This window comes from Salvia splendens, chromosome 21 (genome assembly GCF_004379255.2).
Source record: "Salvia splendens isolate huo1 chromosome 21, SspV2, whole genome shotgun sequence".
NCBI lineage: Eukaryota > Viridiplantae > Streptophyta > Magnoliopsida > Lamiales > Lamiaceae > Salvia > Salvia splendens.
Window position 1 is genome coordinate 8002071 of NC_056052.1, and position 70815 is coordinate 8072885.

Below are 70815 nucleotides of genomic sequence, written 5' to 3' on the forward strand. Positions count from 1 at the left end.
TACTCAGACTAGTGCACTGATGGGGATCGTGAGCCGTCCTTTGTGGTCGGCCGGTCCAGTGATCGAGTTTGTGGCCACATTCTCGTTTCACATGATGGTTCAGATATGGTACATGATGGAGGATGACGATGATGTTTGCATGCTCATGCACCTTTTTATGGAAATGATTTTAGTGTTTCTCGGTATTTTTAAAGTAAAACCCGAGTTTCACTCAACGGTGGCTTGACATAACTTTATTGATGAAATGTATTTTGGGCATGAGTTCACTGAGTGCATCAAGTACTCAGCCCCTGCATATGTTTTCCCTATGTGCAGGTTGAGCGTTGACGAGGACGGAGGATGTTGAGCATTTGGACAAAGACAGTATTCAATAACTGTTCCAGTTGCTATTGTGTCTTCATACATAGTAGTAGCTAACTCTCGATTGCTTCCGCTACGTAAAGTTTTAAAACTCTTATGTTTCCTTAATCTGTTGAACTATTTTCATTCAATCTATGTTGCTTCGTGATCTCAGACTACAATTTGATAATAAAGTTTCGTCTTTTGATCTACATGTCGTACCCCTTGATTGGTTCCCCTTTCTTCCCCGCTTCTTAATTCCCCCATTAATCGCAACCCACCGTACTTTCTATCCTTAGGAAGTGCGGTCGTGACATCATTACTCCACACAACCCTAGATCTCCAACCAATTCCCCTTCTTCCTCCATAATCTCCCTCTGAAAACCCTAGATCTACACCATTCCACCACCATTTTCATCCGCCTCCACACAAATTCAAACCCCTTCAGGTCCAAATACTGGACCTACGCCCTCTAAAAACCCTAGATCTACGGCGATGGGTGATTATCATGACTCTCCTCCTGCCAGTTTATCTGCCGATCTGGTCAATGTCGTCGGCCCAGAGACGCCGGAGTATATGTGGGGTTCTGCCTCCGCCTTTGACGACTCTTTCGTCGCCGGAACCCTAGCTGACACTATTGTTCCAGAAACCCAACTGGAATCCTTCATTCCCGTTGATGTTTGGCCTTCACAATCCGCCATCGATTACTTGGACTGTGGTTGCCCCTACTACGGGCCGCCACCAATAGCCCCACTCTACAACCGTGTACCACCACCAGCCACCCCCTCCTATGGTCCACAAGCCTCATCCGCCAATCCAGCTCAAGCCCCTCCCGTCGTGTATTCTGACTTTGAGAGGCAGATGCTTGCCATTTTGTTGCCTGGGTTTTTAGATTTAATCTAAATATGTTGTCCCTCATTGTTGTTGTTTTTCCGATTGGGTAGGAGGTTGGGCTTTGTTGGTTTGGGTTAGAGGCTGTGGTTTTAGTTGGGTTGGAGGCTGTGGTTTGTTGGTATGGGATGGAGTCTGTGGTTTTAGTTGGGTTAGAGGCTGTGGTTGTTTGTGTATGCTGGAGGCTGTGGTGTGATTTTGTGTTGGCTACTATGGTTGTTTGTGTTTGCTGGAGGCTGTGTTTTGATGTTGTGTTGGCTGTTGTGGTTTCATTTGCTGATTGAATGTTGCTGTTAATTGTGTTGATCATACCCCTATGATGATTTGCAGTGTGTTTTTATTACAGATATGTGTTGATTATTATGCCACCCCTTTACATGGTTAGGAGGCTTATTTGTGAGTTGATATAAACAGCAATATCTGAGGCAAATAAAAACCATACACTGACATTACAACAGCCACCCCACCCCTTTACATGGTTAGGAGGTTGTTTTGTTAGTTATGCAGCCTTAGAAGCCACCCCATACACATGTATGGTTTGGAGGTTGCCCTATGATGACAATGTTCTGAGGTATTAGGATTTTAGAAGCCATCCCTACACATGTAGGTTTGGAGGCTTTACAAAAGTGTACAAAAAACAGTTGATAGCATAAGCCACACCTAATCTTGAGGCTTCCACATCCAACTGCCAAAAAATGCTTTCTAACTTAATGATCTTAGAACCCTACATCTCTACTGATACCTGAGATGTCATATGAGGTGATCTCATTATTTTCAGGCTGTTGGAGGTATGCCACTGCATCCTTCACTAAATGTTCTTCAACCTCCAATGTCTTTGGCAGTATCCCCAGCCTTGTCAACCTTTCTTTGTTAATGTGTGGATTTTTGTAGCCATTCCCCATTCCTACTTCAAAATCTCTGTTAAACATCCTTGCAGAGTCAGAAAAACATTGTTCAGTGTTCCTGCACTAAGTTCATCAAAGGCTGCTTGCACATTAGCCACTAACTCATCCACTCGCCTAGCCAATTTGTCATCCTATTTAGACTGGATGGCCCTGAAAAATCCTAAATCCAACACATTACAATCAGGAGAGTTAGCTGGTTGGCAAATTATATGGAATCTGAACCCATCTGTGTTTGCAACTAACTGAAATTCTGCATCATTATGCATGATGTGAGGTCTGGCATTGTCTTGTTGGATGAATATCTCCTTGCTTATGTTATCTGGCCATTTATCCTTGATGGCTGGTATGATCTGCATCATTATCTCAGTGTGTGAGGTCTGGAGTATGATTTGATACAGTTTGGAAAAAAAATTGATGCAAAAACAGTGTACCTTATGAATAAGGCATTCTCTCATTACATCCTTGTTGACTGATTAAATGGGCTTGGTCTCCAAGGTGCCTCTTGGTCTGTTCTTTGATTTTCTCATTGCTGGCTCTTGTCTTGTGAACGGAAAGATGGCTATTTTTCCATCAAATATGACATCTCCACTTTCTCCAAAGTGTGGTCTACACACTGCACACATAAACATAACCTTTGTGATGAACCTCTTTGACTTGCATGACCTATATGGTTCTTCCTCATCTGGTAGCAGGTAGTATCTATCCGTAGTCTTTGTCATGAAAAACCATTTTTCATCTATATGCACTACGTTGTGCATTGTGTGGTATTTGAGCATACCATTGTTAACAACAGGCTGCACATGAGTGAGAGCCCATTTCATTCTTTATACTTTGTTTGCGGCAGTAAGCAACGGCTTAACAACATTTGTGTGTGGCCTCAGAACTCCACATTTCACCATCCGGCCAACTGTGCTCTTACTTAAATCTAGCTTGAAAGTCATCTTGCGGATGGTAGATCTTTCAAGGACCGAAAGAGCTCTTACCCTGTTTTGATCTAGCTTAATTTCATCATTGCGCTTGAAGCCTTTAACACAATCTTTTATGCTCACAGGTTCACCACTTTGGATTTGCTTGCTGGCCTCTGCCCAGATTCGATGGACTGTCTTCCTGCTCACTCCAAAGTCCTTTGCTGTTTTGACAAAACCTCCATATGGTATTTTACCTAAACGGCTCACTTGTAGCATGCTCTGTGCTATCAGATTCTTGGTGTCCACTCCTATGATTCGCTTGCCTTTATCTCCGGCAATGTCTCCGGCCGTGTCTCCGGCAGTTTCTCCAGCAGCAGAATCCATAGCCCTATGATGAAAATTTTCTGAGGGCAATACTTCTAAAATTCTCCTTTAGTTGTGTAGGTAGGACTTTTGTAGGTAGTGGTAGTTGGTATGGGTTGCTACTAAGTTCCCTCCTAAAAATTTGGTTACAGTATTGTGGGTATTGCCATTTCCCTCCCAAAAATCTTTTGTTTGTACTTTGATTAAACTCTCATTGAGATGTTGTATGTTGTGGAGTTGTATGAAAGGAGAAATTGAGCAGCATGTTTAATTTGTTAACTGCACAGGTTGTCCATTTTTTTGAGAGCACCTTGTTTAAGTTTGATAAGCATTTTTCAATTCTGTCATTTAATCCACATTAATTAAAAACTAAACATTGAACCAAACATTATACTTATACTCACATTAAAACTAATTCAAGTTTTACATAAAATTGGCAATGAAAAAGTAACAAGGTGAGCCCCATTTTCACTACCTACCTTCATTTAAATCAAAGTCAAACAAACATTTCTTAAAACCCGTGCCAGGTCAAACTGACCCGAATTATCTGGGACGGAGGGAGTAATTTTTATTTTTTTAGGATTTTAATTATGTCTTTTTATTTTATTTTATTTGTAATTTGTAATATTATTTCAGTTTTTTTAATGAATTTTAATGTTATGGGAATGTTTTTTATTTAAAATGAATTGTGCTTGTCCTTGCGGAAAAGCACAACTGTGGGTGTTGTGCTCTTGCCTAAGAACATGCAGGAATAGTGGCATTGGGCCCACAACCGTGCTCGTTGGTAAGAGCACTGTTGTGGGTGCTCTAAGCTTTTAACTGGTGCAACCGTGCAAGTCACACACCATCAAATAGTAAATTGAGAATAATTTCATATTATTATATTTGAAAACTTGGAAATCTCTTCATTTTAAAGTTTTATAATTAATAAACATGTATCAGTTTTCTTGTTTTCCTAATCAAATAGTAATTTCTTTTTTTTCATTTGTGTCATATCTTTGTTGTGTGCTTCTTCTTACCAACGAAGCTCTAGCCTATTCGAATATAGACAAGGTAAAATAACAGAAATTAAAAGTTTTATTTTATTCCCTAAAAAAGGCTTTATTCACTGAATATAATATTACATGTTTATCAATGAAAAATGTACGGAAGCCTCAAACAAATCTATTGATATTTTATCCTGATATTTTAAAAAATATAAACGAAAATGAGTTTGAAAAAAATAGTACTCCCTCTGTCCCGGCCAAGAAAACACATTTCATGGTCGTCATGTGATTTTAGGAGTTGTTGGTTAATGTGTTTAATTGGTGAGAGAAAATGCAGGTGAAAGCATTAAGTGGAGAGAGATAGATAGTTGAATATTTAATTGAAGAGAGAACAATTGGTTGGATATTAATTTGAGAGAAAAAGTTTCCAAAAATAGATATGTGTCATCTTATTTGAGACAACCTAAAAAGGAAAGTGTGTCATCTTAAGTGGGATAGAGAGAGTATATATGAGTCCTATTTTTATAGTACTCTCTCCGTCTCTGAAAAGTATGAACTATTTCATTATTAGTCCGTCCTTAAAATATGAACTTTCTCATTTGGAATAGTTAAACAGTCATACACATCATTTTTTTTACAACTCATACCATAACACTAGACTACTAATGATGTGGAGCCCACTCTCCACTTGCACTACTTAGTCAGATCGTTAAAATTTGTATAATCCGGCTGCGACTAAAATGCTTCTAACAAAGCCAAGTTTATGCATGCAAGAATCGAACTTATATTTCACGGCCTAGGTGACTATATCATACCATATAAAGCCTTTTACGAAAACACGTATGGTTGGAAATCTTCGGATTCACAAAACCTTCAGATGTCTCATGTAGATAGCGTTATTTAAATCACCCTATAAGAAAACAATTTTGACATTTATTTGCTTGATTTCCTATATAAAGTAAGCATATAAAGCAAGTATAACTCTCACAATAGTAACTTTACAACATGAGCAAATATTTTAGTATAGTCTACGCCTCTTGTGAGTAAATCATTTGGCTTCAATTCTAGCCTTATACCTAAACCCATCAATATCATTTTTCAATTTTATAAAGTCATTTGCAACTGATAATGCTCATTTCATGCATCGGCTATGGGGTTAAATTATGTGAATTCCATGAACTAACATGCGTTTTTAAGATTAGGTGCGTAGAGAATCTGTCAGGCCAAGGAAACAGATGAAAAATCTACCAGGCAGAGGAAATCAAGGGAAATTGAAGTGAAGAATGTCAGTTCGCAACCTGACCGGGGAGATGGAGGAAGCGATGGTAGAAGTAGCAGCGAAGCAAAACGTATTTAAAAGGATTTTCTAGGAGAGGTAAAATTGACAAATCAGCAAAGAAGATACCCTAGAAATCCGAGCCTTTGCTATAAATAAAGACACAACATGAAGAGAGGCATCATTCATCAATCATCTTAGTTTTGCTCTTAGCTCACTTCACACACACATTCTCTCTGCGCACTTAGCATATATGGGTAAATTCTCAGAATTCGGGGTAGTCTAGTTCAGTTCCGTGGTATAACGTCGTTCCTACGAAGGGCGAAGATATAATTGTTTATTTTCTATCGTTTTGAGCCGAGACTTCATCGTTTTTGAAGCTCGGCGTTTAATATTTCTGTGTTGAACCTTAATTTCATGGCTATGGAATGTTTCTGTTTTCTGTTCAGCTGATTCTGATGTTTGATTGTTGGTTTTTATTGTTTTGGATGCTTTTCGCAATTGATGTTTGATTTGGAGTTGAAATCGGGTTGATCGGAGTTGATTTGTTGTTGAATCGGTTGAATCAGAATTGAGGAGTATGGATCTGATGTATCGGAGTTGGTTTTTGTTGATCGGAGTTGAATTGTTGATCGGAGTTGTGGATCTGAGACGTGATATTCTGATTTGCATGGTTATGGATGTTTACTATTGCTTACCTATTTTACTCGGCCTAGTAGTTCAGATCTAGTAGTTTTGTGTTTAATCGTAATGTTTGAAGTCAGATATGAGATTGCTCTGTTTTCGTGTGTTTGATGCTCTGTTTTCGTTTCTGTTTACTTAGCTCGTTGAAGAAGATGAATGTAGAAGTTAGTTAGAAGTTTGTTATGTCATTGGTCGTCGTCTGCTTTTTGTAGCTTTTCTGTCATCATTGCTAAATAGGGAAAATGGTCCCCACTGCATATTTACGTATTGTTTAGCTGTTTTCGGAAATCCGTTTGCTTGACCTAGTAGTTTAGTTATCTCATTCCTTTAGTTAACTTCATTTCCGTCAATCATGCATGCGTACGTACTTTTACCTGTTTCCTAGGTCTATTAGATAGATTAGTCACATTTCAATTCCTCTGAGTCTAGTAGTTAAACAAATCTTTAACCCATGAGTTGCGTGGCAGCAGCCAACCCCTTCCAAATCCTCTGAACACTTGCTAATCCTTTCCATCTCTGTGGGATCGATCCTTACTACCCTATACTAGCCAATAGTAAATGGGTTAAGGTTTTGATAGTGATTGAGAACATCCCAACGACACAGTCAGATAGTTTAGGGATTTCCTAGGACTAGCGGTTGAGTGAATCCTCTGGACCTATTTGATCTGCACCTGCACACACGCAGTACGCGCACACTCAGAGATCCTGTCACTCCAGCAACCAACAACAGAAGCACCAAAATGTAAAGGTTTAAAAAAATGATTTTTGTAAAGAACAAGAGAAAGACATTTCATCCTTCATGGATCTAAGCCCAAAATTCCAGAATTTTGATTTTAAAGCTTGTGGATAAGAGTCATAAGACTGAGGTTCAACTCCATCAGATTCAAACACATTTTGTTCGTGTTATTGTGGATTATAATGTCATATCGAAAATTGTTAGTCAAATCGTTAAAGTTAGTACTCTCTCCGTCCCAAAAGAACATGCACTTTGGATTCGGAACGGGTTTTAATGCAAATTTGGTAAAGTAAGAGAGAGGTAGAGAGGAAAAAAGTAGATAAAGTATTATTAGTGGAGAATGATTCTCACCTCGTTAGAGAAAAAAAAGTTTCCAAATTTAGAAAATGCATATTCTTGTGGGATGGAGGAAGTATTAAACAATATAGCTTGACGCAACACGATAACGATCAAAACGTGATCTTTCATGATTAACATTTGATATTACACAATAAAATATAATATTACACAATTAAAACTTGTTATAACAAGATTAAAATTTAATCATAATTTAAATAAAAATAATATTTTTATTTCTTATCGGATCACCCAAATCTAACCTAACCTGACTTGATCCGAACCCAACCCAATATTATCAGTTTATTATTGAGTCACACAATAAAGTCCCAAATAAGACTACCTAAACACGTTAATTACCATCCTATTATATTTCTTACAAAAACTTTTATTTATTACTATCATTTAAATTATAATAAACTAGAGTTATTGAAATTTAATAGTATTAAGATTTACTTAGAGCTTAATGCTATAATATATTTTTATTTATAATTTACTGAATTTTACTATATATTTAATTTATATAAGTCAATCTGATAACTTCGCCAAGTTATATTTATATTTTTGTAATTAGTAAATCGTCCGTTGCATATTAAATGAACTCCGTGTTACGTGGACGGTCATCGGTAGAACGAAAATTTTCAATTTATAAATAGTGTACGTGTAGGTGGGGTGTGTTATATTACCGACTCACCCTTAAATTGTTAACTACAATTAAATGATAGACGCTAAATCTTCAAATTGAACGCCATGATTATTCAATTTCGACTATCAATACAGTGAACAAAAAATGCCAATTAGGTATTTATGTCAATTAACAACAAATTAATTATAACTAACTTTTTAAAAATATCTCCCAATTTTAAATGCATAACTATCTCAATTTAAATTATTTTTTCACACAACCTATATCAAATTAGAGATAATTTTATAATGATTCTAACGATATCTCACTTGCATATGTTTTGATGTCAAAATTTGAAAAACAATTCTTGATTTTTCGTATTTTTTCATGAAGCAGTTAATGTCAATATGACTATCATAATATGTCAACATAATACATATAAAATGTCAATTCAAAATTGTGTTGACATTTTTAAGGCATCGTATTGATATGTTTAATACTCCCTCTGTCCCACTAAAGATGATCCACTTTCGTTTTTAGTTTGTCCAAACCAAGATGACTCATTACTAAAAAAAGAAACACATTTATCTCTACTTTATTCATTATTTCTTACTTTACTTTCTCCACACAACACACAAAATAAAACTGCATAAATCCTGTGCCGCTCAAGGAAGGGGTCATCTTCCTTGGAACGAATAGAGTACACTAAATTGACATTTTGATCCAAAGTTCTAAATTTGGTAGATATTCTTAACTCTATAACTTTTAATAATAATAAAGCGAATTTACACATATCAAATTATGACTAGATCTTTAATAATCGTATAATCTCTAATTAGTTGCAGTTAACAATTTAGGAATAGTCAGCAATCGATCACATTTCTAAGTCACGTTATGTTTTATTTTATCAATAATTACTAGCACATAACCCAATACCATAAACTAAACACTTCTTCATTACCATGAGAACTACTCCATGTTTTCTCGATTTGATAAACCTTAGATATTTTTAATTCATTTTGATTACTATACTTTTACTTTGCTAGATCACCTAATTCTAATATAAACAATCACTACTATACATCTTACATTTTCATCTCACTTTAAATAACACATTTTATTTTTTAATACCCTACTTAAAATAAAATAATTTCATGAAATAAAAATATTACTTTCTACTTTATTCTTTTTCTTATTTTATTTTTTCTCTGCACTTAACTCATAAAACAAATATTATATAAAATCTTGTACTACCATATAAAAAATATTCCACTTAGAGTGAGATGAAAAGAATACTTTTAATTTTGCAAAAAAAAAGATATTATTAATTTTGGAAAAATAAATTAAGATGCCCTTAGTATTTTCAATGTTTTACACATATGTCATTTATTGAACCATAAATAAGTAGATTTATTAATTTGATTATCAGTAAGATTTTTAAAACATTAGTGATATGTGATAAGAATTGGAGAAGAACCCAAACTTCATTGATAGAGTTTGTTGTGAAACTAAATTTCAGTCATTTGAGTATGTGATTTTTCTTGTAATTATGTTGGGTGAACCACAAATCGCTTATGCTAGTAAAATAATTTCTTAGTCCGCATAATAAAATCTCATTTTTGTTTAACGTGGCACAAAAAAGTCAAGAAATACTAGAAAATTTTAGTAAAATGTGAGTTTCATTTTTGTATAGTACTATTAATTTTTTAATGATATATGAATATAACGAGTTTATAGAATGTGTAATCAATAATACTATATACAAATAAAGAAAGGTATGAAAAATGAGACTAGTTGATAGAGTAGCAAACAAAGTGCAATATTTATATACATTCATAAACGAATTATGTTGTTGAGTGCTCCGGGCACAATTTCAATTGATTAAGAGATTACTTACTTTAATAAAGTTACCTTTTTAAGATTAAATGAAAAGTAATTATTTCCATTTGCAGAATCATCTTTTTCTCACTTGACAAACAACCATTTTCGTGGTTTAGTTGGAAAGATAAGCCCTTTTTTCTTTACTTCTTTAACCTTTCTTTAATTGCCAGAGCTAGAGCTTATTTTTAAAAAGGGGACATGATCCAATTATTTAACCTTTTTGCTAATTGAGTGTTTCTTGAGCATCATGATATGGTAATTACATAATTAACCTCAGTTTAAAGGTTGGTGTTCAGAATTTTCTTACCTTGATTTCTTATTTTTTGTTCTGATTTCCGTTTTTTATTAAGATATCTACGTTAGTTGTTGTCTTAGTTGCTTTATTTCTACTTTCTTGCTCGTCTTTTCGGTTATAAGCCTCGGAAAATGGATGATTAATAATATTGGAGGGGCAATATAGTCTCAACCTTGTAGCGATATGAAAAAGTGGGTCCTTAATAAATCTACCCAAAAATATCTAGTTGCATTATGAGTCTTTACAATTATTATATATTGATAAAAGCAAGCGACCGTGTTAGAAAAATGAGATATTGAGATCTAATATCACGAAACTTTCAAAAAATTGGGTTTTTCCCATTAACTTTAAAATTGACAAATAATATCACGAACCTTATCCCGTATTTGTTTTTTCCCAGGAATGAAAAAATTGCCACAAATAATATTATGATATGGATCTTTTTTCGTAATTTCTCGACAACAATTTTGAAAGCTTCAAGTTTTTCAATCTTTGAAGATAGTTTTTCTTGAAGCACACCCTCCAAAATTGTTCTTCAATCTATTAAAATAACATGAATTTTTCATTCGTGAGAAAAAATAAACCCGGGGTAAAGTTTGTGATATTATTTGCCAATTTTAAAGTTCGTGGGAAAAACCCAACTTTTTGAAAGTTCCGTGATATTAGATGCCAATATCCGTAGAAAAATTGAAATAGCATGTTGCTTGCTTACGTGGCAAATATTAAACTTTGCTTTACTTAAATGAGGAGAATAATAGAACCCACCCCCCACCCCCATCTATTGGTTTATACATTAGGTATTAGTATTTTTTTATTGATTAACAAAAAATTATAATATCTGTGCTTATCACTTTTTCTTTGCCCAAGCTGGACATACTACAATTTCTAGAATCTACTGGGAATTCGACCATTCAAGACTCATCTCACAAAAATTAAGCAAGTATTGTAAATATGTGTAACCAATCTTTAATATTCAAACCCAACGTATAAGAAGTATAAACTGATATAATAAGGTAAAATAAAGACTGGTAAAATATTTATAATTATAAGTAACATATTTTTTTCTGTTTGATAAAATGGAAGAGGGAAATGCAAATAAGGGGCAACTAAATAGTGCGAATATAATAATCATATTGAACATAGGCAAATAAAATACTGATACTATATTATTTAGGGAAAAGAAAAAGAGCAGATTAAAGGTGGAGTGCAGTTAAATATTGAGATGCATGCATCATACTGTGGAATCATTAACCCTTCCCTTTAGCTACTTAAGAGTAATAGATTCCAATAATAATACAAAATCAATTATCATTGAATCATAGATTTTCTCCCAAAAGCATATCATCTTTAATTATCGTTTTCTTTCTTCATCACTATGCTTCTATCTTATTATTTCGATCCAAATCTTGTTGGGGAATAAGATAAAGGGAAAAGGTATTTAGCGTCTCAGTCATGACTATTTTATTTTGCTATCCATTTCATTTTTTTCATCTATCAACAAAGTTAGAAATATTAATCCAGCCACTTTTCATAACAAATTAGTCAGCTTCTGAAAAAAGTGTAGATTTTATAGGTAGTGGCGGGCATAGAATTTTGATCTTGGGATCCAAATAAATAAAATATATTTGAGCTTAATTGAATTCAAACAATTTAATTACAGTTGGGTCTATATGAGTAGTAAACTTTAAAAGATAATGAGCTCGGCTCCCATTTAATTAAATCTTAATCCATATTCTTGAGCCCAATGTAAGATTTAATTCTTGCATAGAACTTCTCACTCACTGAATTAGGGATTTCGAAGAAGAGAAAGAAAAGGGGTCTCTAAATTTAATTACTGACTCTTTTTGGGGAAAAAAATCTTAGAAATTGGGCCAGTTAATAAATTAATTGGGTGGGTTGCCTCCTTTTCAATAGTTGGGCTACAATTAGATTTGGTGGGCCCTATGAAGTTCAAAATGAGAATTGGGCTAACTAATTAATTTTTGGAATTAATTAAGTATTTCCCGAATAAATAATCAAGGTATGGATTATTCTTTTCCCGAAATAATTAAATATAGTATTTATTTGTGAAATTTGATCACACACTTATTTAAATCTTGGGATTTAATTAAATTACGAATCCTTTCAAGAAAATAAATGGGGTCGAAGGCGGAGATTTTGGGGACGCGAGTGTCAGATGGCCTTGAATGGACGCCTCGTGCGGCCTTGAATATTTTACAATTCTTCCTAATTTTCCCTAAGAAAGAATAAGCGATTAAAAAAATTTAATTAGGGTTCATGTATTCTAATTAGATGTTTTCTCGATGTGACAAAATGTGTTATTATTTTTATCTCTAAAGGAGATATCTCCGCGAGACACATAAGTCAAAGTAAGGTACTCCGAGTTAAGGAACTGTTAAGTGATCGAGGTGGACTTTCTTTTAAATAGAGAAATAACTTTCAAATATACTTATTGCTTTGAACATTTTTTTAATGTGAAGTGACACTGACTCATTTATCTATTGGGTTTTACCAATTTACTTAAATCGAATTCAGGTCCCAATAAGGCCGTAAATCTTGCTCGGACTAGTGTACACCTATGGAGGATCGGGCGCTATCTTTCGAGTTGGCCAGTTAAGTGACCGTCGTGAAATGTGGCCACATTTCTGGTTCACTTGGTTCAGATATAGTATTGACAATGGAAAATGGTTGACCAACCGACTTTGATGGAAATGAAATCTGAGTGTATTCGAATCTTTTTAAGATAAAACCCTAAGGTCGCTCAATGGTTGGCTTGCCAAATCTATATTTTTTTTGAAATATTATTTTGGCATGTGTCCAATGAGTATACATAGTACTCAACCTTGCATATGTTTTATAAACGTGCAGGTTAAATAGTGCCTATGAAATTTGCTCTTTATTGATGTACCGAATGTGTCATGTCTTCATACATGACTTTGTTCTTTCTCTTGAACGCTTCCGTTACGTTTTTGTTTGAACTTATGTTTCATTAACTATGGATTACTCGAGTTTCCGTACATTCAAATCATACTCTGATTATAATAAGCCGTTTCCCTTGAGAAATATTATGTTTGTTATTTCTTTGTTTCCCCATTTTTTTTCCGCTTCTTTAATCAATATTATGAGATTAATGGGCCATTGTGTATTTGGGCTTCAGATTTATTCCAGCTGTGATAAAATAATCAGCTGCCCCATATCATTTGTAATGGCCCAATTTGTATTGGCCCGTTACTTACCTGAGGGATCCCCGATGGCTGCCGCGCGGCACTCCACAAGAATCATGATTACTGGCTGTTGGATGTGTGGTTTTGTTGTTTGTTGAGAAAAATGAACCACCTCACACTCTCTATCTCTTATTCTTCACTGTACGCACTCTCTCTCTCTCTTCGGAATTTTCTATGCCTTCTCTTTCTCTCTTCTGAAATACTGCTCCGGTCACTTTCTCTGGTTTTGTGAGTTCTGAGTGAAGATCCTTCAACCTATATGTTGATTGGTTGGTTTTGTTCGAGATCGAACGGTTAAGCTCGATCTGTTCCAGTTGGAGGAAGATATTCGGGCGATTTCTTGTGATCTACGAGATCTGTGACTTCTTGAGGTCCTGGCTGTGTTTGCGAGGTGTTTTGTCGGTTGCGTGTTGAAGTTGTCCAGTGCGACGTAGTAATCGGTGGATCCCCTAGGTTTGGGGTTCGGTTGTCTCACGGTGCTAACCTTGTGAATAGTTGGTGAAGATTGAGGAGGTCCTTGGCCCTGCATGTGCAACTTGAGCCATATCCTAATCTTCTAGTTCCATTTTACTTGTTGTCTCTTGTTTTAGATCCGTCATAATTCATCATAATGCTTATCAATAGCTGTTTCTGGGTCACCTTCATCATCTTTGATAAAACAATTGCTAGACCTCAACCAATCTTCGGCGCATAACAAGGCCTCTACCACCCTTGGGGTCAAAGAGCTTCTAAATGGCGAAAGAACGCAACCTCCCATGCTAAATGCTGCCTCAGAAGCAACGCTAGATATAGGAATAGCTAGGATATCCCTTGCCATCTTCGGCATAATAGGAAAGGCGACTGTGTATTTCTTCCACCACTCAAGGATGTCAAAATCGTCAACTTCATCCTCAGCCATCACGTAAAGACTGTTTGAGAGGTATCGAGTGAGCTTCATCTGGTGTGACATATCTACAACATTGTTGCTAATAACTCTGAGAGAGCATTTTTTTCCTTTGCCAAGAAAGCGCTGATTCGCCGATCTATTTGTTACTGCGGCCTTTTATTTTTTGTTGTTGTGTTTGACCCAATATTGGAGCCATATAAGTCATGGATCTGCTTATTCAACTCCTCCAACAATTCATTTTCCCGTGTGCTACCATACACCAACTTCGAACAATGTTCCACATGTTTTATCTTTTTCATGGGATCTAACATGGCAGCAATGTAAAAGGTTTTGTTTATCTTCGGATTTAGCTCTGATTCCTCTAGCCAATAAGCTTCAATCTCATCCTCATGGCCATGTTCCTAAGACCATCATCGTAATCATCTTCCAAGTCTGTTACGAGACTGATCATGTCACACGGCTCCATGAGAACTTGATGTGATGTGACATAGTGGGTGCCGGAGACGAGACAAGTAAGATTATAGAACTGTTGGAGGAAACCACACATCCTCTTCACTTCAATCCAATCGAGTTCAATAGGAACACCAATTGACATTTTTTTGTGCTTCCTTTCCTTCAAGTCACTAACAAAATCATGATTCACGGTTTGAAACAATCTCATAGCCGGCTCATATGGCAAAGACACCTCAAGCATCAAGTAAGTTGAGTTCCACTTGGTCGGCACATTCCCATGCACAAGAACTTTGAGGTATCAACCTTAGCTGTCTTGGCTATCTCCTTGAAGGAGCGAGATCAACTTGGTAAAGCCTTTATCCAATTCACGGCTTCTCTAACTCGTATCACAGACATGCTTATATCTTCCAATCCTTCGTCAACTACCAAATTGATTATATGGGCAACGCATCACTGATGAAGGTATAGACCATTGGCAGCAAGAATGTTTCTTGCATTGAGCTTGGAGTGCACGTGTTTCATTGCTACATCATTGGCTGCAGCTAGGGATGTCAATGTAACCCGGAACCCGCGGGTCGGCTGAAATAACCCGATAAAAATACAGAGTTAGGGTTGCAATTTCCCAGCCTGAATTTAAAATAGGGTCATTCGGGCTGACCCTGTCGAGTTGTCGTGTTAGGCTGGATGACCCAATCGGGTTACATGTCAGCCTGTCGGGTTGAAGGCTTCTGGACCGCACGCAGTCTTTGAAATGGGCATAACTTTCTCTACAAAGCTCCAATTAAGGAGTTCAAGATACCCTCGTGAAGCTATTTCGAAGGCGAAGAGAATGATATGCATTAGGGGCTTATCAGACTTCAAAATCGTGAGAAACATTGACTCAAAAATGACTGCTGCACATTCACATGTTTTGTGTACATTTTTCTAATCCATTTTCTATCAATTCTCAACAAACATGTAAACATACCAAAATATAGAAATATAATCAAAATCATCCAAGACAACTCTCTAAAACCATGCAAAATTCAAATACATCAACCGAATATATAAGATCACGAAAAAAATCATTATGTGGTTCATGGAGTCTTAAATACTCGTATATAAAAACATTCTTTTAGTATATTGCCAATATAATAGTGCAAAGTGTTTTGACGCCACTTCGTCATTGAATTATGAGTACTTTGATGATTCTTAAAACAAAGATAAATTAGTATTTGGCTTATTTACAGCTGGAATAAATTAAATTTGACCAATCATAATTCAAGAAAACGTTAGAGTTACTCCAATTAGCTAGCATCTTGTTAATTCACTCTTCAACAATTCAAAATATTTTTGTTACATCTACGCTTCACCTCTCACGTTATGAAAAGTTTATTAAATTTTCTAAGAATTGATTTATGTTTGAATTTGAGACACAATGTTGATTTATGTTTTAAATACATAAACATAAACATACTATTGATAGATATTTTTTTAAATAATTACGTAAATATGTAATGAATAAGTTATTTTAATTTGAAAAACTTAATATTTTTTAAAAATATTAAAGAAAATTAAAAATACGTATTATTTTTTCAAAAATATTTAAAATACACATTGGCCCAAATAAACCAATGGGTAAGCCCGAAACCCAAAGGGTTAGGGTTAGGGTTAGGGTTGAACTTTTATAACCAGAAAAAATCATAACTCGAATAGCCTGTTAGAATAGGAAATAATAAATTAAGGATCAATTCCCTACATCAAGGGATTGATCAAATCATGTATAGAAGGGAATTGATTTAGTTACCATATGTGAAATATTGTAATCCAATTTAATGGGAACGATGGTAATGAGAATAATCATCAAGATTTACCCCAAATCCTTTCCTTCATCGTTTGTCATGGCATCAGAGCAGGCGACGATTCTGGGAGCTCATAATCGATATCATTATCGCTCATAATCCTTTCCCAACCCCTTGACTAAGAACCTATGAAAGAGAGAGATGTCAGAAACCGAAAAAGGAACAACCGGCGGCCAGAACACATCCGAAGCGGATGAGTTTGCACGCCTCTTTTCAAATTTTATGCGTAAAAGCCTTATGCATAACCAACCACCAGAAATCCACGAAACCAAACCAGAAAAAACCATATACAAAAGCGATTCTCAGCCCCTGACAGTGGGATTTAAACTCAACGGAGACAATTATCCGGTATGGTCCATCCTGATGCATAACGCAATAAGCGGAAGAGGGATGGTATCTCACATCACTGGAGTCCCATCCCCACCGCCGAGAACAGACCCAACGTTTACACATTAGCAAGAAGCCGACCATTGTGTATTTACGTGGCTTGTTCAAAACATCGAAACCAAGTTGGTCAGCCGAGTTGCTCAACAACTGACGGCAAACACATATGGGACAGCCTGGCTGTAACATACAAGAGTGGGGGAGATTCATTGCAAACATACGATCTCCACCGGAGAGCGAGCAGGTTAAAACAAAGGAACACCACGTTGGAGGAAGTATGGAACGACCTCAACAAGATCTGGACCGCAATTGACCAAAAGCGGCCTAACCGGATGAAATGTTGAGAGGATATCCAAATCTACAATGAAGAGACATAACAAAATTGACTCTATCAATTCCTTACGGCATTGGATGATAAGTATGAGTTAGTAAAGAGAGAAGTGTTAAAGATGGAACCACTCCCCTCAGCCGAACAAGCGTACAACGTAGCGAAGCGGGAGGATATTAGATCGGAGATTCTCCGCCCTGCAGACGGAAAAGCCCCAGGAGACGGGATTGGAGCAGGGTTTTTCACGGCGCGAAGGCCGAATCACTCCAATAACCCACACCGCGGCGGCGATAGCAGGAACGGAAGGTGGAACAACGTCCATCCGATGAACGAAGAACAGATGAAGATAGGTCCAAATTGGTATGCACAAACTGTGGAAAACGGAAGCACACGAAAGAGCAATGCTTCGAATTGGTGGGATATCCGGAATGATGGAAGTCGAAGCACAAACCGGCGGCCGCTCGACCACCATGGAGCAAGGGCCACGCCGCCGCGGCTGTTGGAGCGGATGGAGGAGCAGCAAATCTCGCCACCGCCGAGGGCAACCGTGATGTGGCCGCTCACGCTCGGGGCTACGAGCAGCTGATCGGAGCACCACCGAGGGCAACCGGAATCGCACAGTTCGCCGCTGGACCGATCCGATCAGAGGACGAAATGACTGAGGCGGCGGGAGGTAAACTGGTATTAGGGTTAGGTTTGCAACCTAACCCTCAGTCTTTCTTATATCCTGAAAACTTACCCCATGCCAATCTTTATCTTAATTTCGCCTCAAAAAATTCCCGAAATTCTAAAGTGACCCCCAGTCGTGTTGAAAATTACAAGTCAAACCCAATTAAATGTAAAAATCGTTTTCAATCTATTAGGACGGCAAGTCCTAATAGAAAATTCTATTAGGTGGATTTTTTATTGCGGGGATACTGATACGATGACGTATGATGAGTCAGATATTACTAAACTACATAAACCTCATTTCTCTCATATTCAGACTGCTAGTGGGGAGTTTACGGCTGTAAAGGGGGCAAGGACTGTGAAGATTTCTCCAACTTTAGAACTATCTAATTGTTTGCATGTTCCTTCACTCTCCTGTAAATTATTGTCAATCAGTCATGTGACACGGGAATTAAATTGTACATTGCTGATGCAACTAAACTTCTGTCTATTACAGGATATCAGGACCGAAGAGATTATTGGGCGTGGCACTGAAAGTAATGGGTTGTACTACGTGGATGAGATAGCCCAAAAAGGGGCTGCCATGCTAACTCACGGGACTGCTGATAGGGAAGCTTGGCTTTGGCAACGACGCTTAGGACATCCTTCTCCGGGTTATTTAAAAATGTTATTTCCTAATATGATTCCAAAATCGAGCATGTACTGTGAGACTTGTAATTGGCTAAAAGCCATAGAAACTCCTATTCTTTGAGTAATTCTCGTACTGAAACCTTTTTTGATTTAATACATTCTGATGTATGGGGACCCGCACCAGTAGTTCGGGGACAAGGCTTTAGATACTTTCTTATCTTTGTTGATGATTGCACCCATATGACTTGGGTATATTTTATGAAGCATAAGTCTGAAGTTTTTGAACACTTTGTCCACTTCTATAACCTTGTTCAAACACAATACCAAAAACCCATAAAAACTCTTCGATCTGATAATGGAGGAGAGTTTGTCAACTCCAAAATGAAACAGTTCAACCTAGAAAAAGGACTGATATACCAAACCACCTGTGCCCACACTCCAGAACAAAATGGGGTAGCTGAGAGAAAAAATAGAATCCTACTAGAAATGACCCGAGCCAAGCTCATAGAATCACAAGTTCCAAAGACCTTCTGGCCTAAAGCCCTTGCCACTTCCGCTTACCTTCTAAATCGGCTACCTACCTACATACTAAAATTCCAAACACCAATCGATACCCTAGCCCTGCAAACAACTATTCCCCAACATCTTTCTCTCAAACCCCGTGTCTTTGGATGCTCAGTCTTTGTCCATATACCAAAACATGAACGAACAAAGTTATCCCCTTGTGCCATTAAGTGTGTATTTGTGGGCTACGGGGTAAATCAAAAGGGCTAAAGATGCTTTGACCCTAAGTCTAATCGTATGTACACGACCATGAATTGTGATTTTCTTGAAACTGAGTACTTCTATACCCATCTTAGCGGTCAGGGGGAGAGTGACACTAGGGAAAACGTTAGTGACCCACTAAGCTGGGTGTCAATGCCAAGTGCACCATCGGCGAACCTACCAGAGGAAGCAGTACGCAACTCCGCTGGGCAAGTCTCTGACGTTGTACAAACTGAAGCTGCAGGTGACACAAGTCCTAGTAACGACTCTCCGCTTCTGATATCGGATGTAAGTACTCTTGCTCCTGTCAATGAGGTTATGGAATCTAATGTTGTGGATGAGACTCAGGGGGGAGGATGACGTTTTCCCTGAAGAAGGTGAGACAGAGGACATTGAGGGAATCGATCCTGACGCTGGGAGATATATCCTACCTCCAAGGGCAAACAGGGGAGTACCACCGAAGAGGTACAGTCCAGAGAGAATCAACAGAAATGCAACATATTCTATGGAAAATCTCACCAAAAGTGACCTAACCGAGATGGCTCAGGCGTTTGAGGAAGCCCTCTACGATGAGGAAGAGATCCCACAGTCGACGGACGAGGCGATGAGGAACAAACATTGGAGAGAAGCCATGAAGAAGGAGATAGACGCTTTAATGCGCAACCACACTTGGGACAAGTGTATACTGCCCAAAGGAAAGAAGCCAGTTGGGTGTAGATGGGTATTCACCATTAAGCGGAGACCGGATGGGAGCATCGAGCGGTATAAAGCTCGACTGGTGGCTAAAGGGTATACTCAGACTTATGGAATAGACTACTCAGAAACCTTTTCTCCAGTAGCCAAGATGGATACGGTCCAGGTACTACTTTCCATTGCCGCCAATCGAGATTGGCCACTATACCTGTTCGACGTCACAAACGCCTTCCTTCACGGCGAGTTAAAGAAAGAAATTTACATGGAAGCACCACCAGGCTTCTCTGACGAGTTCAAGGCAGGTGAATGATGCAGATTGAGGAAAACCCTATATGGACTGAAGCAGTCACCGAGAGTCTGGTTTGATAGATTCGCTGAGGCAATGAAGAGCTATGGATATAGACAGAGCAATTCAGATCATACACTATTCCTGAAACGGCACGAAGGAAAGACTGCCTATTTAATTGTGTATGTTGATGACATGATTATTACAGGTGATGATGCAGAGGAAATTAAGAGTTTGAGGAAGAAGCTTTTCAACGAATTTGAGATGAAAGGATTTAGGTGACCTTAAGTACTTTTTGGGGATTGAAGTCCTTCGCTCACCGCGAGGGATATTTTTGAGGCAGAAGAAATACATCTTGGACATCCTAGCAGAGACATGCCTGCCGAGACCCCGATTGTGCAAAATCATGGCTTGAAGATACAAGATAGAGCTGAGGCAGCAGATCGAGGACGTTATCAGCGTTTAGTTGGGAGACTCATCTATTTATCTCACACTAGACCTGATATTGCTTATGCGGTAGGAGTTGTAAGTCAATTTATGCACCAACCCTAGGTTGAACATTTAGAGGCTGCACTGAGGATAGTTCGATATTTGAAGGGAACTGTTGGACATGGAATAGTGTTCAGGAAAAATGGAAGCTTAGAAATCCATGGGTATACTGATGCAGATTGGGCAGGTAATCCAGTAGATAGAAGATCGACCTTAGGCTACTTTACATTCGTTGGAGGTAACTTGGTAACATGGAAAAGCAAGAAGCAGAAGGTGGTAGCCCTGTCTAGTTAATTTGAGGAATTAAGAGTGGTCTGACTGAGTTCATGTGGCTAAGAAAATTGATGACAGAGATTGATTCTATTCCAGGTAAGAGTCAATTATACTGCGATAACAAAGCCGCGATAAGCATTTCAGAGAATCCCGTACAACATGACCGGACAAAGCACGTTGAGGTGTATAGACACTTCACCAAGGAAAAGATTGAAGAGGGAGTGGTCGAATTCCCATTTGTGCGTTTGGAAGACCAGTTGGCGGATATATTGACCAAGGCAGTTAGCTCAAGGAGCCTTGAAGATGTTCTTGTCAAATTGAGTATCGGGGATCCCACTACTCAAATTGAGGGGGAGTGTTAAAATAGGAAAGAATAAATTAAGGATCAATTCCCTACATCAAGGGATTGATCAAATCATGTATAGAAGCGAATTGATTTAGTTACCATATGTGAAATATTGTAATCCTATTTAATGGGAACGATGGTAATGAGAATAATCATAAAGATTTACCCCAAATCCTTTTCTTCATCGTTTGTTAGCCCGTACCTGAATGGCCCGACAACCCGAACGGGTTGGCCCGAACCCGAATATGTTGGCGCTCTTGACATCCCTAGCTGCAACGTTGTCCAGGGTACAAGAAAACAATCTTGGTAAACGCCACTGTGTTACAACATCTACCAGTAGCTCACCAATACTCTTCCCACTATGACTGTCAATCTCGGTGAAGTTGATAATTCTCTTTTGCAACCTCCACTCCTTGTCAATGAAATGTGCTGTAACACACATGTAGTTTTTGATACTCTTCCCATGCCTGCTTTACTGAAAAACACTTTCATTTGTTCCTTCTGCTGCAAAAACATCTTCACGCAATCAGCTCGTACTGTATATCTGCTCGGGATTTAGAACATAGGGCATATTTCTGCCACGAAAATCTTGAATCCTTCTTTCTCCACGGCTCTGAAGGGAAGGTCATCAAGGATAATATACTTGCAAAAAGCTATCCTAGCCTCAGTTTGATTGAATCTCCAACTAATAAGGGACCCCGATCCTTCTTGGCTGAGCTTCATTTGAGTCTTTCCCGCTTGTTGTTTCTTCAAACACGGAGCATGATGTTTCCACATTGCAGAGGTGCCATTCAACTTCAAATCAGCGGCGATCAACTTGCCACACATCTTACATTTCGGGATGATCTCCTACATCAACAAAAGTTTTCTCAAATTCATCCCACACATTAGACCTCTCTGTCGTTGCTCCTGTCTTACTTTTTTTTGACTTCCCATTCTCCTTTTCTCTCGTAGTTGCATTGTCTTTCCCTAGCTCTTCTATTTCAATATCTTCTAACGTCTCAACATTGAGCTCTGACTGGTTGTTAGCTATTGCTTGAGTGATAGATTCAAAACGTTCCATCTTCAAAATTCACGACTTCAAATTTCAAATTGATAAACATTAAAATGTTAAATACAAAAATCATAATCAATATGAATTACTGGTAGAGCTACGGATAATTTTAGTAATAGTTAATTTAAACCATAATTGATTAATTTCCATCCCAATTAACGAACACACTAAGAGTGGCAGATGACTACGAAATCAGATTGGTAGTCTATATTAATGATTCTAAACATACACTACAAAATTTATATTACACAGATAAAAAATTACAAAACCTAATTTAATCTTCTAATCTTGAACAACAAACATATTAATCTATCACACTAATTACCTCCTTCACTAATCTATCTCACCAACAATAATTTAATATAACATATATATTACATAATTCCTAATCTTCTAATTGCCTAATCTGCTAAATTGTTGTTGTGATTGCGAGCTAATGGCGAAAGCTATCAAACTTGGATCAAACACGAACAGAAGTAAAGCACATCGGAAGTTACGTGGTTCAGCCGTAAAGGCTTACATCCACGGAGCAGACGATCTACTTTATTCACTCAAACACCAAGATCAAAGATACAAGAGATTATACAATCACTGATCACACTCAAATCATGAACTCTATAGAGAAAACCCTAACTCTCAGATAGCTCTAAAGAAGAAGATGATCTCACAAAGAAAGTGTGTTGTAACTTGCTAACTAACTATGATATGCTAAGAAGTAGAATATATACTCTCAGCTCCACGGTTAAAAATGACTCAGCTCGTGCATGAGCTTTCACACTTCATTCCAACCACTTTAACCACCTATCTATAGTTATTTGCATCCGGGTCCCCGAGCTTGCAATCTTGTTCAGTAGCTCCCACCATACCTCAACAAATCTCCACCTTGGGAATAGTGAACAAGTCTCAGACCATCTTCTCTCCTTCTCACTCTTCTAGTTCTGTTCCAAACCAATCAGCCCCAAGCAATATCTCAACTTGGTGCTGGGAATAACCTTCATTAGCATGTCTGAAGCATTGTCATCCGTTAACACTTTTGTCACCCTTACTACTCCTTTGTTCACCTCATCCCTAATAAAATAAAGTCTCACATCTACATGTTTGATCCTTTCATGGAAAGTTTGGTGCTTAGTCAAGCAAATTGCACTTGCACTATCATAGTTAATCACCATTGATTCTTGATTGATTCCAAAGTCTCCCAGAATTCCCTTCAGCCAAAACGAATCCTTCACAGCCTCTGCAAGAGCTATATGCTCCGCTTCCGTAGTAGGGAGATCAACCACAGATTGCAAACATGACTTCCAGCTCATAGCAGCCCCATTCAAAGTGAAAACATACCCTGAGTATGACTTTCTAGTATCATAGCTCACTGCGTAGTCTGAATCGGAAAATCCTACTAACTGATCTCCACCTTCATTCTGACTTCTTTTGAACACTATTGCATAGCCTGCAATCCCCTTCAAGTATCTCCGGATCCATTTAAGAGCATGCCAGTGTTCAATGCCCGGATCAGCCATGAATCTACTCACCACACTCATAGCATGGCTCAGATCAGGTCTTGTGCAGACCATCGTGTACATCACACTCCCTATGATGCTTGCATAAGGGATCTTGCTCATTTCCCTCCTTTGATCTTCAGTGGCAGGGCACTGATCCTTACTGAGCTTAAACTGTTGTGCGAATGGGAGTGTTACTGGCTTTGAGTCATGCATCTGGAATCTCTTGAGCACCTTATTCAAATAATCCATTTGAGTCAGTCTCAGTTCCCCCTTGCTTCTCTCTCTGATGATGTCCATATCTAGTATCTTCTTGGCATTTGGAGCTGCCACAAGCATGTCGTCGACATAGAGCAACAAGTATGTTGAAACCTTTCCATCAACTCTTCTGATATAAACACAATCATCATATCAGGATTTCTCAAAACTGATTTTCTGCATATATTCATCAAACTTGAGGTACCATTGTCTGGAGCCTTGCATAAGGCCATATAAACTCTTCTTAAGCAGGCACACCTTCCCTTCATCTCCCTTCTTGACAAAGCCTTCGGGATGCTCCATATATATAGTCTCAACAAGATCACCATGTAGAAAAGCTGTCTTGACATCCAGTTGATGTAATTATCAATCTCTTTGTACAACAATGGCTAGTAGAATTCCAATGGAGCTGTGCTTGACAACCGGGGAAAAATCTCATTATAGTCGATCCCCTACTTCTGTGTATACCCCTTGTCCACTAAACGAGCTTTATACCTCACATTTTCATTCTAAAAAACATCTATTTTCTTCTTGAAAACCCACTTCGATCCAACATTCTTCTGACTTTTTGGCATGAGGACTAGAACACAAGTCCTATTTTTGTACAAAGAATCGATTTCCTCTTGCATTGCTCTCAGCCATTTATCCTTTTCTGGAGTTCTCACTACCTCTTTGTAGCTAGATGGCTCATGATAATCAATACTCTCTGCCACAATGACTGCATAATACATCATACCATTATCAGCAAACTTGGCTGGGAGCTTAATCTACCTCCCATATTTTCTTGGTGGTGGAGTTGGATCTCATACTAGTTGTTGCTGGACTTCTTCAACCTCTTGTCGTGCCTGACTTTGTTCATCAGCAGATTCAAATTCACCTGCTCCAAAATCAAATAGCTCCATGTTAAGGGTGCACTCCCTTAACAAGATTCTGGTGACGACGAGCGATCGACGACGGAAGGATAAAGGTGGACGCCACGGGCTTTCCCCGGGATCAGCTCCAAGAACAATACGGAATTGAAATAAAAGCGTGAAAATAAAATAGAATGATAATTGATATTTCTTGATTGAATGGGAAGAATACAATGCCTCCTATTTATAAGACTACCCTGACTTAGAGAACAAGAAAAAAAGATCCTAATAATATATGAGAAATATATGCTAAATCAATACTAAACTAAATAAGAGAGATTTGAGGATATTCGTAGAGATATTCTCGTATCAACTCCCCCTCGGTTAAAATCCACCTTGTCCTCAAGGTGGGAACCACGACACAACGAAGAGCGACGCAAACAGAAGTTTTGGTGAGCTTTCCCCTGACACAACGAAGAGCGACGCGAACAGAAGTTTTGGCGAGCTCTCCCCTCCTGGATCAAACGCACACTGAATGGTTAAGCGTCTCCATGCACCAATTCCTCGGCGACCAGCTTGGCCGCTTGATTGTATATCTTCTCCATAGATAATTATCTTTAAACCGGTATAAGCACCTCGTCTCTTGTTCCAACAAATCTCAACATCTTGAGATGACACATGAGCAACATGAATTGATGTGATGATCTCCTTCACTTCACCAATAGAATCCTCCTTCAACGCCTCTTCTTCCTCACTAACATCGAGGATGTACAACTGCAAAATTGGGGACGGTTGGGGCGGTTCATCGTCGAACAATTTCCCCTCCTCCCCACTGATATTGCTAGTCACGACAATGGCTTGGTTCGACACGTTTCCGGTATGAGAATAAGCAACCTCACGATCTATGAATTTTGTCACTTCTGTTGATAATATAGAGTCCGTGGACACCAACCCCCTCTCTGGAATATCACAATGCTCCCCTTCCACCATACCACGATTAGAAACGCAGTCGAAATCTTTGGGATCATCACATAAATATTCAACCTGAGCATCTAAAATCAAAGAATCTGACATTGCACCCTCTTGTTCCCTCATTCGGTGCTTACTTTCATACACATAACTATAAATCCCTTCTTCGCTTACAAATTTAGTAGCTGCCACAGACTGCATAGGAGCTACATTGAATGAAGTAGATTTGGGTCTCCATGAAAGGGTTTAAGCTGCAGGTATCTCTATTTGAGTTTGATTGTAATAATCAAGCCATCGTTTATAGCGTTGCTGTTCATATCCGTGGTATTCTTGCCGCACGTGATAGTCCCAAGTAGAGGGTCCGAAACTCGGTGCCCCGTAGGCTAGGGTTGGGTCCAGCTGCGGCTGCGGAGCGTGGTAGGATTGATTGTGGGGCAGGAAGCCGTGGAGGGCTCGTTGCGAAGGTGGATCCCAACAGCAAGGCGGGCTCGGCAGCGGCTGATTTTTCTCCTGGTGGTGGTATGGCAGCGGATATTGGTCATATGGTATCAACCCCGATTGTTGGCGGTAGTCGGGAGGCTCCCAGCTCGTTGGACATCGCGTTTGGACCGGCCGCGTGTGTGGCTGATGCTGTTGCCACAACGAATCCTGCATCTTCGGTTGTTGCGGTTTTAGATAGTGTTGGGGCAGTTGTGCAACGGTGTCCAGCATGGCCGTGTCGGGTGGATCTGGCTCCGGCCGATGTGGATGCCGCGGTGAAGAAGGACAATGATCATACTCGTCCATCCTCGCCTCCACCCTAGCCATGCGGGCTACTAGATGCTCCAACATGGTACGAATTGGATCCAAGGGTGGTGAATCCGCCGCCGGCGAAAGCACTGGGTTTGAAATCGTGGGTAGGGAACACATGGGTTCCGTACACCCGCTTGTTGCCTGAAAGTCTGACATAAGTTCAATGAAAGCACCAACTCCCTTAACAATATTCTGGCGACAACGAGCGGTCGACGACGTAAGGATAAAGGTGGACGTCACGGGCTTTCCCCGGGATCAGCTCCAAGAACAATACGGAATTGAAATAAAAGCGTGAAAATAAAATAGAAGGATAATTGATATTTCTTGATTCAATGGGAAGAATACAATGCCTCCTATTTATAAGACTACCCTGACTTAGAGAACAAGAAAATAAAGATCCTAATAATATATGGGAAATATATGCTAAATCAATACTAAACTAAATAAGAGAGATTTGGGGATATTCGTAGAGATATTCTCGTATCACTCCACCTCAACTTGAACATTATCTAACTTTTTCTCAAGAAAAGACATTTCATCTTCCTTGAAAACAACATCTCTGTTGATGACAACCTTTCCATTACCCGGCTCAGTGCACCATAATCTATACCCCTTTACACCTTTCTAATACCAAAGCATAACACATCTGATTGCTCTAGCCTCTAACTTTCCTTTCTTCAAGTGTGCATAAGCTCTTGAGCCAAAAATTCTGAGCTTACTGTAATCTCCAGATGAGCCATACCACTTACTATCTGGTGTACTGAAATCAATAGATGTTGATGGACACTTATTTATCAACATAGCAGCAATAGCTGTTGCCTCTCCCCAGAAATTCTTGGGCATCTCAGAATCAGGAAGCATACATCTCACCCTCTCAAGCTTAACTCTCTCTGCCTTACCATTTTGTTGGGGATTGTTAGGCACGGTTCTGTGTCTTTTGATCCCTTTTAGCTTACAATACTGATCAAACTGAGAGGACATAAACTCAAGCCCGTTGTCAGTTCTTAGGCACTTGAGTGAGCTGCCCTTCTTAGTCTCTACTTCCTGGCACTACTCTTTGAATTTCATGAAAGCATCTGATTTTTCTCTCATCACATATAGCCATAATTTTCTTGAGAAAAATCATCTACTATGGTGATAAAATACCTGCCTCCACCTATGCTCTGAGTCTATGCAGGCCCCCAAATGTCACTATGTGCATAATCTAAGGGAGCTTCTGATGTATGCCTTGCTTTCAGGTAGCTGAGCTTTTTGCTTTTTCCCAAGATACATTGCTCACATTTTGAAATATCCTCCAATTCTATCCCTGAGCCTGCTGATATAATTCCAGCTTTGACAAGTTCTTTCATCCCAGAGACCCCCACATGGCCCAGCCTCTTATGCCACACTGTGAGATCAAAACTTTCTGGAAAATTCACTTCAATACAGACTGCCTAGGCCTGCAGATAATAGAGATTATTACATCTCTGGCCTTCGTAAAGATCTTTCCATCCTTAGCTACCTTCATGATACACTCCCTTGAGGAAAACTCAAAACCTTTTTCTCTCCAAAAGTCCAAGAGAGATCAAATTCCTCTTAATCTTTGGTATATATCTCACCTCAGTGAGGATTATGAAAAAGCCATCCTCCATAATGAACTTCACCTTGCCCTTTGCTCTCACTTGGCAAACATGATCATTTCCTAGAAACACTAAACCCTCAGAATCTTCAGCATCCATGATCCAGTCTTTGTGTGAAGTCATGTGGAAACTACACCCAGAATCCATTACCCAAGAATTTATCTACTTCTATGTGACTTTCATTACTTGAGCAACCTCAATGTGCTCTGTATGATCAGCTGTATCCTGAACCTTTTGCTCCTCAGCCAGCTTTCTTTTGAGCGCATAACAATCTTTCTTGAGATGCTCGGGCTTCTTGCAATGATGGCATGATCTAGTCTCCTTTCCTTCCCCAGATTATTCCTTCCAAGACTTCTTCTGTGACTTTTTCTTCGAAGACTTCTTGGTATCATTCTTCACATTGAGAACTTCAGCTGATGTATCAACTGATTTGGAGTTGGATCTTTGGATCTTTTTGAGCTTCAAAGCAGAATACACCTCTTCATACGTTATCTTTGAATCCCTCCCCAAAAGAATGGCATCTTTAAATTGCTCATAACAAACAAGAAGCGAATTCAACAACATTAAGGCCTTGTCTTCGTCCTTGATTTTCTCATCAATCATCTCTAGATCATCCACACACTTCCCAAACTTCTCCAACTGCTCAAGAATACTCTAGCCCTCGGAGATTTTGAAAGTAAAAAGTTTCTGCTTCAAATGGAGGCGATTTGCCAGTGACTTGGTCATGTACAATGACTCAAGTTTTGCCCAGATCTCTACTGCCGTCTCCTCCTTTGAGACTTCCCGCAATACCCTATCGCTTAAACTGAGGATTAGAGTGTTGTAGGCCCGATCTTGGAGTTCTTGATTCTTCACGACGGCCTTCTCATCCGCAGCCTCTGCCTTAGCATCGTCGGCGCCCTTCAAGATCTTCCATAGCCCGTGATGCATCATCACGGCCTTCATATTGAGCTTCCAAAGTTCAAAATCATTTTTCCCTGTGAATTTCTCCATATCGAACTTCGCTGTCGACATCGCAACCCCGTTCCCACAGACGGCGCCAATTTGTGATTGCGAGCTAATGGCGAAAGATATCAAACTTGGATCAAACACGAACAGAAGTAAAGCACACCGAAAGTTACGTGGTTCAGCCATAAAGGCTTACATCCACGGAGAAGACGATCTACTTTATTCACTCAAACACCAAGATCAAAGATACAATAGATTATACAATCACCGATCACACTCAAATCATGAACTCTATAGGGAAAACCCTAACTCTCGGATTTCTCTAAAGAAGAAGATGATCTCACAAAGAAAGTGTGTTGTTGTAACTTGCTAACTAACTATGAAATGCTAAGAAGTAGAATATATACTCTCAGCTCCACAGTAAAAAATGACTCAGCTCGTGCATGAGCTTTTCACACTTCATTCCAACTGCTTTAACCACCTATCTATAGTTATTTGCATCCGGGTCCCCGAGCTACCAATCTTTTTAAGTAGCTCCCACCATACCTCAACAGTTGCATGCCTGCATATTGCGTAGTATTATAGGCATGTAGTAAATTTCAAACATCAGCATGCATGAAGGGAAAAGAAGTGCATACCTTCTATTCGAGCAACAACGAGGAGAGGAGAGAAGAGCAGCAGCGGCTGGTCTTGGAGGAGTTGGAGAGAAAGTTTGAAAGGAGCAGCAGCGGCGTGGTTAATTAGGTTTTTAACTTTTCATAATTTTAATTTTTACTTTTCTAAAGCCAAAATAATAAAATTAAACTAAATATATAAAAATTAAATATTAGAAAATAACGGTTATTCCGTTCTAACCTTTCGGTTCTCGGTTAGAACTGAGAACCGAGATTAGCTTAAACTTAATAACCGGCACCGAACCTTAAAAAAGACAAAAACGCGTTGCATCGTCCGCGTCGCCCACAGTGGGCGAACGATGGCGCGGACTGTTAGTAAAGGAAAGATTGCAATTAGAATCAATTACTCCAATTAGATGATTGACAGAATATTGTAATTAAGGACCTTACCATGTATAATGTCTCCAACACCCTATTTAAAGGGTCTCCTATACAATGGAATAATCATCTGATTCTAAACAACTATTCTCAACTATGTTTTCTACTACGTTTAACATGGTACCAGAGCAGGACTCAGAAAAATTTCATCATTGTCCCTAAACCTTTCCCGGCCCTTTAGCCAAAATCTGCAGAAAACATCCCAAACATGTCAGAAAACGACGAAAAAACAGGTTCATCCCAGTCGGATGAGATTGCTCGGCAAATTGCCGAGATCATGAGCCGAAGCCTCGCCATGATAACATCCAAACCAAAAACCACAGAAAACCCACCAGAAAAACCAGTTGTGTACAAAATTATACACAACCTCTCCAAGTCGGAGGTAATAAGCAAACGAAGACAACTACTCCGAATGGGCGGTACTAATGAAGATGGCCATAACCGGCAGGGGAATGGTATCTCACGTAACCAGAGTGTCGCCTCCCCTGCCACGAACAGACCCAGCCTTCCCGCAATGGCAACAAGCCGATCATTGCGTGTTCACGTGGCTTACACAACATATCGAACCACGGGTGAGCCGTGTGTTGAAGTAACCAACGGCTAAGCACATATGGGATGCATTGGCGGTCACTTACGGGAGCGGAGGAGACAAACTCTAGATTTACGACCTGCACATCGAAGCTAGTATGGTGAAACAAGGAAGTCAATCACTCGAAGAAGTATGGAGTACCCTCCAAGATCTATGGATCTCGATAGATAAAAAATGAACGAACCCTATGAAGTACCCTGAAGACATGGAAATACACGACAATTGGATTCAAGAGCAGAGATTGTACACTTTCCTAACTGCCATTGACGGAAAATACGAATCAACAAAGAGGGAGATAGTCAAGAATGAACCACTTCCCTCGGTCGATCTTGCGTATAACCTGATCAAGCAAGAAAAAACACGATCCCAAGTATTGCAGTCAGGGACTGAGACCACGATGGATGGCATCGGGGCTAGACTCATCGTCCGAGGAGGGGCAAACCAGTCCAGCGGCGGCTCGAGGGGCGGCGGCAATCGAGGTGGAGGCAGCTGGAACCGACGAAGTAACGATGAGGACAAATCGAAGCTGGTTTGTTCCTATTGCAAAAAGAAGAAACACACAAAGGATTCGTGCTTCGAATTGATCGGATTTCCCGATTGGTGGAAGGAGAAACACGGCAAGAACCCAAGCGCACCAACGTCTGCCCGCACACCCTGGAACCGCGGTGGTTACACGGCTGCAGCCGTCGGAGGAGATGGAGGAGGCTTCCCTCACGCCACCACCGAGGGCAGCAGAGAAGTCACTCAAACTCAGGGCGGCGGTAGGGGAACCACTACAATCGGGGCTGCACAACCATGGACTCGCACCGGTACCGCCAATTTCGCCAGAGGGACAGAGATAACAGACTAGAGTGAGACGGAATTTGGAGGAGGGTCGACGGCGGGTGAAGGTAAGTTAGGGTTTGAGGGTTCTTTTATTAAAAAACCCCAAACCCTCCGAAAATCATATTTTTTACCCCATGTCTCTGATAAATTACATTATATACCCCTCTTATTGCCCAAAGAACTCCGAATTCTTATTTCTTCCAAATCTGATCCCAAATTATGTAATATCCCTGAAAGTGCCCAAATTGTGTGTAAAAATGGATTTCAACCCCTAGAAAACTTTGGAATTGCGTGTAAAGTGTCTAGTGAACAAGAGAAAATGATAGGTGGATATTTGATTGTGGGGCAACAGATACCATAACTTATGATGCTTCAGATCTTAAAGGGATTCATAAGCCTCATAAATCTCATATTCAGACAGCTAGTGGGGAGTTTACAAAAGTGGAAGGTGCAGGAACTGTGAAAATATCACCTAATCTTCAATTATCTAACTGCTTCTACATTCCTTCGATGTCTCACAAATTGTTGTCTATTAGTCATGTCACAAAGGAATTAAACTGCACCTTACTGATGCAACCACACTTTTGTCTACTGCAGGATATCCGAACCGGGGAAATAATTGGACGTGGCACTGAACGTGATGGATTGTACTATGTAGATGAGATAGCTCAAAATGGGCCGACATGCTAACTCACGGGTCCGCCGATAGGAAAGCTTGGCTTTGGCATCGGCGCTTGGGACATCCGTCTACCGGTTACTTAAAACTATTATTTCCAGATTTCGTTTCTAAACATGATGCGTATTGTGAAACCTGATTTTTGGCCATAAGCCACCAAACCTCTTATCCTTTAAATAATAATCGTGTTGATTTTCTGTTTTCCTTAATTCACTCTGATGTTTGGGGGCCCGCACCTTTTACTGGGGGACAGGGTCTTAGATACTACTTAGTTTTTGTAGATGATTGCACCCGCATGACTTGGGTATACTTTATGAAGCAAAAATCTGAAGTTTATACACATTTTTCACATTTTTTTAACCTTATCAAAACCCAATACCAGCACTCTATAAAAATCCTGAGATCAGATAATGGGAGGGAATTCGTTAATTTGCCATGAAACAGTTTTTTCAAGAAAATGACCTAATTCATCAAACTAGTTGTGCCTATACACCCGAACAAAATGGTGTAGCCGAAAGAAAAAACCGTTCCCTCCTTGTAATGACCCGCTCTATGCTCATTGAATCAAAAGCTCCAAACCACTTCTGGCCCGAAGCTATTGCTACATCAGCCTATCTTCTCAACAGGTTACCCACAAGTATCCTCAAACATCAAACACCGCTCCAAGCCCTATCCTCCTTCACTAAAATTCCACCACCTTTAACTCTTGAACCGCGAGTTTTTGGGTGCTCTGTTTTTGTTCATACCCCAAAACATGAACGGACCAAACTCTCTCCTTGTGCAATTAAGTGTGTCTTCGTGGGATATGGGGTAAACCAAAAAGGGTATAGGTGCCTTGATCCTAAAACCAATCGGATGTTTGTCACAATGAATTGCAATTTCCTGGAAACCGAATACTTCTATACCCACCTTAGCAGTCAGGGGGAGAATAATAGTAGTTAGGACCCGCTAAGCTGGATATCAGCGCCAATGCCAACGCCAAGTCTTCCTGAAGTGGGCCTAACAGAGGCGGCAGTAAACGACCCCGCCGAGCAAGTCTCTGAAGTAAGACAGTCCGTTACTGAAGGTGACGCTCAGCCAACTACTTCCCTGTTGAGGTTATCCAATGTAAGTATCGATAACTCTGCTCCTCGAGATTCCTTTACTACTGTTGATGTAAGTGTAGAGAAAGAAGCAGCAGGCCCTGATATGGAAAACCCTGTTGAAGAAATTATTGAGGAAGAAGGAGTCAAAGGTATTGACCCCGACACGGGGGGGTACATTCTTCCACACAGGGCGAACAGGGGAGTCCTTCCAAAAAGATATACACCTGAGAGGACCAACAGGAAAGCTCGCTACTCCATTGCTTGCTTAGTTACGAGTCATCTGTCAGAAATGGCTCAAGCATTTGAGAAGGCACTATATGAAGAGGAAGAGGTCCCACTGTCATGGGAAGAGGCTATGCAGTATAAGCACTGGAGTGAGGCAATGCAAAAAGAAATTGATGCACTGATCTGAAATAACACTTGGGAAACGCGTATCATACCTAAAGAGAAGCGGCCTGTAGGGTGTCGATGGGTCTTCACTATCAAGAGGAGATCAGATGGTTCAATTGAGAGATACAAGGCACGACTAGTCGCGAAGGGCTATACTCAGACATATGGGGTAGATTATTCTGAAACTTTCTTCCCAGTAGCCAAGATTAACACAATTCGAGTCTTATTGTCGGTAGCGGCAAATAAAGATTGGCCACTGCACCAATTCGATGTGACGAATGCCTTTCTTCATGGTGAACTGAAGAAGAAAGAAGAGGTGTACATGGAGCCTCCACCAGGATTTGTAGTAGACTTCAAGGTAGGAGAAGGATGTAGGCTAAGGAAGACTCTATATGGTTTGAAACAATCTCCAGGAGTGTGGTTTGGGAAGTTCGCCGGGGCGATGATTAGTTATGGATATAAACAGAGCAACTCTGATCATACTCTCTTTCTGAAAAGGAGAGGAGACAAAATTACTTGCTTAATCATATACGTCGACGACATGATTATCACAGGTGACGACTTGGAAGAGATTGAACACTTGAAGAGGAATTTGTTTCAGGAGTTTGAAATGAAGGACTTAGGGGATCTCAAGTTTTTTCTTGGGATCGAAGTGTTAAGATCACCTGAAGGAATCTTTTTGAGACAAAGGAAATACATTCTGGACATCCTTGCAGAAACGGGTCTCCTAGAGTGTAAACCGGCAAATACGCATATAGTAGTTAATCATGGATTGCAGATTAATGAAAAGCCGAGCTAACCGATCGAAGTCGATATCAGCGACTAGTTGTAAAGCTCATCTACCTATCGCACACAAGGCCAGACATTGCCTACGCAGTAGGGGTCGTGAGTCAGTTCATGCATAAACCACAGACAGATCATATGGAGGCAGCGCTTAGAATTTGTCAATATCTGAAGGGAACAACAGGACATGGAGTGTTGTTATATAAAAGTGGGAATCTTGAGATTCATGGATACACGGATGCTAATTGGGCTAGAAATCCAAATGATAGAAGGTCCACCGCGGGGTATTTTACCTTTGTTGGAGGTAACTTGGTAACTTGGAGAAGCAAGAAATAGAAAGTGGTGTCACTATCTAGTGCTGAAGCAGAGTTTCGGGGTATCAAAAGTGGACTAACTGAGATAATGTGGTTAAGAAGATTGATGAAGGAACTTGGTCTCTCCCCAAGTAAGAAGTGCCGACTATACTGTGATAACAAGGCTGCCATAAGTATTTCGGAAAATCCGGTTCAACACGATCAAACCAAACATGTTGAGGTGGATAGACACTTTATCAAGGAAAACATTGAGAGGGGAATTGTTGAGTTACCATTTGTTCGCTCAGAAGATCAGCTTGCCGACATATTGACAAAGGCAGTCAGTGCAAGGGTCTTTGAAGATGCCCTTTGCAAATTGAGTATTGCAGACCCCACCACTCAACTTGAGGGGGAGTGTTAGAAAAGGAAAGATTGCAATTAGAATCAATTACTCCAATTAGGTGATTGACAGAATATTGTAATTAAGGACCTTACCATGTATAATGTCTCCTACACCCTATTTAAAGGGTCTCCTATACAATGGAATAATCATCTGATTCTAAACAACTATTCTCAACTATGTTTTCTACTATGTTTAACATGGACGATGTCCTATCGTCCGCGCTTCCTCCGCGGACTATCTGTCGGGCGAGGACGACGCATCGTCCATCGTCCGCGCACCCACAGTGGCGGACGATGGCGCGCCCAAGGCATCGGGCGGCCTATCGTCCGCCCCACTGTGGGTGCCCTAAGTAAAGGAAGAATAAAGTAGGAAATAAAAAAGGTAGAGGGATGAAGAGAGAATAAAAGAAGAGAAAGTAAAATAAGTGAGAAGAAATGTTTCGACTAAGAGAAAGTAAAGTAAGTGAGAAGAAATGTTTTGACTTATACTAAAAAGGGAAATGACTTCACTACTATGTAACGTACCAAAATACTCCCTCCGTTCGCCATCAAATGTCCCATTTTTCCTTTTTCGGCCGTCCGCCAATAAATATCTCTTTTCACTTTTACCATATTTGGTAAGTGGACCATACATTCCACTAACTCATTCCACTCATATTTTATTATACAACCAATATATAAATGTAGGCCCACATTTCATCAACTTTTCTACCCACTTTACTTCATAAGTCAAACAATTTCTTAAAACTTGTGCCGGTCAAATATGCGATATTTAATGGCGGACGGTGGAAGTAACAAAATGACTCTACTACTATGAAACATAGGGAGTAAATGTTTTGGCGTGGGGAGGGGCCTGGGAAGAGAGCGTACATTGTAGGAGTTGTGGTTTGGGACGTAAATAGGGGGAATGATGACGTGGTGGAATTCATGGCCTGGGAAGAGGGCGTACGTTGCAAATGCTCTTATTGGCGTTATGTAACTGTTGCGTGTGTTATTTAACGACTTTAGGGCCGACTAAGATCCTCCATTGGGCTCAGCTCATGGTGCACGCACTCATGGTTACATCAATAGTAGTATTAGACAATTAATTGTAAGCACTTAAGTTATGCATATAAATATTTATCATTCCTCTAATATATACAATATGAATAGGTTAAAATACAAACACTCCATGTCTTATTGAGCGAACATGAAAGCATTGCACGTAATATAATAGTCACATTCTCAAAATAAGATGAATTCTCATTTGAATCGGCTTTTCTTTAATAGAATCAACAATATGTTTCTACTACTACCTCATTTGAACCCTATATGCGAGTATTTTTTCTAAACAATCAAAGAAATAAAATGATCTAAAGAGAGGAAGAGAGAGAGATTTTTCCACTTCCCTTCCCTTCTCTTTCAGAGAAACGATGGTCAAAGAGAGTTTCAACCTCTGCGATCATCCTGAATAGGGTAGTCAAGAAAATCGCCCTCTTTTCCAATCAGACTAAGTAATTCCTTTTATTTCAGTTTCTGTAATTCATTTTCTACGCCTAATCATTTCCAGGACCGATTTTTTTTTTCATGGCCATAATATTATGCAACATATCCCATTTAAATTATCTAGCAAAGGTTTTTGTTTCCAAGTTAAGAATTTGTTGCGCCAAGTTTTGCTCTGCATGCCTTTTTTGCTTTTTCATGGATTGCTTGTGGCAAAGATTATTCTTTTACAACACATTTTGCCTCTAGTCAATATGATTGTAAAAGGGTTTGCAGAATTCAAGAAATCAATACAATTGAGTATGCTGCATTTTAATTTTTCCAGCCGAAGCTGGCATCTCGGAGACAATTTAGCCAGGTTATGCCGTTGTTCGTGAAACGGGGGTACTTAGTCAAAAGGGGCTAAAATAAAGGGTTTAAATTGTTGCTTTAGATTGTTTTTATGAGCTAGTAGGGAGATTGCATAGTTGTATTGATTCTTGATTTGAAGAGCTGAACAAATTTTCCATTCTTGATTTAAATAAATGAGATTTTGAACTAGTTCCAAGCTTGCATAGTTGTAGTGATTCTTGATTTGAAGAGCTGAACAAATTTGCCATCATTGTTTTGAGATTGTGTCATTCTGTATTGCTCGGGGGTGACTTATGCACTAAAAGAGCTTGCGATTTTGTGTATTTGTCTTATCATAGAGTCCTGGCTGTTGGCTGAGGAAACTGCCTTGACCACCATTGCGGATGGTTCAGAAAGCAATGAGCGGTAGACGGACTGCTTGTGGAGCTCAGTTGCTTTGTTTCACATTTTTAGTCTTTGTATTGAGAATCCAGGGTTGCCCTTCCCTTAATCCGGAAGGTATGGGGTGGTTTCTCAGTGCTAATGTTGCTTTAAAACCCCGGCATTGGTGATTAGTTGTGATTCGATGATTTGTGGAGTTGACTTGATGAACCGAAGTTCAGGATATGCATTGCTTGCAAATCTCTCGCATTTAAGAGTTCTGTGAGTTTCAACTTAGTTTATACGGGTATACCATTAGAAGGTGAACGATAATTGTTGCAGTTTCTCACATTGGTTGAGTACTGATAACTGATTTCAAGAAATTAAAGATATGCCATCTCGTTGATTCTAGAAAATCTATTCATTCGAGTTCATATTTGCGTAGGAATTAGAGAGTTTCTTTAAATACGTAATTTTAGAATTTCTGCCTCTCTGGTATGGTCTTGAGGATTGCTTTATCAGATCGATGCTCATTTAAACTTTTTGTTGCTATCATTAGTAATCTGTCGAAGAACCATCTCTCTGGTACCATTCCACGCGAGTTTGGACAGCTCACGACATTGGACTTGAGAAACAACAAGTTTAGTGGAACAGTTCCCCGTGAATTAGGACAGTTGCATTCCCTAAAACATTTGTATGTATATGCTTCAAACTCTAACGAGTTTCAGGTCGCTCCAACGACTATTTATCACCTAGACTGTATGTGTCTATTGTGCAGGCTTCTATGTAACAAAGGCTTTAAACGTCGTTAACTTTTTACTTATGCGAAGCACAAACTATAATACAATGATGAAAATTTTTGTATCAATATGAAACACTGATAAAAAAAATTTTATCAACATGAAAAAATTATGAAACGTTTTGTACTTCACATAAGTGAAAAGGTAATGCCTTTTAAACAAAAATAACGGAATGTACTAGACTGAAATACGAATGGAACTTTTTGTAATCCCTCCGTCTCAAGTTACTTGAGTCATTTCTCTTTTTGGCTAAAAACAAAACATCTACTCCCACCTACTTTATTCTTTCGTTACTTTACTCTTTCTTTTTTCCAATGTTTTAAAAACCGGATCGGCAAGCGAACCGGCGACGTTACTGGTTCACGGTTCAACCGGTCCAACCGGTCGAACCACCGGTCTAACCGTTTTACTGTTGCAAATATATATAAAAATTTATTAAATTTATTAAATGATTTACAATTAATAATATATCACAAAACATTAAACCTTATAGATAATTAGTGATGTATAAATATAAATAATATTAAATTTTAGTAAATATATTCTGATATATATATTTAATATTAGTTAGTCTAGATAAAAAATTTAATATTTCATGTATTAAAATAGATAATGTTTATATTAATTTAAAAAATTTATTTCGTAAAATAATATATAATTAAATACTAATTAAGTACTTATTAATTAGTTTAGATAAAATTATTCATTAAAGTCAATAGCTAGGGTATATAAATTAAGTATGTAATATAAAAAATTTATTTATAGTAAATAATGAATCTTATATGGTACTAATAATAATATAGGTGGTAAGTAGAGCATCATTAAAATATAAAGGATGATAATTATATATATTATAATTAACAATTATATTAAAGAATAATAAAATTAAAATGAATTATTAGTTTTTTGTAGATAAAATTAATGGTTAATGTATAAAAATATTTAATGTTCAAATTGTTCAATAAGCTCATGTGGTGGAGTGGTAGAGGCCTTCTTAACTAGAAGAGAGGTCATGAGTTCAACCTCTACCAACAACAAATTTAAAAAAATTTTGAAAAAAAAAATAGAAAATCGGTTTCCGGTTCACGGTCCAATCGGTCCGACCGGCCGGTTCCACCGGTTCACGGCGGTTCAATGCAGTGGTGGTTTAAAGGGGTGAACCGGACCGGACTACCTACCGGTTCAAGGTCCGACCGGTCGAACCGGCTGGTCCGGCCCGGTTTTTAAAACATTGCTTTTTTCTCTTACTTAATTCTCTCTTCTACTTTACTCCCATGCCGAAAAGAAACGCCTCAAGTAACGTGGGACAGAGGGAGTATGATAAAATGTAAACTTCAAACTTTTTGTACTAATATGAAAAAATGATAAAATATTTTGTACGAGTTATATATTTACCCCGATAGAGGTAGTGAAATATACCAAGAAATATGAATTCCTTTGTCTGCACAATGCCTCTCTTAATTACCATCTTCTAGTTTAGGACAACCTGAAAATGAATACGACTCAACTACCTTAGGATGAAAGGAGTATTAAACAACATTTTGGTATTTAATATCAAAATATAGAAAACTTTTATTATAAATAGAGGGACTATATTTTTTATAAATTTTATAAAAAAAGTATGAAATTAAATTGAACTTCTATGTAGAAAGAGGTGTAGGTTGTGAGAGCGAGAAAAGACGGAGGTGTGTCTTTGCAGATTAAGGCATGGAAGTACTACGTCTGTCTCTCGTAAATAGAAACTATTTCTATATTGGTTGTCCCTTAAAAATATGAAAATTTTAAATATTCTATTTTAGGATGTGGACCCCACAATTTGCTAACACTATTTTCATTATTGTCTTCCTCTCTCTTACTTTATTCATTTTTTTCGTCTCTATTATTTTACCAATTGTGCATTAAATTCGTGTCATTTCAAAGTTTCTATTTTTAAATACAAAGTTGGTATAAGTTTGAAATATAAAAAAATTACTACAACTTTATTCAACTTTTTTTGGGCTCGAACTATTACAACATGGGCCGAAATAGTGAAATAATGACCCCAAATCTTCATTTGATTATTTCGGGCCAAGATTTTACTAAAGCCATTTTTAATTTAATTATTTGTGGACTCTTTCTATTATTTCTTGAACTTCATTTAATTAATCTTTAGATTAAGATTAATTATATAAATTAAATTAATTGTTTTTTTTAAATTTCCTTGAATTAATTTAAGAAAGTAAGCTTGCATATTTTTTATTCAAATAAATTCTCGGATTTATTTAGTCAATTAAAATTTTGGATAATTAATTTCCATGAATTAAATTCTGATTTAATTAAAGCGAAAGGATTCACACTTAGAAAGAATGAAAGGATATGATGCATATCATAGATGCATGCTATCCACTTTTATTATTTTTTGAAATCAAATAGATTATTATCTTTTGTTGGAGAATGTCTATTGCAGGAATTTAACTCCAAGAAGGTTAATATAATTTTACGGAGTTTGGAAGCAGATGAGGTGAACTTTTCTATTCTACATACAAATGTGGATAGAATATGAAGTATTTTCGAGAAGATATTTATCCATGTAATAATGTTGTCTTGCCAAAAATTATTTATTTTATGTATGATGCATATTTGTTTTGTAATATCGAATGTGCTATGAACGTTATTAATCGAATCTGGGTACTAGCATGCAAGGGGAGAGTCCCTACTCGAACTTGTTTACACGTGGACTATGTGTCATCGAAAGGATTGGCCGGTCCAGTGACCGTGGAAAGTGATCACTTTCCCTATACAAAATGTTCGGATAAGGCAAATTACAGAATGAACTTAGTCTGATCAGACAAACATTTATGTAAGAGAATTTAGTAAGCTCGAACATTTAAGAAAAACCCCTGAGTATTACTGTGACGATGGCTTGATAATATATTCAAATGTATAATTGTATCTTTTCACAATGTGTACATTGAGTACCTTTGTATTCAGCTCTTCATGTATTTCTAAATATGCAGGAGGAGCTGTGATGTGTGGAGGGTGTTGTTCTTAATGGGCTTACACTTGTGTTTATGAAGTACTCTCGGAGGTTCATATCTTCATACATGGAACTACATTCAGTTGTTTCCGTTGTGCTTTGAGCAAGTTAATTCATTATTTCTTGAAGGCTCTGATGCTTGACAAGTTGATTTGTATTAACTCGTATCTTGAGTCTTTATGATCGAGCTATTCTATTCAAGTATCTCTTTTTGGACACGAGATTTAAGAAATTGATGTGTTAAAGTTTGAAGTGGAGAGAGTAAAGTAAGAGAGATAGGAAGAGAGAGTAAAGTATGACAGAAGATAAAGTTTTTGTCAAAAAAGTAAATGACTCAACTATCTTGAGAAAATTCAAAAAAAATACAACTCAACTACCTAAGGACGAAGGGAGCAAGATTGATCCATGTATCACTCCCCATTTTTATCCCTTTCATTCATTTCCATCCAATGGCGGATCCAAGAATTAAAAATGGTGGGGTCGGACGAGAAAATTAATATAAGGAGTAATATTTATATATATAAAATAGTAATAAAAATACATTGCAAACGAAATATCTCTATTTTATATTAAACGCGATAATTGACTTCTACGAGTATTCATGTTTTGAAGCTAACTTAAAGTTATTTCATTGGAAATAGCTATGAATATATCTTTTAGTCGTTGTTCGTGTTCAACATTAGTACTAGAAGAACAGATGAAAGCGCCAAATCTTTATAAAAGAAATGTATCCATTAATCTAAATGAAAAGTAATTAAAATCAATGATCAAAAGTAATTATTATATTTATTAAAACTAGATAAAAATTTTATTAGTTACTACTCCTACTAGTTTAAAATAAAAGTAAAATATAATAAAACAAGATTAGAAGATAATCAATAAACTACTAAAAAATAAAACTAAAAAGTAATAAACCATGATTAAAAGATGATCAATAAACTAGTAACCGAGAATTCTTATTTATAAATAAAGTTTAAACACTTATATAAAGATAAAATTGTTAAAAAGAAAAGTATTGATTGTATTTTTTTAATTAATAAAAAGCCCAAACCTAAGCCAAATACATAAAAAGAAGGGAAAAGCTGCGCTGCTTGAGGTCATCGGAAAAGCTGCGCTGCTTGAGGTCTGAGGATGAATCGTGGGGCGGAGTTCCGGATGCCGTGGGGTCGGGGGCTGTTGGGAGGAGTCTTTAGGCTATTCTCCGGGGATGGCGGTGGGGTCGGCCGACCCCGCGCGACCCCACCTGCATCCGCCGCTGTTTCCATCCTTAATTATGGTTTATCGGGCTTTGCTATCATTAGCAGAGTGCGATCGTGATAGGTTGTTTAACATCATTCATAAAATAACTTTAACTATAATGTCACGAGTATATAAATGGGCACAAACCATCAAGGAAGCACTAGCCTAGGAAATAACAGAGTGATATAATTATATACGCAGAGAACATCGTAAGATCGTTTAAAATTTATGCAAATTGTTGGTAAGATACATTGAACTTGTAGAATCTGACATCACTGCTGCTTCATATGCAAACAAATCGATACCAGTTTCACACACTTTAATGATTCCCACCTCTTGCCCACAGAATAACTTTTTTGTTAATATTATTATATTATACGTATAACTTATATTTATCACGTGTATAAATTGGAATATAATTTAAAATATGATGAGGATTGAGGAAATGTACATATTGCATGTTGCGAATGCGAGGAAGGAATAGAGTAGACGCAACATTGACATATACTATTACTAGTATATAATTATATATCTTTCGGACAAATTCGACTATCCATTTTAATCTTTAAAATTAAAACGAATATCAATAGAATGTTCATTGAAATTTAGACTATAATCATATCAGTTCAATATTTGCATTGTATATCATCCATTATATTTTTGAAATTCTAAATAAATAGCAACATAATGATAAATATGTTAACATATGAGCTTGAAAATATCATTATATCACCCAAAATTATCATTATAGAAAGCGAAACGATAATCTTTAATTCAATATTCTATATAATAAAAATATATTGAATGAGAGATGATACATGTGTATATGAGATAATGTGGGTGATTTACTTCCTTAGTTATAGCACTTAAACTAAAATTAATGCATTTAACTTTTTAAAACATGACAATAATACCTTTATGATGACAGTATAATGGTTGTGACGATATTAATAGCCAAATTAAGAGCATCCACAACCGTGCTCTTGCCAACGGCACGGTTGTGGGTCTGGCCCCACTTTTTCTGCCTGCTCTCTGGTAAGAGCACAACACCCACAGCTGTGCTCTTCCGCAAGGACGAGCACAATTAATTTAAAATTCAATTAAACAAAAACATTTCCATAATACTAAAATTCATATGCTTCGTAAGCGGCACGATGTTGTTCGTAGTATTCTTGTTCTTCGACCTCCGCTTCCGCCATGAGATGGGTGAAATCCATTTGAGGTTTTGAGTGAGGGATGAATGTGTTGATAGTTTGTATGAGAATTATGAATGAGAGATGAATGAGAGATGATTTGATGTGATAAATGGATGACGAATGTGTGTATTTATAGATGATTTTGGAGGAAAAAATAAAAAAAAGAAATCCAAAAAATTCTAAAAAACGGGCAAAAAAACGGCAATATTTTTGGGATTTGGAAAATAATTTTTTTATTTTTTATCATTATTTATAATTAAATAACGAATTTTAAATAAAAAAAATTCAAAGGCAACGGCTATGCCGTTGCCAAATTGCATGCCGCCACGTCACCTGCTCGCTGGCACGGCGCCGAGCGCAGCGGCGGCGAGACACGTCCGTGCCAGCGGTGCGGACGGACGCGGGTTACAACGCCACCGTTGCGAATGCTCTAAGGGCCTTTTTATCTTCCCACACAAAATAGCTTATATTTGACTAGAATGAAGTTAACAGCTAATTAAATTTTATTTTTTACTATCTATTTCGTCCAATTTACTACTCCCCTTGTCCCTTAAAAATTGGCACCATTTGACCTCGCACGAGTTTTAAGAAATGTAATAGAAAGTGAGTTGAAAAAGTTAGTGGCATGTGAGTCCTACTTTTATAGTATTAATTTTAAAATAAAATGTGAATGAGAATGAGTTAGTGGAATGTGGAGTCTACTACCAAAAATGGTAAAAATAAAATGTGACAAATTTTTAGGGACAGACGAAAAAGGAAATAAGTGACAAATTTTCAGGGACGGAGAGAGTATATCACAATATATAAAAGTATCACACAACATAGTCGTCTTTTCCAATTTTATTGACAAATGAATAAAAAAAATTATACGTTAAACTCGAATTCGAGATATTTAAACTATTTTTTAAGATAATAAAATTTATAAATCATATATATGATGTTTGATTTTCCAAATATAGTACTATATATATTGTAGAGGGGTGTGGTTCGGTTCTAACTTTTCTAAAGTTACTAACTTGATAACTCATCAATGCAATGTATTAAAAATGTCAACACGACCATATTGATGACTTAGCAAGTTAACAATTTAAGAAATGTTAGCATTTTAACATACCCGTATGGTTGATATACAAACTAGAAGATTAATCCAAATAAGCACTATTATCCAATAGCTAGCAGTTACGAGTTTCTCAGTCTCAACAACAAAATTTATTATATGAAAACAAAACTATAGGATAGTGTGCGCAAAAATATCATGCATGGATGAGAACAAGGCAAGAAAAATATCCCTCTCTGCAAAAGTAATTTGAGTGAAAACTTTGTCTTCTTCCGCAGTTAAATTCACACCACCAAATATACATTAACGAACTCACATAAACCATCAAAACGCCCTCCCTTTTACCCCCACACACATATTCTACTCCCTCCTCTCTCATTACATACCCAATTATTTATTTTCAGATCTTCCTTATTAATTGTCTTAAGTACTTTTTTTTAAGGAGTATTATTTTTACTTTCACATTTTCTAGTTTCTAAAACCCGTATTAAATTAAAGTAAGACACATAATAAGCAATAAAAGAGTGCAAATTCTACTTTCTTTGTCCCATAAAATTTGTCATTCTTTTTATTTTTGTCGATCTCATAAAATTTATTTCATGTCACTTTTTACCATTTTTGATAGTGAACCGCACATTCTACTAATTCATTCTCACTAACTTTTATCATAAATTAATATATAAAAATAGGAATCAAATTTCATTATTTTTTTCAACAAACTTCTCATTACATTTATTAAAATCTATGTCCAATCAAAGTGTGACAAAAATTATGAGACGGATGGAATATTTATATGTAGTCAAAATAGGACACGTAGTGAGTGCAAATTCATCCCACCTCAAAGAATAAAGGAAAGTTAAAACCAATATATGGGGTAAGTAGTTTGAGGCATTTTTGAAGTGAATACAAAACTAAAGCTGCGTGGGATTGACCTAGAATCAAATTAATATGACGATCCTAATAAGTTGTATCAAAACCCAAAAATAGCCCGAGTTATAGCTCTATATATATTCAGTCCAACTATACATCAATATTATCCGGAGAGAGAGAGAGAAAAAAAATGGCTGCAGCAAGGGACCAAAGCAACGAGAGGTGCCACTACCAAGAGTGGATGCACCTCCAAGAGGAGGAGCTATCCGAGCTCACCCAAGCAGCAGCAGCAGCAGCGTGCGCCGCCAACGACGCCGAGCTGAGCCGCCTCGTAGACAAAGTAATCCGCCACTTCGAGGAGTACACGCGTCAGCGCCACGTCATGGCCATGGCCGACGTGTCGCCCTACTACGCCCCTACGTGGTGCACCTCCTTAGAGCGGTCCGTCCTCTGGATCGGCGGCTGCCGCCCCTCCTCCTACATCCGCCTCATCTACGCCCTCTGCGGCCTCGACCTCGACCTCGAGTCCCACCTCTCCGACTTCCTCACCGGCGAGAGCAGCTTGGGGCAGCTCTCGCCGCGCCAGCTAGTCTCTGTCGACGGGCTCCACCAGCGGACCATCCGCGAGGAGAGGGCCCTGTCGACGAAGCTGGCGACGCTGCAGGAGGATCTGTTGGACAATCCGATTGCGGCGATGGTTGTGGCGGGGGAGGAAGGGGATGTGGAGGGGGCGCTGGATAAGCACGGGAGGGAGATGGCGGGGGTTATGGGGGAGCGGATGGCTGAGGGTGGGGACGTGTGAAGGAGATAGTGAGGATCCTGACGCCGAGGCAGGCGGTGGAATTTCTGGCGGCGGGGAAGAAGCTGCGCCTCTGCATGAGGGAATGGGGGAAGAGAGAGACCTTGATCATGGTAGACTAATTAATTAATTTTCACATTCTAATTTTCCGCCTCTATTATTATGTTATGTATATTTCGTCTACTTCTTCTACTGCATATTAATATTGCTCATCTTCTTCTTTTTAATTGCAGTACTTCAAATTAAAACTCAAAAAGAATTTAATCCAAAGAAATCAAGCCGAATGAATGTATTATCCGATAATGTAATACTCGTAATTTGTGCTTTTATCTGAAATGTGGTTAAATTCAGATAAATCTCTGAAGTTTTGTAAATAACTGTATCCTAATATAGTCAACCTCGCAAGTTCTGCAAATCACCAACTGTATCATAAGTACGACGATTTTTTAAAATGTCTCAGACGGCGAAATACTTCAATAAAGATCGGTTGCCTACGTGTCATTAATTATTCATATGCCACACTAAATGATGTTGGGTTATTTGATAAAATTAAAAAAATACGTCTTCCCTCCCCATTTTCCTTTTTAGTCCATGCTTGAAAAGTATGAAATTTCTAACTTTGGAAATTCATTTTTTTAATAGGGTGAGATTCATTCTCTACTAACAATACTTTAAAATCTTTTCTTTCTATCTTTCTCTTATTGTTTCAATTATTTATTAAAATCCGTACCAAACCAAACGTTCATAGTCTTAATCTAAAATATGTGATGGGGACGAAGGGAGTAATATACTCCACAAATTAAACTCTTAATCTTGAAAATACTGAATATAAAATGTGTATAATTATTGTTCATCATCTTCCTCTTCTTTTGCAAAGACGACAATAATGGTGGAGGGCGGCCGACAATCCACTGCAAAAAAAATACTTATCTTTTAATGATGTAAAAATTGAGATACCATTACTAATATTTAAAAGTTTTTAAAAATAATTATAATTTCAAAAGGAAAAAGTGTTCCTAACTTGAGGGCAAATTATTTTCATTTTTCATTTTTCTTGGTTGCTTCTATTTATGTCTTTTAATTTTAGTTGGAAGACCAACAATAAGAACACTTTATGAAGTATGGGTAGTATAATTAAATATATATATATATAGATATATATATAGTATCGTATTTTATAGCATTAAAAAGTGTTTTTAATACAATATTTTTTGTTGCAGTGATCGAAATTGTAAACTGAAAGAAACGATGGGCACAACTAGGTTTGATTATTATTTTCTCTCATGTTTATGTGCTGAAAGGAGCACAATTATATACAACTCAATGATATTGTCAAATCCTTCATAAACAACACAAATAAAATTCATATTCTTAAAAAACGTTTTGCAAATACAAAACAATATTGTTTAAGTACTATTTTTCAACTGTCATATCACATTTTCCCAAAATTCGAGTTCATAGAATAGTTCTAAAAAATATCAGTATATTATAAACAAATATTTTACATCCTTCGTGTTTTTTTAGCAATTTAATTACAACCTTAAATATTATAAGCCGTGTTATGTTATACTCCATCCATCACAAGAATATGCAATCTTTTTATTTAATTTATCCTATAAGAATATGTAATTTTTAGTTTTGGAAATTTTTTTTCTCTTAATATGGTGTGACTCATTCTTCACTTTAATTATTTTTTTATTTCTTTTATTTTATTAAATTTTATTAAAATTTATGCTAAATTCAAATTGTATATTCTTTTAGAACAAAGGAAGGAATAACCGCACTGATAACATGTCTGCTGACTTGCTGGCTAAGCTTAGTGGCCTGTTAGTAGCTATTTTGCCCTTTTCGAAAATTAAAGTAACAGATCAGCTCTTATGTTTGGTCCAATGTGAATTAAAGATTCAGGAATATATTTTTTATTTGTGCTGGTAACAATACAAAACTGCAAATGTCATCACTTTTAACAATATGTCAACTTAAACATAAGTAGTCCAAACCAAAATAAAAAAATTAATTCTCGCTCTACATTTAGTATCGGAAAAAGTACACTTGAACTGTTTAAAAACATTATTATTTTTATTTTGTATTCTCCTAATAGTCAGAGTGAGATCGTGCGTATTTGTATCTTTTATACAGTATATATTATATGGCACGAGTAAAAACAGAGGTATGATAATTTTCCGAAAATACGCCGTCACAAAACTTAATCGATAAGAAATGAATCTAATTTCAAAATAACTTAATCGATAAGAAATGAATCTAATTTTAAAATCATTTTTTGTTTGTTATCATAAATCTCGCCATTTAGTTCACCTATATGTCCTCCAATAAAATTCTAATGTCATCCAATGTTATGATGGTATTGATATATATATGTTGTTGGCTAATAACAATATAATAAATGCTTTCATAAACTATATACGTGAGATTAGTGAAACGCAATAAATTGTAGGAATAATAAGAATTGAAAATACACAAGATAAGTATCAGAATTCCCGTGGCACAACTTCTTATCAAATCTTCGGTTATTAAATAAAATAACCATATTAAATGAAACATCAGTACTATAATAAAATGTTAAATAACCATATTAAATGAGATAGCATTACTCTAAGGGTGGCCACAATGGTGGTCTTCAAAGGCCACCATTTGTGGCCCGGCCACCAATTGTGGCTCCCATGTGGCCTTTGTAATGGCAAATGTAAAAAAGTCAATGCAAATTCAAAGGGCCACCAAATGTGGCCCTCTTAAAATGTTAATTTTTTTTTTTTGCTTTTTTTAATGTTATTTTTTAATTTAATTTAATGTTATTAAATTTTAGTAGATTAATAATTTGGATAATAAAAACAATTTATAAAGAGAGAAGTAGAGACAAATTTTCGTCGTACTATTAATATGGGAAATTCTACAACGAAAATATTTTAAAACATAACATAATAATAAAGAAAAAAACGCCACCGCTTCCTACTCGGTGGCGTCATCGGAATCCGGCACATCATCTTCACCTCCTCCACCGTCGCCGACACCGGCCCCACTGCCGCTTGCTTCGCCCGTCGCCGACCCATCGGAGAAGCCCAACTTCGACCTCAACCTAAGAATGAGGTCGTAGTGCATCATCTTGGTGATAGGGTCCGTCGACTTCTCGTACAAGGACAAGTTATCCTGGAGTTGCTTCATCATCTGCACCTCCAGTGTTTGAGTCAACGCCGCGGTCGGTGTTGAAGGGTGCGGTGTCGCCGCGCTCGCCCGAGAGACTTGGGAAGCGGATCTAGCTTCCCGGATGGCGGATTGTTGGCCCTGCGGGCGCTGGCGCCTCGACATTGTCGAGGGGGGCTCATCCCTCAAATCGTCATTCAGGTCGAATGCACGTGAGTCGGTACCACTGCTGTACGTGCCGTCGGACCCGATTTTTGTCCGCTTCCCAGTAGGACCGGTCTCATCGTCGCAGATCGCCTTGAATTGAGGGGAGTCTCGGAGAAGCATGTATTCATTCCAGTAGGTGAACTTGGGCCAGTTTTCAGTATTAAACAACTGATACGATAACGCCCGTACGTCGCCTTCGCTGCGGCCGCTTTCGGCATTCTGGAGCTGTCTCTCGTAAATGTTCCTGAACCTCTTCACAGCGCTACTGATCCGGCCGAACTTCTTCCGGATCTGGCCTTCATCACGTCCGGCACTGCCTTCTGGTTTGAAGTCGTTGTACACCGTCAGGACGCGCCTCCAGAAGCAAATGTCGGTCTGATCCGTGCCGATGACCGGATTCGTCGTGACCGCCTCCCAAGCCCGCGCAACAGCGAGGGATTCGTCGTCGTTGTACTTCTCGCCACGCCGATCACCACCGCCTCGGCCACCGCCGGTGGCCGGCTCTCTGTCTCCACCTCGCCCGCCGCCGGTGGGCCCATGCTCTCTGCCGCCTCGCCCCGCACCGCCTCGCCTTCCACCGCCGCTGCCGCCTCGCCTCCCACTCCCACCGCCGCCACCTCGCCCCCCACCACCGCCGGTTCGGCGACCCCTGGTGGGGGCCTCCATCTCCACACTACCGGATGTCGGGGTCGCCGGTGTACCCATCAACTGTTCCCATGTGAATCTATCAGATTCAGACAGAGGAGACGGGGAGTATTGGAATTGGGAGGATTGGAATTGGGAGGATTGGAATTGCTGGGATGGGTTGTTGATCGCGTCCATATTCGGTCGGTAGTCCCCGAACCCCGATGGTTGGCGAACCAAGTTCCTCTGCTGGGATGGCTGGACCCGGAATTGGGCGAGTGCGGACTCCACGTCTGATTGGGGAAGTTGTCGTATCCCGAGTCTCCATACCCCGGGGAATTACCATCTCCACCTTGCATTTTTTGTAGTGTTTGAGTGTGTAAAATGAAGGGATTTGAAGTGTAGAATGAAGTGAAAAAATGGAAGTGAGAGTGTATATTTATAACAAAATTTCGAAAAAAAAAAAAACTAATTTCCGCCGCCCAGCCGCGATTCGCGCCGCTTGCAATGGGATGGCCGCGGCTCACACGGCTCAGCCGCGTGAAGGCCGCGGCCGTGGCTCAGCCACGCTACTCGCCTCACCGCCCCAGCTCTCGGCCTTTGCAATGGGGGGCCGCGGGCCGCGGCTCCCCCATTGTGGACACTCTAATAAAATGTTAGAATTAAATTAATGATTCACGTAACTTATACGTCTAGAATACTATTGGTAAACTTAAAGCAGAAGCGTACTTAGATTTAGATTTAGATTTAGATTTAGATTCATGATGTTTATTGTTCTTGATCAATTCTGAAATATGAAATTACCTTTCATGTGATAACAATTTCACAGAGGATTTTTATATTTGTAATCTATGTTTGGTCAACATGAATGGAATTAATGTTACCTATTTGGATCATAATCCCGTGTTCACAGAACGAGTCCTCAACCTTTTTATAACTGTAGTTTCATCCATAACAAAATTAAAATTGTCAAAATACTATACACAATAGTCCTCACATTTTTATAGATGATCGTTTGATCTGGTAAGTTATACATAATTTAGTCAATCACATAATCAGGTTATTTTGTACATATTTATAACTATCTACCATTTTTATAGACTGTTTCAAATTTGGAAGTTTGTACTAACATATCACCAATAATAATAACACATGTAAAATGTGACTGAAAAGTCTCAAACTAACTCTGAAATAATTTGAATCTCGCCCTTTTATTAGAAATATATGACAAGATTAATGACAACAAATGTAACCAACACCACATCCACGTATATATGCATATAACTAGCAACATTCTTTGTTAGGCCCTTCCTAAGTAAGCTCATCCACATATATATGCATATAACTAGCAACATTCTTTGTTAGGCCCTTCCTAAGTAAGCTCATCCACAACAACATTAAATCAAATCTCATTCATTCATTCTACATCACTTACACCAACTCCAATCTAACAATACACAAACATTCGTTGCATAAAATTGATATTCTTACTATAATTACTCAACCCTATTCTCGGATTTTCCTTTCATAATAACCCATAAACAAACCTACCAATTCCCATTTTTATCCCATTTCATTCATTTTTCTTGCCAAGACAAAATCCCTCCAACCTTGCTTGCCTTTCACCCAATTAATTTTTCCATTTTCTTCTTGTTAATGGGATGATAAAATACCTAAAAGAGCTCAAGAAATGGAGAAGAAAGGCAACATTGTAATGTGCAAGTACGAGATGGGAAAGGTTATAGGGCAAGGAACCTTCGCGAAGGTCCACCACGCTTGATCCCTGAAGACAGGCTTGAGCGTGGCAATCAAGATCTTCGACAAGGAAAAAATCATGAAGGTCGGCCTCATCGACCAGATCATGCGCGAGATATCCGTGATGCGACTCGTGAAGCATCCGAACGCCGTCCACCTCTACGAGGTCCTAGTGATCTACTTTGTCATGGAGTACGTAACAAGGAGGACGCTGGCCGCTGCTACTTCCAGCAGCTTGTCGCGGCCGTGGACTTCTGCCACAGCCGCGGCGTCTACCACCGCGACCTGAAGCCCGAGAATCTCCTGCTCGACGAGTAGGGGAGCCTCAAGGTGACCGACTTCGGTCTCTCTGCCCTCATCGACTCCAAGCGCCACGACGGCCTCCTCCACACCACGTGTGGGACCCCGGCCTACGTGGCGCCAGAGGTGATCAACAAGCGCGGATACGACGGCGTAAAAGTCGACATCTGGTCTTGTGGGGCAGGCCCGTCCCTTGGCCCGTGCGGCCTGTGCGACCGCACAGGGCCCCCAATTTTCAGGGGCCTCTGAAATATTTCAGCCCATATACGTGTATTCCTATTTTTTCAGCTCAACAAAGCTATTTCTCTTGTATAGCAACGCCCATGCCTTTTTCTAGCACCGTGACTCCAATTCTGATCGGTTTCTTTTCCCGATCGTAGACCTGGGAGCCGCCTGTTCGTGTTCGGTGTTCCTCATCGACAAACGCCGCAACAGGGACCAGCTCACCAGAGCCATCATTGATCGCTTCTGCAGCGCCTGCCATCGTCGGCCATTGCGATTGGGAGCAACGCAAACGCATCAATTTGTCTTTTTTTCTATAGTATATTTCTTTAAAATGCATTGTCTTTTTTTCTTTAATTATCATATAGCTTTAAAATGCATTGTCTTTTTTTCTATAGTGGTAGGTCTCATTTTAGATTTTTGCACAGGGCCTCTGATTTTGTCGGGACAGCCCTGTTGTGGGGTAATCCCTTTTGTCCTCTTAGCCGGATATCTTCCCTTCCATGACTCCAATTTTATGGAGTTGTACATAAAGATAAGCCGGCGGGATTTCGGGTGCCCGCACTGGTTCCCCCGGAGGTGAGGAAGCTCCTCACCAGGACCCTCGACCCTAACCGAGGATCACTATTACCAAAATCATGGAAAATTCTTGGTTCATGAAAGGGTTCAAGCATGTCGAATCGCTGATCATCGTTGATGTTTCCGATTCAAGAAGGTGTGGATTCGGATTCGGAATCATACGAAACAGGGATGGGACAGGGGTGCATAACATGAACGCGTTCGACTTGATATCGATGACACCGGGGTTCGATCTCTCGGGATTGTTTGAGGGGAGGGAGCCAGGGGAGGGACCACGAGTGGTTCACGACGAGGGAGCCGCCGGAGACGGTGGTGTCGAGGCTGGAGGAGCTGGCGACGACGGAGAGCTTCAGGATTAGGAAGAAGGATGGGGTGGTGAAGATGCAGGGGGGGAGGAAGGGGCAGCTGGGGATAGACGCGGAGATTTACGAGGTGGCGCCGTCGTTCCATATGGTGGAGGTGAAGAAGTCCTCCGGCGACAGCTTGAGTATGTGAAGTTTTGTGATCAAGAATCGAAGCCTTCGTTTAAGGATATAGTGTGGAGTTGGGAGGGGAACAACCCTTCTTAGTGAATGTATTTAGTTTGTACATAATTGATTGATTGAATCTTCATTACTTTTACTTTCTTGGAAGAGTATGAACTAGCAACTTTATCTTATTAGATGCTAGAGTTTATGTATAATCAATCCAGACAAAATGCCTTCCTAGAATAACCATCTCTTCTCTATGGAAGAGAACTAATGCAGTGTAAAAAAATGAAGCAATTTAGCGCATTCTAGCATTCTTTATTTAAGTACTACTCGTATTTACTATCCATTAAAAATTAAATTTTTTTCTTTTCGAATGTCCCATTTAAAATGAAACGTTTCCTAAAAAGAAACAACATCATCTCTATTTTTTTTCCTACTTTACTCTCTTTTGTTTAACTCCTAAAAAACAACTCTGCATAAAATCTCGTGCCGAAATTCAAATGTTTCATATTCCTTCCGTTCCATAGTAGTGGAGGCGTTTCTTTTCGGCACGTGATTTAAGAATAATTGTGTTAAGTGAGTTAAGTAAATGAAGAATAAAGTAGGAAATGAAAATGGTAGAGAGATGAAGAGAGAATAAAGTAAGAAATAGTAAAATAAGTGAGAAGTAATGTGCATACTTTTACTAAAAAGAGAAATGAGTCTATTACTATAGAATGTACCAAAATGATAAAATAACTCTACTATTATGGAACGGAGGCAGTATTAATTAGGAGGAAGGGAGTATATTTCTGCAATTCAAGTTTGTTTATTGTTATTGGGCTTAAAAGGGAGAGAAATGAAGTGAAACGCACTCTTTTGAATTCATGTTATGGGCTGTAAATGGCCCATAATATATTTGATTTGGGTGTGAACTAAATTCAGCCTACAAGAATCATGAATTGGGTTTCATTCTTGAGAATCATAAATTCAGCCTCTTTGAATTGAGTTAAAATCATCTGATTTAGCTTCTCGACGTGAGTCAAAACTGTTTGAATTAGCTACTCGACACCAGTTAAAAATGTCTGACTCAACTCTTCGATATGAGTAAAAACTGTTTAATTAAGCTCTTTGAAACAAGCCTAAACTTTCAATGAAGAACCGAAAAACTCCTTAATACGAGCCTAAACTATATTGACCTGTTTTGCAAGCACTGTGCATTTCGAGTCATTCTATCACAGTTCACGTTTTCGAAGTCAATTGATGTAACTGTATCAATTCAAATTAAGAAAATGAAATGATTAGAAATTGGAATTTTACTTTAAATCTAAATATTTTTGTTACGTAAAAATTTTGAAATTGAAGAACAAATAGAAATCCCTAATTTTAGGTTATCTAACTCACCTTTATTAGAAAAACATCGTGACAACTGACAACACACGAAGATAAAGGCCTATAAAAACATTCTAGTCTGAATCTTGGCATATGGCTGTCAGTGGAATTAATCCTTTAATCCTCTTTATGTTTTAATGCACATTCATAATATTTAAAACATAATCATAAATCATTTGTAAAGCCAATGTTGTCTTTGTTATTCTTTGGCTGCTTTCTTTTTCTTGTCCACTTTTTTCACTTTAAAAGTGCCACATGCATAAAAAGCTTACTTTACAGTATTAATCATTGAATAAGTTTAAAAAGATGAACAAAAATTAATGTCAAACTACATCTTTTTGACTGGCTTTAAGCAGTTTAGGTAATGATGTGCTGCAGAAATGAACAGCATCATCAAGATTTGGGAATGAACTTAAAAACAACTCAAAATCATCACATCTATAGGCCTGCACATTTGGGATTTGCCAACTAATTAACTTCTTACACTTTTTTTACTCCCTCCGTCCCAAAATAAGTGAGTTACATTTCTTTTTAGGATATCCCACTATAAGTGAGTCATTTCCCTTTTTAGTAAAAAAACATTTTTCTTTATTTCTCTACTTTTTCTCAATCTCATACTTTACTCTCTTTAATTTAACTCTTTAAATATCAATTCTTTAAATTCCGTGACCAAAAGAAGTGTTTCGCTTATCTTGGGACGGAAGAGTCCATAAATGATAAGATAAAAAAAAATAAGAAAAAGTTGCCATAAATGGATATTGACTATTTGTATGGGACGGACGAAAAAAGAAATTCAGTCTATTTCTATGGGAAATAGGGTTTTTACTCCAAAACCAAAAATGAGATTGGTTTTAGAGTACCATTGAAGGTAATTATCTTTCCTATTTTAGGTTTTAATGTACCATTAGAGATGATCTTAAAAGGCGTACCAAAAAATGTGAGCAATTTTACTTTTTCTAACCATTTGCACTAAGTTTAAATCTATTTTAGTATGAATGTTACATTTAATAGTGATTTCTCTCCAATTCTCTTTTCCCGCGGCTTGACCCAATTTCATTCCTCCTGGGAGCTACGCGGGGTAGTGGAACAAACGTAAGGGACCAAAGCACTTTCACGTAGTACATTACAGACTAGTAACCAATTCACCTATACCTGATTCAAAATGCAGAAAGTTGAACTGGGAAGGATTCGATTTTGGGTCTCCAGCTTGTAGCACCATGTCATAAATCGTTATGCCACTCTATGCTTTAACATATTTATTTATTATTATTCGATCCGCGACTTTCAGGTTGGATTGCGCTACTCATATAATTATCATATGATGTTGTATAAGTAGTATTGTAATTACCAGTATTACTCGTTTGGAATCCATCTCCATTATAAGCATACTTGCTAGCCCAACTAATTAGGGTTGGAACGGTACGGTATACCGCGCCGAAATGGCCATATCGCATACCGTACCGTACCGTGCGGTATGATCAAAAACAATACCTTTACCGCCGTACTGCTTTTGTCGGTACATTGCGGTATACCGAAAAGCCGGTATACCAAAATTTAGATATTGTTACCGTACCGCTTTTGTCGGTATACTGTACCGTGATTTTCGATATACCACAATATGGTATACCGCGGTATACCGATTTTCGGTATATACCGTATTTGCGGTATACCGTGTTATTTGCGATATATACCGTAAATTTGCGGTATGATGCGGTATAACGCGGTATACCGCGGTATATACAAAATGGATACCTTTACCGTACCTAAAACTGTCGGTACGGTATACCCTACCGAAAAGTACGGTATACCGAAAATTCAGTATTTTCGGTATTTTTTCGGTACGGTAAGTGCGGTATTTCGGTATATTTTCCCAGCACTACAACTAATAACCCTTTTTAAAAGTAATTGTCATGTTGCACTTAAGATCTTTGGGATAGTGGATAAAAATGGATTCAGGTTAAACGAATAACTGAAATCCTGTAGCTGGAAATGCACTTTGCAACATGAAAAATCTTTTTGTAAAGTAAAGAATCTTTTTGATAAAATTAGTAATAATATCTCATTGTTAAATATACCCGCCTTCTATTTTTATTCATTATCTTCTAACCGAATGGAAAATAGTTACATACATATATATTTGAAATGGACGCGACTACCAATAATTTGAGACGTGTTTTTATAAAAGTTATGAATTTATTTATATGATCAGTGTAAAAAAAATCTTACTTAATTATTTTTATAATAGTTAATATAGATATGATGAGCTATGTTTATTTTTTTTCATAAATAGATGTACCAAATGAAGATAAAATATGAAGAAATTGTGTCTAGAAAAGGAAAGTAAAAAAATGCACTATTTTTCGGAATATAATGTCTACAAAAATCGCAATGGTGGCTGACAGATAATGTTTAAAGTAATTTCAGATTATAATGTCTAAAAAAAGCACTATTTTTAGGTTGCAATATTGGTTTAAAAGGTAGTAAATGCAACACTTAATTAATCAAATTGTGGCCCTAATTTTGAATTAGGATAAACATCAAATTGTTTTTAGCAACTAGCCCTATAATCGATGACTAGATCGCAACTTTGATGCGGCAAAAACAGAAAGAAACAACAACATATCTCGGCACGCAAAGGGAGTGCGATCTCACAAAGCAATCCCATTTGTAACACTCAGACAAAACAACTCTTGGATTTTCTCAATACTTCACAAAAATTAAATGCATGCTTTTGTCCATCATGATCAATATTTTAATTTACAAAATCCAATTTTTTTGTTATATAATGACCCCGAGCTCTCCTTACATTTCACAACACAGTCGAAAATTCTCACAAACAAAATGGCAGCTCCAAAAATATCCATGTTTTTATTAGTGCTACTAATGTCTTCAAATGCTTGCATTATTGAAGGGCGAAGCTTAGGAATGGAATAACAGCATGAAAAATAATGCGTGAATTGTTGGTGGGATATCCTAAGAATAAGATAGAGGCAAATGGTAAGAAGGTTATAACTAGAGAGGCGCCGGAGGGGCCGACCCTCAACATCACTAGTGGTCTTGACTCGGTTATAACTAGAGAGGTGTTGGAGGGGCCGGAGGCTCGACATTACTAGGTCTACACTCCAATGGCAAATAATCGGACGAGATCCTTGTTTGATTATAGAATTGTTGTCACTTGTATTTTGGATGTTCTTAATTCTTGGGACATTTTATTGAAGTACACTTGCTGACCTTTAGTGCCTAATTTCTCTGCTTTATTAAATTTTGTCAATGGTGAATGTTCATGTTATTTGTGAAAGAAAGGTGCGAAAGCTATTGACACACCAAACTAGAGATATATTTGGAGAGAGAACGCTGAAATTGGCATTTTTCATTACTTCAATGTAACCAGATGCAATAGATATATACTACATTCCAATGACCTAAACATTGTACTAATCTACTTTAACAAACTCTGCAAGACATGTTTCCTCTTTAAACTGCGCAACACCACGTCGAGCCAAGTACAACATGTGGTCCTCCATCTTAGCTGGCTTTTCGGCGGTTTCAACACGTGTGAGGTTGATCATTGGCTCCTTTTGTGCCGCACACTCTTTCCTCTTCTTTGTCTCATTCTCAAGCTTCAGCTCTCGTGAAGTTCATGGTTGTTCTGGTTTGCGCACAACGTACTGCAGCTTGATCAGCTTGACAGTCCAGTCACTTGAGATCACGGATCGCGGCTTGTTGATCAACTCGGCAGGTGGCGGCTTGATCAACTCGGTTAGTAGCGTCTTGATCAACTTTGTTATCTCTTTCAACTTGATCAACTTGGCATGCAGCGGCTTGACCAATAACTTGATCAACTTGGCATGCAGCTGCTTGACCAACTTTGTTATCTCTTCCAACACGCCCCCTCAATCCGAGTGAGGCTAGAGATATTATTCCCAATCTTTCTCTCAGCTTCACGAAGGGTTGTCGACTCAGGGTTTAGTGAATATATCTGCTATTTGATCCCCCCGTTGGAACATGCCTTAGCTCAATCTCCCTGCTCAGAACCTTATCTTGAACAAAATGGATATCTGTCTCAATGTGCTTAGTTCTTGCATGTAAGACAGGATTAGACACCAATGCAATCGCACTCAAGTTGTCTACCTAAATCACTGGACTCCCTTTCTTCTTAATCTTCAATTCACTAAGCATAGAAGACAACCAACTCACTTCAGCAGCTGCTTGAGCTAGGCTCCTATACTCAGCTTCTGTGCTGGATCTAGCAACCACAGTTGGCTTTTTAACACACCATGAGCCAAGGTTCCTTCCATGATAGGCACACACTCATGTGGGTGGATCTCCTGTCGTCTAGGTCTGCTGCCCAATCTGAGTCAGAGAACGCACAAACCTCACCAGTAGACTTTCTAATTTGAATTCCATATTCTAAAGTCCATGAAAGATATCTTAAGATCCTCTTCACAACCCTCCAATGTGTGTCTAATGGTTCAACCATGTAACTGACTCAACTTGTTCACAGCAAAATTGATGTCTGGTCTGGTAATAAAAGCATATTACAGAGCTCCTACAATGCTTCTGTAGAGTTTTGCATCGGAAACTGGTTCTCCAGAGTTTTTGCTCAATTCCGAGTACGAGATCATTGGAGTTGGACAGCCCTTAGCTCCTGTCATGTTAGCTTTCTTTAAAAGATCTTTGATATAGTTGTATTGGCAAAGATGTAGACCTCTATCAGTAGTCTTAACAACTTCAACTCCCAAGAACAGAGTCATCTCCCCAAGATCTTTTAATGAAAAGCATGAGTTAAGCTGAGATATCACTCTCTGAATGGAGTCTTGAGAAGTCCCTGTGATGAGCATATCATCTACATACATAAGCAAGTAGATAACCTCCCCACATCTCTGTCTGATGAACATGGAAGCATCAGATTTGCTCTGGGAGAACCCAAGCTTGATCAAAACAGAATGACAGTGAAGAACCATGTTCTAGAAGCTTGTTTTAGTCCATAGATTGCTTTGTTGAGTTTGCATACCAAGTGAGGACCCCCCTTGTTCAAAACCAATTGGTTGTTTCATGTAGATGTCCTCCTTAAGCTCACCATTAAGGAAGGCATTATTTACATCAAGGTGAGTCACTGTCCATCCGAGAGACACAACAAGACTAAGGATAATTCTGATTGTAGTAGGCTTCACCACAAGGCTGAAAGTCTCATTAAAATCGAAACCAGACTGTTGAGAGAAGCCTTGAGCCACTAATCTTGCTTTGTATCTAGCAATAACACCAGACAAGTGAAGCTTAATCTTGAAAACCCAAGTGCAGCCTATAAGATTCTTGCCTGGAGGAAGTGTTGTTAATATCCAAGTTTTATTGTTAAGAAGTGCATTAAATTCACTCAACATAGCAGATTTTCCAGCAGGGAATAAGTAAGGCTTCTAGAGCTGATTTAGGAAGACGAGATGACACAGAAAGAGTGAAGACTCTGGGCTTAAAGATTCCAGATTTTGATCCGGTTGTCATTGAATGAGTTGCCTGAGTGACTGCTGGAATGATTGGAGGGACATCATGAGGTGAGGAATCAGGCGACTGGACATCAGGTGATAACAGTGGTGAGGACTGCAGACAGAATCTGTACCAGATGAGTGATCTGGTGCAATATTTTCTCTATGAGGAGAAACAATAGGTGCAAGGATTGAAGGCAAGGAAGAATGATCACATGATGATGGTGGTGGAGCAACAGTGGCACTAGGAGATGGAGAATTTTGAAATGGAAAAACAGTTTCATCAAAGATGACATCTCTAGTCACCATGACTTTCCCTTCAGGCAGAAGAACTTTGTATCCTTTGTGAGAGGAGCTATAACCTAGGAAAATCCCTTTAACAGACCTTAATTGAAGTTTGTGGTTTTTATAGGGTCTAGTATAAGGAAAACATAAACAACCAAAATTTTAAGTGCTGAGTAGTCAGGTTTGGAGTGAAAAAGAGCCTCAAATGGGGAAATGTTATTGATGATTTTGGATGGCATAAGATTAATGAGATAAACAGCTGTGACAAATGAATCATCCCAGAATCTCTGTGGAAGATAAGACTGATGTGTTTTCTCTCAGCCAAACCATTTTGATTTGGTGTGTATGGACAGGATACTCTATGAACTACCCCACTCTCTTTCAGAAAAGGAACTAATCCCTGATACTCACCTCCCCAGTCTGATTGAAGTATCTTAATTTAAATGCATGGACCTATATTTTAATATATATGTATCTTTTAATATTAGGTTTAACTTTGAGAAAATGCTTATTTGGAAACTAGGTTTGTAGTTTAAACTTTAAAGGATGATGCCTAGATTATCCTTTTCTACAGTAATAAATTACTGAATATTACAATAAGTATGTAAGTTGTCTGAAGAAATAACGTGTAACGCCCCACTTTTCGAACCCTAAAATTTTGCATTTAATGTTTTAATGCCGTGAAGTATGTGGATTTATTTGACGAGTGAATTAATTACTTGATTTCTATGCGACCTAATTTTGTTTTGGAGTTGAGAGGTGGAATAGTCAATCTTGTCGAATTGATGACGTGGCCTTAATTAATCGATGCGGAATGAAATATAGCCGCAAATTATATTTTTATTTTGGGGAGTGAGATTTTAATAGGATCATCAATAATTGCCTTACCCATTTTATTGGAATTTTCGACCAATATGAATTTATGGAGAGGAATTATTTTCTTAGATTTAATTATTTGCTTGGGATAATTACCCAATTAAATCCAAAGCCTAATTATCCTATTTCTTGATGAAAGAATCGGCCCCTATTATTCCTAAGGGAGATTTCGAAATCTCCTAGCTTGTGGGAGAAGAAATTATTCATTATTTATTTTGATCCCTTAATTATTTCTTTCCATGTTTTAATTGGAATATACTAGCAAATCTTGCCTTATCTTATTTTATTCAAGTTTTGGAAATTTATTCCTTGTGGAGGGAGCATAAAAATCGCCTACTCCTTATTTTAATAGGGGGATTTTATTATTTTATTCTGCTCCGTATTATTCTATTCTACTCCGTAAAAAAATGCCAAATTAAATCATGGGCTAATTAAATAAGCCAAGATTGGAAATATTCATCCCCAAATTCACGTTAATTCCCTCCCCCAAATCTCCCCTAATCTCTTTCAAATATTCATGCAATTAAATCTCCAAATCTTCCTAATTAATTGGGAGCCTATTCTAATCCTATAAATAAGAGGGGAAAAGAACCCTAGCCCCCAAAACTCAAGTCCCTCTCTCCCTCCACACGCCCCCTCCCCTCTCCAACCCTTTCCACTTGTTCTTCTATTCCATCCTTTCATTTGGCCAAGAGTTGTTGAAGAATCAAGAATTATATTCGTTTCTACCGATTGTTTCGTTCAAGAAAGGTACAATAAAACCTCTATTCTTCATTCCTCTCCATCTAAACATTCTTTTGACTCCCTCATGCATCTAGTGAGTATAGGGATTTCAAATCTAAGGATTTAATCGGTGGGAATTTGTGTTTGTATGTGTGTATGCGTTTTGAATTAATTGTATGGAGATTTAATGAATCATTGGTGAATGATGTATGATTATATGAAAACATGAGTGTGAGGACTCTTTTAAGCATGTTTGTGTGTTCATAGCATGAAAAGGTTGTGTTTGAATGAATGGGGATAAAACCCTTATTCGAAATTTTTAAAGGCATGATAAGCTGTAAGTTCGGACAGTATGTTCCGACATGTATTTGACCGACCAAATGAACTCCGATTTGATCGATTCTTTTTCCTGAGTAAACGTCATGATGTCTTCTGTATTTTGTGCGAATTTCAACTCATTTGGACGAAAGATGAATTTATGGTGAATTTTTAAAGTTGACTGCGCATTTCTGGCAGTGAGTTACGTTTTCTATTTGACTGACCTAACAACATTATTTTAACATGATTTTTAAACGGGAAGTTATTTGATGAGTCTACTGCGTGGTGGTAAAAATTTAGCCCTAATGGAAGTCGGGTGAATTTTTAATAATTTTTATAAAATGGTTGCGCAGTGCTGCCAGATTTCTACCTTTACAAAAACACTATGTTGTTATAAGTGATATACATGATTGATATATGTGATGACATGATGTGTTGTTCAAAGATGGAAAAAGGGAAAACGATAGGGACATGCATAATATTAAGTTATATACATTATCTAAAGGTGATAACTCGTGCGCGAAGCGTGATAACAAAGGAAAGGCAGTAGTTGGTATCTAAACGGTCGAGGTGGGCTTCTTTTCTACCCTACACTATGTGTGGGCTTTCTTTTACTAAACTCTTTTACGTATGATTGTGGAGCTATAAGGGTGGTTTAAAGTATTTATCATGCCATGATTTGTTTTAACGTGCCTATCTGATGTGGCTGTTGCCACTGTTATATAAATCGAATTCGGGTCCTCGTAGGGCCGCAAACCCTACCTGGATTAGTGTACACCTATGGTAGATCGTGTGCTAGCGTACGGGCTGGCCGGTCTAGTGACCTGGTTTGCGGCCGCATTCCTTGTCATGTATTGGCAGATATGGCTATTGTCTATGGGAAAATGACTGATCAGTCGAATTTTACAATGGGAAATGATTTGAGTGCCTCGGGCCTTTCTAAAGCTAAACCCCGATGGTTACTTACGTATGGCATGATAAACTATTTCTTTATTAAAAATATTTTCGGCATAAGTCCACTGAGTATTTTATAAGTACTCAGCCCTGCATATGTTTTCCTTATGTGCAGGTTGAGCGGCGACGAGCGGTTGGCGGTGTTGAGCAAATTAAACGAAATGATAATATTGTCTTGAAACTCCGAGTGTCGTCGTGTCTTCACACATGACTTCACTCTTTCTCTTGGTCGTTTTCCGCTGCGATATTTCTTTTACTTATTAGCAATTGGGCTTGAACTTGAATTTGTTCCGTTATTGGATATTTTAAAGTCTTGATGGATAATGTCAAACTCTTAATCTTTTCCATTAATATTAATGTCTGGCCCAACTCATTATTTAAACCCGAGCCCTCATCTTGTTTTATACTTAATTGCTCGTTTAATATGTTGGTCAAGCCTTATTGATGAAACCCTAGCCTATTTTCCTTGTTATATTTAAGTCTGTTTAAGTCGCGATCGCCCGCATTTATTATACCCTAGAAGGGCGGTCATGACATAACGACTCAACTGTAAATGCCGTCTCGGCCTCTCTTCCGACTTGGTTGCGTTTTTTCTCTTCATCATCGGCGCTGCAATTTGGATTGTCGGGTACCTCTTCAATTTTAAATTCTCGATTTGTCATTCATACTTGATCAAATTGTGGTTTTAATGCGTAAGAGATGAAAGCCAAGAAACATGGAGACGTTTTATATATGGATGAAGTGTTGGTAAAATTGTAGCACAAATTATGTTAGAAATAAATACTAGCTATCCAAGTAGAGACGAGTCATAGAACGCACGGGTCGAGTCTGGACAGCCCATAGGCCTCATCCAAACGGTCCTGGTCCTGGAGTCACACCCCACCTGCATAGAACGCACGGGTCGAGTCTGGACAGCCCATAGGCCTCATCCAAACGGTCCTGGTCCTGGAGTCACACCCCACCTGCACAAGTCTATTTCTACATAGTAGACTGATTAAATTTGTAAAATTAATAGATAATAGAACAAGCAAGTCTAATTTCTACATTGTAGACTTATTAGCAGACTCATGGTTATAGAAAATCTTTCATTAAGTACTTTGTAATTAATTGATATTCTCAACCTAGATGAATATAGATAATTAGTAATTAATGATTGCTAGTGTCAATCTGAAGTCACTTCTTATCTTAGATGACTAATGACAAGTGTGGTATAATACTAAATGAATCTATCTCAATGAAATAAATATTAGGACACTTTCTGATTTTCTCATGAAGTCAAAAACAATCAATTAAATGACAAATTTTGGATTTTGTGCAATTTTCGCAACCTAACCCGTCTTTTTCTAGCCAAATTTAGCAGATATGGTACGCCTATACATATACGTGGCCACACTGAACTTATAATAGTCAAAAGAGCATTGTTTTTGTGAATCCAAGATCCAAGAGTGAGATGGACAATACAAACAATAAAAAAATTAGGAAGAAGTCAATACACGATCAACCACGAAGTAAAAACACCAAGAACACAGGGGATACGTGGTTCGGTTTCAAGAACCTACGTCCACGGGAGAATGATACGTTCATGATGTCAACACAACAATTATAGATGGATCAACTTAATCACAAAGTTGTTGCTCGATCGGAACTATAGCTAAACAATGTATAAACTAAAAAACTCGATTGAAACAACTCTAAGATCACTGTACTTTAGCTTGTGTTAACACTCAATTTTATGTGAAGAAAAGTAACTCCAAATCTTGATTGAATGAACTACCCATGCCTCTGATCAGTTTATATTTTTATAACTAAGCTCCCACATATGTTTAGATGTTGGATGTTGTGATACTCCGATAATCAGTTTCGTTTTCAGGTTTTGAAAAATTAACCACGTGAACACATAACTTTGCGAATGACAGGTTAAGTTTAGGTGGTGGAGATGGGTCGCAGGTGTTGTGTAGGCTAATTGCAGTTTTCATGAGGACTGCCCATAGCAAGTGCATGGTTGTACCCGTTCAACTTGAAACTTATTATCACATACTTAGTAAAATCTTAAACTTGCCTTTTTCTGATATGGAGTATGGATTTTTTGGAGTATTTGGTGTTTTTGTCATGACAAAACTTATGCGCTTGAAATTAGCAAACTGTCTAGAAAATTCATCTGTCTCGAATTAATCATTTGAGGTTTCTGTTTTATCATGGTCTGACATGGTTTAGAGTTTCTGGTACAAGTTTGTATGAATGTAGTTAAAGTTTTTTGAGTTTATGATCTTGGGTTGAGGCTTGTTGTGTTGTTTATGTCTAGTGTTGCTACGGTACTAAAGATTATTTAGGTTGTTCCTTCAATTGATGTTGAATTTGTTGGACTGTAATCTCGTCAATTTTACAGCGGCTATGGCAGATACTAGACAGTGCTCGCCGATTGTGGCTTCCAGCCAGGGGACACAAGATGAGTACATTGACTGAAAATTGCATAAAGACCTTTTAAAGTGTAAACTTGTAGCTCCCTAATGACTACATCCTTTGCTCTATTGTTTGTTCTAATTTTCAGGAAGCAACCAATATCGGAGGACAAGTTTTTGCAAATGCGAAAGGTCGAGGCGTTGTTGGTCTGATAGGGAAGAAGTTGCGCTGATAGCTGCCCTTAAAGTGTCAAAGCATATTAGAAGATATACTTTCCAAGAAGAGAAGATTGCAGAATAATTCCATGATTTCATAAATCCCGTGATTGATACATAATTGATTACAGTACTAATTGTATTTCCATAGTTGGATATAAGTCATGCCTATATAACAAAGGTTGTAAATCATTATGTAAAAAAAACATCAAAGAAATAAACTAATATCAATCTTCTTCTCTTATTCTTTTCGCCATTATGCATCCTGCAAATCCCACCTCTCTCGATCACCATCTCTAAGATGGTATCAGAGAAGGTTTATCTCGGGATCGAGACTCAGAAAAGTATCATCATAGTCTCGGTACCTTTCCCGACCTTTTAAGACCTGTAAAAACAAACAACCAATCAAATGTCAGACATCGGATCCGAAACCCCATCCAACAACAATCAATCAATAACCCTTTCAGCAGAGCAATTTGCTGAATTCTTGAGACTGAATGGGTCTCAAAAATCACCAAACCAGGAGCCTTAATCCCATCCAGAATCATTAGGTGAAGTACACATCGCCACCAAGCTCAATGGGGATAACTACCCCCTATGGGCGAAACTGATGAGACTGGCCATCGGTGGAAAAGGGCTGGCCTCTCACATCTCTGGAGTTCCAGACCCACCACTACCGAGTGACCCGACATACACCCGATGGCAGCAACGAGATGACTGCTGCTTCAATTGGATCATCAGAAATATTGACGCCAGCCTCGTAAATGAGGTATCCCAATACACAACGACTCACGACTTATGGGAGAGTCTGGCCACTACGTACGAGAGCAGCGCGGACCAGTTCCAGATCTCCGATCTACACAAGCAAGCCTACAGCTTGAAACAGGGAAATCTGTCATTAGAAAACTTATGGCAGAAACTCCAGGATTTGTGGATCTCCATCGACACCCGAGATCCAAACCCCATGGATACACAATCCAGCATTGACAAGTATAACCAACACATACAACGACACATATTATACCAGTTTGTATGGGCATTGGATGACCGGTACGACAAGATTAAAAGAGAGATCCTAAACATGGATCCAATACCAACCGCAAGGAAGCCTTACGGAATGGTCAGGCGCTAGTACGTCAATGAGAGACTGATGAACCCAACATCGAAGGATCCGAGAATCGGCATCGGACTAGGAGTGTTCGACCGAAACCGAAACCCTACCTCACAAATCCGCCGCCTCCACCGACCTTCCAAAACCTACCGACGGGAAGAGGACAAAAGCAAAATGGTGTGCACCCACTGTGGGGGAAAGAAACACACAAAAGAATGGTGTTTTCACCTCCATGGATTCCCGGAGTGGTGGGAGGAGATGAAGAAAGCTCGACAGAATCGAGGAGGCTCAAATTGGAACAGCAGCGGCGGGGGTAGTGGGAGAGCAGCAGCCGCCGTAGCTGGAGGGGATCGAGTTGCCTTCACCGACTCTTCGGTGGGTAGCATCGGTCCACCATCCACAAATAGCGGCGATGACAAAATCGGGGCAAATGGAGGAGGAAAAGCCGTAACATCGGCGTCAGTGGCGAGATCGTGGTCGGAAGGTATGATATTACCGATCACACACGCCGTCAGCGGCGAGGAGAAGACGGCGGAGGTGTCTAGGGTTTCCACAAGTGGTGAGGCGGCTAGGGTTCTACTCCAGCCGAACCCTTAAATACTCCCTCATTTCTTAAATCCCAAACCAACCCCACAAAAAACCCAAACTATCACTACCCACACACCCCAGAAGTCCATACAATCCCAAATCAACCCCCACAGTCTTCCAATTTCCCACAATCTAACCCAAACTTCTCCAGAATTACAAAATACACCCCATACTGCCAAGAATTCGCAAATTAGCCCCCATCATTCTCAACACATAGAAATACACCCCTCAATACCATGTAAAAATTCCTACGACACCCTGGCATGTTCCTCTACGTCCACATCAGGCCCAAAAGACCCCCATTAGATTTTTGACTGCGGGGCGACAGACACTATTTCCTATGAAGCCTCCGATTTCTTATCCATATCCGATTCCAAAAAATCCTATGTCCAAACCGCAAGTGGGGACCTATCACAAATTCACGGGGCAGGCACAATCAATATTTCGCCTATCTTATGCCTCTCGAATTGTCTTTATGTTCCATCCATGTCACATAAGCTATTGTCTATTAGTCATGTAACTAAGGAGCTTAATTGTAAACTACTAATGTAACCCCAATTTTGCATGTTGCATGATATCAAGACGGGGACGATAGTTGGGCGTGGCACTGAGCGACACGGACTGTACTATGTGGACGAGATAGCCCAATAGAGTACTGCCATGATGCTCACTCACGGACCGACCGACAGGCAGGCTTGGTTTTGGCATCGTCGGTTAGGACATCTATCTATGGGATACTTTCGTCTTCTTTTCCCACATTTAGTTACTTCTATGAAATCTTTCCATTGTGAAACTTGTGTGTTAGCCAAAAACCATAGACATTCCTTCAAGTTGAACAATACTCGAATGAAATCCCCTTTTGCTTTAATACATTCTGATGTGAGGGGTCCGGCTCCTATTACTGGGGGCCAAGAATGGAAATGTGTCATTACTAAGAGCAAAGAATGGTCTGACTGTAACAGACTAAGGTAGTAGACCAAGATCATACATCAGCTCAATGTAAGCTACTGACGAGATCTAAATATATTACCTTAAAATGTTTCTACTAGGGATCCGTGCAGTCATTCGCTACAGGCTCGGGTTTTAGTATGAGTAATGGATGCAATTGAAGAATCGCTCGTAGGACAAGATTTACGTAATGGGATATAGTTTCACCAGATCGTATGAAATTAAAACCGACTATACGATTTTACTTGTGGTGCGCCAAAATACCTAGAAAAATAGCTACGGGCTCCTCCAACATGACAAACCTCCCGTTACGCAACCACCCCCAGCCGGCCAAATGTATTCCTATCCATACGTAGGTTGGAAAGGCAATCAACATGTTGATTCTAAGGATTACAAGAGATAAAAGCCGGGCGTAATACAACCCAAAAGAAGGAATACAAGAAACGAAACTGAACTGAATTACAATGAAACAAATAAACCGTGAATGTTTAGCCGAGTCGAGGAGGCCTCTTCCCGCAAGACGAGATACGCCCCGGTAGTGCTCTTCGGTTTGGCGTTTCGTCCCCAAAGGTAAAACGACTACGTCTCTTTTGATGCAGCACCGCAATCAGTAGAGCTCCGGCGAACTGGATGGAGGAGAGGGCAGAGCTTCGACAGAAAGACAATGCAGAGAGGGAGAGAGCTTATGATGCAGAGAATGCTTGGAATTGTGTGTCCTAATGCAGTGGTATGGCTAGCCTATTTATAGGCCAAGCCACCATGCATGGTCAACCGAGCCATGAAGGCTCATCATGGCAGATTCGTAACCGACGTCGGTTACGAGCGTGTGGCAGGCGTGTGCCTTTCGCATGTGGAGCGTGTGGATTTCTCACGTGGCAGCCGTGACTGTGCCTCGCTTGACGACGTGTCAAGCCACTTGGATTGCTGACTCGGCGGTGGTCCAAAAAGAATAGTTTGGGCCAAGCCCCAAGCCCAAAGACCAATTGCCAAGATCCAAGTCCAAGTCCAAGCCCAAGCCCAAGATCGAGATCGAGATCGAGATCGGGATCGGGCTCGGGCTCGGGCCCGGGCCCAGGGCCCGCGGCCCGCGACCGCGAGCGCGAGCACGAGCACGAGCACGGGCTCGGGCGCGGGCGGGCGGGCGGCGGCGGCGGCGCGCGCGTGTGCGCGCGTGTGGGCTCTTTCACCCATCTTGGTCCACTATAATTATTAAGTAACATAAAGTCACTTAATTTATACACATTAAAAGATGTGTTAATCCTCCAATGTGGGATAATTAACACTAGTTAATTATTCCCTAAGCTCCAACTCCAAGCTTTAATTAAAAGCTAATTATGCCCAACTTTAATCCACTATTTCTCACTCACCGGAAATCGGATTTGAGAAAGTGAATATACTACATTTATCTACGTAAAATGTAGATCGACGCTATGTCATTTAATTTCACAAAATTAAATGTCTCGTCACATTTATTATTTGGTCAAAATCC

At 38.8% G+C, this 70815-nt stretch overlaps 2 pseudogenes; both read left to right on the plus strand.

Annotated features, from left to right (window-relative positions):
- Positions 1–46126: 46126 nt before the first annotated feature.
- Positions 46127–46871, plus strand: LOC121784152 (annotated as a pseudogene).
- Positions 46872–52340: 5469 nt separating this feature from the next.
- LOC121784153 lies at positions 52341–54156 on the plus strand (annotated as a pseudogene).
- The last annotated feature ends 16659 nt before the right edge of the window (positions 54157–70815 follow it).